This window comes from Solanum tuberosum, unplaced genomic scaffold (genome assembly GCF_000226075.1).
Source record: "Solanum tuberosum cultivar DM 1-3 516 R44 unplaced genomic scaffold, SolTub_3.0 scf00027, whole genome shotgun sequence".
Lineage (NCBI taxonomy): Eukaryota > Viridiplantae > Streptophyta > Magnoliopsida > Solanales > Solanaceae > Solanum > Solanum tuberosum.
Window position 1 is genome coordinate 286,191 of NW_006238953.1, and position 68,180 is coordinate 354,370.

The 68,180-nt window shown below is 31.0% G+C and overlaps 6 protein-coding genes across 9 annotated transcripts in view; 3 read left to right on the plus strand and 3 right to left on the minus strand.

Moving 5' to 3' along the window:
• The window catches only part of LOC102606373 ((+)-neomenthol dehydrogenase-like), an 8,021-nt gene extending 4,784 nt beyond the window's left edge, over window positions 1–3,237 (minus strand). Inside the window, exons 1-2 of the mRNA XM_006341661.2 lie at window positions 3,147–3,237; window positions 2,821–3,061 (exon numbers count right to left, since the gene is read on the minus strand). Coding sequence (XP_006341723.1) covers window positions 2,821–3,061; window positions 3,147–3,169 — 264 coding nt within the window. The 5' untranslated portion in view covers window positions 3,170–3,237. The remainder of the gene's footprint in view (window positions 1–2,820; window positions 3,062–3,146) is intronic.
• A 20,503-nt stretch (window positions 3,238–23,740) lies between these two features.
• Window positions 23,741–31,823, plus strand: LOC102578378 (digalactosyldiacylglycerol synthase 2, chloroplastic-like). Its single transcript, XM_006341662.2, has 5 exons — window positions 23,741–23,857; window positions 25,256–25,624; window positions 26,713–26,976; window positions 27,932–28,281; window positions 30,953–31,823. The coding sequence occupies exons 2-5, from the start codon at window positions 25,343–25,345 to the stop codon at window positions 31,440–31,442; spliced, it is 1,386 nt and encodes a 461-aa protein (XP_006341724.1). The 5' UTR covers window positions 23,741–23,857; window positions 25,256–25,342; the 3' UTR covers window positions 31,443–31,823.
• Window positions 31,824–32,489: 666 nt separating this feature from the next.
• LOC102578714 (synaptotagmin-4-like) lies at window positions 32,490–38,046 on the plus strand. Its single transcript, XM_006341663.2, has 11 exons — window positions 32,490–32,821; window positions 33,758–33,859; window positions 34,591–34,641; window positions 35,061–35,181; window positions 35,438–35,556; window positions 35,665–35,763; window positions 36,414–36,494; window positions 36,588–36,673; window positions 36,790–37,015; window positions 37,186–37,350; window positions 37,655–38,046. Exons 1-11 carry the CDS (start codon window positions 32,717–32,719, stop codon window positions 37,970–37,972), a joined length of 1,473 nt encoding a protein of 490 aa, XP_006341725.1. The 5' UTR covers window positions 32,490–32,716; the 3' UTR covers window positions 37,973–38,046.
• A 1,141-nt stretch (window positions 38,047–39,187) lies between these two features.
• LOC102579048 (polygalacturonate 4-alpha-galacturonosyltransferase-like) lies at window positions 39,188–48,001 on the minus strand. 2 transcript variants are annotated; one of them, XM_006341664.2, is made up of 10 exons: window positions 47,799–48,001; window positions 47,543–47,684; window positions 42,330–42,421; window positions 42,152–42,227; window positions 42,027–42,070; window positions 41,503–41,837; window positions 41,047–41,404; window positions 40,157–40,744; window positions 39,594–39,870; window positions 39,188–39,560 (listed from the first exon to the last, which is right to left on the minus strand). In XM_006341664.2, the coding sequence occupies exons 2-9, from the start codon at window positions 47,679–47,681 to the stop codon at window positions 39,595–39,597; spliced, it is 1,908 nt and encodes a 635-aa protein (XP_006341726.1). In that variant the 5' UTR covers window positions 47,682–47,684; window positions 47,799–48,001; the 3' UTR covers window positions 39,188–39,560; window position 39,594. The 2 variants fall into 2 exon arrangements, with proteins under 2 accessions (XP_006341726.1, XP_015161755.1); XM_015306269.1 differs by having other exon boundaries at window positions 39,188–39,870.
• A 5,549-nt stretch (window positions 48,002–53,550) lies between these two features.
• LOC102579374 (probable fructokinase-7) lies at window positions 53,551–56,109 on the plus strand. Its single transcript, XM_006341665.2, has 7 exons — window positions 53,551–53,693; window positions 54,487–54,701; window positions 54,786–54,998; window positions 55,085–55,282; window positions 55,394–55,534; window positions 55,640–55,756; window positions 55,854–56,109. Exons 1-7 carry the CDS (start codon window positions 53,558–53,560, stop codon window positions 55,989–55,991), a joined length of 1,158 nt encoding a protein of 385 aa, XP_006341727.1. The 5' UTR covers window positions 53,551–53,557; the 3' UTR covers window positions 55,992–56,109.
• Window positions 56,110–56,595: 486 nt separating this feature from the next.
• On the minus strand, window positions 56,596–65,507 carry LOC102579699 (MADS-box protein SOC1-like). Of its 3 annotated transcripts, XM_006341666.2 has the most exons (7): window positions 65,364–65,507; window positions 65,035–65,223; window positions 57,985–58,131; window positions 57,788–57,887; window positions 57,648–57,689; window positions 57,100–57,141; window positions 56,596–56,911 (listed from the first exon to the last, which is right to left on the minus strand). In XM_006341666.2, the coding sequence occupies exons 2-7, from the start codon at window positions 65,214–65,216 to the stop codon at window positions 56,780–56,782; spliced, it is 645 nt and encodes a 214-aa protein (XP_006341728.1). In that variant the 5' UTR covers window positions 65,217–65,223; window positions 65,364–65,507; the 3' UTR covers window positions 56,596–56,779. The 3 variants fall into 3 exon arrangements, with proteins under 3 accessions (XP_006341728.1, XP_015161757.1, XP_015161756.1); XM_015306271.1 differs by lacking the exon at window positions 57,648–57,689; XM_015306270.1 differs by lacking the exon at window positions 65,364–65,507 and having other exon boundaries at window positions 65,035–65,314.
• Window positions 65,508–68,180: the final 2,673 nt, after the last annotated feature.

Genomic DNA, 68,180 nt, shown 5'->3' on the forward strand with positions numbered 1-68,180 from the left:
CTTCCTATATATATATATATATATATATATATATATATATATCAAACGACTTCAAATAACTTACCTTCGAACCAATTACAAACTACCTTAATGTTATCTCATATGAGAGTTAAATTAAAGTAAACATGTCTAGTGTGTAAAAATTAGAAAAAATCACTATTCTATATTTTTCCTTTTAAGAGTTTTAGTAACCACTACTACTTTCTTAACCTACTAAGCATTAACCATCAAATGTAGTGTAGTGGAGACAATAGTTTCTTCTTAATTAAAAATTTTGAATTCGAGTGCTAGGTATGATAAAATTCTTGATAAGAAGTGTTTCCCTCAAATAGGACCCTAACACAAATTTAAATTAATCAAACTCTAATACAGATATCAAATACTGAACAAGAAACCAAAAGAATAATAAATCTCAATCATGTCTTAGGTGTCAATACTAAAAAGAAGTTATGGACCATTTTGGTCACTTTCTAGCCAAATTTTAGGTAGCCTTTGGCCCTGAATTTTTTTTTTAAGAGATGAACTTTGAAAAATATATTTGATCATAAATTTTTGAAAATTTTAAATTTTTAAAAATTTTAAAAACAGCAAAACGTTAATTTCACTTCAAATTACTCAAAACAACTTTAATCTTTTTCATAATCATACATGCTAATTTTCAACTAAAAATAAATTATTTTTCAAAATTTTCATAATAAAACATGTTGAATGCCCCCATACAATACATTTGACACTGGTTATATGGTCTTTTTTTTCATCACAAAAAAGTGAATTCAACAAAATAGAGATAACATTTGTTTACATATTATTCTTCTCAAATTCACTTCAGAAATTATACTATATGTTATTGTTATTTTTATTTTAATAAGTGGATTTACAATTTATGAACTCAAAATATAAAATTTAGGTAGTTTTTATTTTTTTTATTTTTGTGCGTGTGGAATAAGAAAAGTGAGACAATGAGAGTTCCAAAAGGTAGAATAGTCCAACTGGACAAGCTACGAAAATTGGTCCAATAATAAGATCACAAATCTTTTCTCTCCTCTATTCTTTTTGACTTATTTTTATCATAGAAATATTTTAATTATTACTTTTAAAAGGAAAAGTATTTTTTTACATATTTTATTCATAACATTAGTTATTTATTTTTTAAGATATCATACTTAATCGCAATTGATAAGGACAATATGATAAAATAATCATGCCAATCATTATTATTATTAAGTAAGAAATATTAAAAAAAAAAAAAATTGGCGTGAATTATTAATTTCATCTTTGAACTATTGACGACTTTAAAAATACCCACTAATTACAAATTTAATTATAAAATATATCATCTTATTTTGTATATCAAACAACTCCTAATAATTTATCTCTTAATCAATTATCATGCTATCATAATATTGTCTCATATAAGAGTTAAATCAAAGTAAACTTGTTTTGCGTGTATATATAATAATAATTAGAAATGTCAACTTTACCTTTTTAGAGTTTTAATAACCACATACTATCTTAACATACGATTAGTGTGACATTTTAATATTTATTAAAATATATCATATATCACATTATGTATCATGTTATGTTCATTGATGGGCATTATATTTGTACCTCACTACTCTAATCAATTGTATAAGAATGTGGTCATTAGTTGTTGTAACTCTTGTAACCACCAACTCTTTATTTTCACTCATTATTCTGCCTCTTTATTCTTGTAACTTATAGACTATTCACTTATTGAATTTACTATTCATTATCTTCATATTAATTGCAAGAGAGAATTCATCACCTATAAATAGTGATATTTCTTTGGGTTGAAAAGATGAAGAGATAAATTATATGTGAAAGTATCTCAAGAAAAACGAAAAGTATGAAATAATATTATAATGGGTAGTGGTGAAAAAAAAGAGTTGAGACTGTTCACATCTATTTATAAGAGTTTCAAGAAATATTTTATTTTAAAATGTGAATTAGTAAAAAAAAAAATTATTTATAATTTTTTAATATAGATATAAAAAAGAAAATAATCAATTAATACTGAATAAGAATTAAAAAGTGTCAGACAATGATACAAATAACAAAAGTATTCCACTTCCCACGACTCCGCTGCTTGTTCGTGGGAGAGTTCCAAAATATTCATAAATATTTCATTGTTAATCTAATTATTATTACATTAATTAGTGATAACGATAAAAATTCTAAATTCTAAATTCAGAATCCATTTTTGAGTAAATATAAGTATTTTATAATTTGTTTATTTTTAATGAGACTTGTATTAAACCATATTAATTCATCTTTAAAAATTCATTCAATTTGAAGCTTAAGGTACTAGATAAAATGAAACAGACATAATATTTTGTAATTTAAATTGATTTATTTTAAGTACATTTAAGCCAAATAACTTCTAAACACTTTTAAAATCTTTGAATAAATTTAAAAAATGTTTATAAGTATTTGATTTTAAGCTAAAATAATTTTTAAAAAATCATAAATCATAAGTCAAAATTCTTAACTTGTGATTTTTCACATATAAGTCAAAAGTGAAAAATTAATCCAAACCAGCTCTTAATTATTTACTCATAAAGATATGAAAGGAAAGTATGAAATTCGTTGTTATCCTTCATGAGGTTGTATATAGAAAGATTTCTTCTTTCTATTTTGACTTAGACATGAAATTTTAAAAAGATAGTATGTCAAAACGTATCAAAATAACCTTTAATCTTTAAAGTAAAACATAAATAAAAATTACTAAAAAAGGCAAGAATATTTTTGTTTTCTATATTTAGATTGAAAAAACAAAAGGAGTAATAGATAATTTACCAGAATATCAAGTTTTCCATAATTAGATTTGATGAAGTTGACCAAAGAGGAAACACTTTGTGGATCCACAACATCAACTTGATGAAACACAACAAGAGAAGATTGCAGTTTTTCAACAGCTTCTACTCCTCTTTTTTCATCTCTAGCTGTTAAAACAACCATAACTCCTTTTTCCATTAGTTGCTTACAGATCTCATACCCTATGCCTTTGTTTCCACCAGTAACTACTGCAATTAAATCCCTAAAAAGAGATAAAAATTACATATTAATTACTCAAAACAAAAGACATTAAATTATTTGGAGAAAAATTAAAGAAGAAGACTTGCTTTCTTATTCCATCTTCTGCCATTTTTTTCCCCTCTTGTTCTCTACAATTCTTTGTTCACTATGTAGAGCAGCAAGGTAGGTATGTATATATAGTACTCCTACTAGTTATATTGGACCCCGTGTCACCGTCTATCCCTTTAATTTATGTGATACGAATGAATTTTTAAAGTCGATTAAATTTGTGTTGGATTATAATTTTTTTAAAAGTTTTTAAATTGGTTATTTATAATGATTTGTAATACTATTTTACATAATTTGCTACTCCTTCCCACCATGTTTACTTGTTAATTTTTTACTTGGTACACTTATTAACAATGAGTTTATCATTTTATCTCTATTAATTGATTGAGTTTCAAAATCAATTTACTCGTTAAAGAGGTTCTACTTTTTCAAAAATATTACATCTCTAAATAAATTGAGGGTATAATAGAAAAATATATATTATTTTTTCTTCATTTGTTAAAAAAGGACAGATGGAGAATCATATATAAATTTATTGGAAATGCCCTTTTAGTTATTGAAAATGTATTTACTTTCAATTTATGTCATATATGATTTGAAGAAGTAATAATTTTTTTCATTATAAATTTTTAAATTTTTAGTTGTTAATTAAAAATTTATAGTATTTTTTATTTATTCTTTTAAAGTATATAAATTATTGAAAATTTCTTTTAATAATTTAAAATATCAAAAGTTATCGTAAGGATCGGAGTAATTTATTTTATTGATTACAAACACATTTAATTAGTTTGACCATAAAGTTACAATTAGTCATGTTACCCAGCTATACTTGTTTCTTAGGATACAATTTCTTATTAGACATAAAATTTAATCAACGTTTCTTTATTTATTTAGATTTGGTTTGTCATTGTTGCCAGAAATGATTTATTTTTAAAAATAGTTTTTTAGAAAAACACTTTTAAAAAAGAATGATTAGTATTTTTTTCATTTCAATTTATTTGTCTTATTTTCTTTTTTAGTTTGTTTTAAAAAGTGTCTATTTTTTTTGGCAATTTTTTTACTTTTAGTTTTCCACATAACATGTATAAGACAATAAAATTAAAAAAAACATTTTGATATATTTAATATATCTTTAATTTAAGCTAATAAATTTTATTTATTTTTACTTTTTTTTTAATTTTGTATCAATTCAAATAAAATAAAAAGAAACCACCAACCTCCTAATAATGGCAAAGGTCTCATCTACTTTATAGAATAACTAGATGAGTGTCGCCCGTGCTAAGCACGGGCCCAACATTTTAGGCCAAGTAATATTAATATTTTGCACCAGTAATGGTGTTGTCATTCGGTCAGGATTTGATTTTTAGTTCCTTGTTTGTTTGCTATAATAAATGTCTAAAATCACAGAGAACATAAAAGCATAGGCATTCTTTTATACAAAAGGCAACAATCTTCAAAATTACACGTGCCCAACTCTTCCCATAAAAAGCATAGGCATTCTTTTTAACATAAGGCAACAATCTTCAAAATTACACGTGCCCAACTCTTCCCATAAAATTTATTGCAACCATAGCTTCATGAGGATACTTCATAGGTAAGAACAAGTAACCCCATCACCACCATTTGTATACATCTAAGTGAGAATTAACTTTGAAATTCACACAAAATAAAAGGAGCACAAACAATGTGTTTGTCTACATTTTGCCCCTAGAAAAATGAATACATTTATCACTTGTGTCTATCATCTATCATCCAAACCTGAAACAACAAACCTATTAGCCTGAATAACTTCATCAGTAGTACTTCAAAAGTGTTATTCCAAAAACAAATAAAAGACAAATTTTAAAAAAAGAAAACTTTAAATTGCCAAACTACCCCTGGCTACAAGCAGGCATGTTGAAACTTGAGAAGTTATTCAAAATTTTATTTGATTTTTAAAAATATTTTAAGTTATTAATTACTGTGATTTATAATTTTTTAAGCGATTTTGAAGTAATATATATTATTTCGTTCTCCCAATTTATGAGGCATAGATATAATTTCAAAGATTAATCATTTTTATGACTTTTAAATATTTTAAATTGTTAATTATTGTAATTTGTAGTACCTTTTACGTAATTTTTAAATAATTTTTTTACTTCTCATGTCCCAATTTATGTGGTATTGATATAATTTTGAAAGTTAGCCAATTTTGTTTGTCTTTTAAATTTCGAAGTTATTAATTATTGTGATTTATATACCTTTTACGTCATTGTCAAATAATATATCTCACTTCCTCTAACCCATTTTATGTGTCACACATTAGAAATTTTTGGAAAGTTCAAACGATTTTTTTTATATTAATTTTAAATATTTTAACTTATTAATTATTGTGATTTAAAGTATTATTACTGTAATTTTCAAATATATAACAGGCTAAAAAAGAAATGTAAGACAAAATTAAAAGGAAAAAAATGCAGAATTAATGGTCAATTAATGTGATGCAAATGAAATTTGAAGAGGCAGCTAATTGTTGTATAAAAATTAAGTTGTTAATTATTGTGACTTATAGTACTATTGTGTTTTTAACATCATTTTTATAAATAACATATGTGTCTTCTTTTATCTTAATTTATGTGGCACAATAGAATTTAGAGAGTTAATCTATTTTTTTATATGATTTTTCAATATTTGAATTCAATAATAATTATAGTACTTTTTATATAAACTTTAAATAATAAATGTTATTTCTTCTATCCTAATTTATGTGACATTAATAGAATTTTGAGTGTCGATAATTTTTTAATACTATTTTTAAACATTAGTAATGAACAAGCAGTAGATTTTTCAAGAGTCAATATTTTGTTACACGGGGCCCAATATATGTTAATTTTTGTGTCTTAATTTATGTTATATCATGTAACTTGAGAAGTTATTCGAAATTTTTATATTGATTTTAAAAATATTTTAAGTTGTTAATTATTGTAATTTATATTTGTTTTATTACTCTCTTTGTTTCAATTTATGTGACATATATAGGATTTCAAAAATTAACCTTTTTATGTGTTTTAAACATATTAAATTGTTAATTTTTGTAATTTATAGTATCTTCTTAACATAATTTTCAAATAATATATGTTACTTCTCATGTCTCAATTTATGTGGCATTGATAGATTTTTTGGAGTGAAGTGATTTTTTTATATGTATTTTTTAAAAAATTGTTAATTATTGTGATTTATAGTACTTTTTACGTCAATTTCGAATAATATATGTTTGTCATCTAAGTCATTTCTTTTGTAGCACCAATAGAGTGTCAAGAGTCAATCAAATTTTCTTTTACATAGCTTTTAAATATTTATATTGTTAATTATTATTTCTAGTATTATTTATACAATTTTTTAAATTTATAATCAACAGAAAGAATAATATTAGAGAAATAAATTTAATACAAAGAAAATACTAAATAGTAAATAATACAATCTTTTAAATTTATAATCAACAGAAAGAATAATATTAGAGAAATAAATTTAATACAAAGAAAATACTAAATAGTAAATAATACAATCTTTTAAATTTATAATCAACAGAAAGAATAATATTAGAGAAATAAATTTAATACAAAGAAAATACTAAATAGTAAATAATACAATCTTTTAAATTTATAATCAACAGAAAGAATAATATTAGAGAAATAAATTTAATACAAAGAAAATACTAAATAGTAAATAATACAATCTTTTAAATTTATAATCAACAGAAAGAATAATATTAGAGAAATAAATTTAATACAAAGAAAATACTAAACAGTAAAGAAAAATATTACTATTACCACTTTACTACGTATATGTAGTAAATAAATAAAATAGAATGATACAATTTAACTTTAAAATATTTATTTTAATCTTAATAAAATTATTTATAGCTACATAAATATTTATCACTTGTTTTAGATCATAAATTTTAATTTTTTTTCTTTCTTAAACTCTGTGTCAAATTAAAATATAAAATAGAGGGGAGGGATAATATTAAGAGTAATATTTTAAGTACAAAAACACTTAAAAGGCTAAAGGTACCGTGTTAGAAAATGTGAGAGACCAAAATAAGGAAGAACTTGTCAAATAAAATTTTAATGGACCCCACTTTATTGGATGACTCTATTTAAAAAGTTGCATAAAGAGCGCGTGTAGTAAACATCTAAGTAAGGACCACACTTTGTAAAAAAACAGATAAAAAAAAGAGTAAAAAAGCACATAGTGCGTAGTAATTAAGTACCAGCTGGGATCCATAAGTCAGAGTAGTAGTACATTTTGAGAAAGGACGAATAAATAAATACATATATATGTGTTGGGTTTTTTGTCCAATAGAGCAATAAAATAATCATGATAGCAGCTGGTACAAGTCAATTACAACGATTATTTTTGGTAATACCTAATTTACCCCTTGCCCTTGCATAATAACATAATTACTAATTTGCCCTTGGTCGTCCTGATCGTCTTCACTCTTCTATATAATAGATAATAGAAAAATGCCAGGAAACACACGTATCGACGAAAACTTGTGTGCTTCTAGAGCATCTTTTACTAATAATAATAAATAACGAGCATCTTTTACTAATAATAATAAATAACGGATACAGACGTCTCAATAAAATTAGGAGGCTAAATTAAAATTATAAAAAGAGATCTTAATTTTAAAAATAAAATAAAATTGTGATATACATTTTTTTAAAGTATACTTTTCTAATTATAATGTGAAGTCATTAATTATTATTAATTTTATAATTGACTTTTTCTAATCCCTTTCAAGGAAAAATCATTATATTTATAACTTATGAAATCAACCACGAAAATTTTCAATGAAAAAATATATTACAAAGTTAAAATAATAAAATTTGATTTAAAAATTTGATTATAATAATATCGAAATAGTGTTGGGCTGCTTCAATATAATAATAATAATAAAATAATAATAATAATAATAATATAACAATAATTGCTTGTTACAATGATTGAAATCTTAAAGAAGATATCAAAAGAAAAAAAGTAATTATTTTCTTATAAATAGACAACAATAGATTTTGCAAAATGCTACAGAATATTTGATTAATGGAGAGACTTCAAATTATTCAATAATAATAATAGAATAAAAATAGTAGAAGAAAGAATGAAAAAGTATACATATGAGTATTAGTAGGTACGGTAGAAAGAAAGAATACTACAATTACCTGAAAAGCTATTCATATCACAATTATTTTATATTAATATTAAGGGAAAAATTATCAAGTCTGTAAATCCTTCAAAAGCATTTTAAAGAATTCAAATGATGCACAAGCAACAAAAAATTACTTCTATAGATATTATTAAAAGAATATCATATTGACATAGGAGATTGTTACAAATAAAAGAAAGAGGAGTAAGGCGATTAATGCATGCATTAAAATTACTGGGTTACTAATACCTATAAATTCATAGTATTAATATACACATTTTAATTTAATAAACAATAGTGTGTATACCAAATGCAAGCATTAGTTATACATAGATTGAAAAAGAGTACTAAATAAAATTCTAATAATACACAAAGATAATACGTGCATTATTTTTCCTAATGCACTTTATCAAACGATTCCTAAGAGATGTCACATCAACTCTTTTATCCTCAAGATCAATTATATGAATTTCACATAGATTAGATAATAAGTTGGTAGGTTAATTATTAGTTTGTGTTAGTGGATATTGTAAAATATTGAATATTACATTAAAAAAAATTAAAATTTGAGTAGTGTTTATTATATTGTCCTTAAAAATATTTCATCAATTAAAGTGTATCCTTCAGAATTCAACAATTTTTTTTAATACTTCCTTTGTCTTTAATTGCTTATCCATTTATTCTTTTTTAGTTGTCCCTAATTACTTGTCCATTTTGACAAATCAAGAAAGGACAATTTTTTTTTACCTATTATACCCTCAATTAATTACTTTGAAAAGGTAGAACTTCTTGAAAATCTTAAATTTTTAATGCATCTACTTCATAATTAATAGGGATAAAATGATAAACTCGATATTTCAATCATTGTTTTCTTAATAGGTGTGTCAATTCAAAAGTCGATAAGTAATTAGAGACAGATGAAGTATTAAAGTAGGAACCAGAAACTAATAAATATTTATCTTTTTATAAAATTCCACAACAAGCTCTTTTTAGTAGGCAGGGTGAGATATATGAGGGTCCATTGCATATAACAAGGATACAAGCAAATCATGGTAAGAGATACATCTCTATTTTGGAGTTAATGTCCCAAAACAGTCGCTCAACTTTAGGAATTTATTCAATAAAGTCATTAAATTTTATGTTATATCAATAAAATTATTTAATGTAGGTATTTATATCAATAAAACCACCAAACTAAATTTATCATTACATTTTTACAACTTAAGAAGATGTTTTCCTTTTCTGTATCGTTAATTCCAAGTAACTCACTAGAATATGGTGACTATCAAACTATTAAATTATTTATCTAATGTAGGTCATATATCAACATATTCATTTCTCATTAGTACAAAAGAGGAGTAAGGCGATTAATGCATGCATTAAAATTACTGGGTTACTAATACCTAAAAATTCTTAGTACTAATATACACATTTTAATTTAATAGATAAAGAGTACTAATTAAACAAGATACTAATAATACACAAAGATAATACTTTCCTAATACACTTTATCAAACGATCCCTAAGAGATGTCACATCAACTCTTTTATCCTCAAGATCAATTATATGAATTTCACATAGATTAGATAATAAGTTGGTAGGTAAATTATTAGTTTGTGTTAGTGAATATTGTAAAATATTGAATATTACATTAAAAAAAATTAAAATTTGAGTTGTGTTTATTATATTGTCCTTAAAAATATTTCATCGATTAAAGTGTATCCTTCAGAATTCAACAAATTTTTCTAATACTTCCTTTGTCTTTAATTGCTTATCCACTTTTTCTTTTTTAGTTGTCCCTAATTACTTGCCCATTTTGACAAATCAAAAAAGGACAAATTTTTTTACCTATTATACCCTCAATTAATTACTTTGAAAAGGTAGAACTTCTTGAAAATCTTAAGTTTTTAATGCATCTACTTCATAATTAATAGGGATAAAATGATAAACTCGATATTTCAATCATTGTTTTCTTAATAGGTGTGTCAATTCAAAAGTTGACAAGTAATTAGGGACAAAGGGAGTATTAAAGTAGGAACCAGAAACTAATAAATATTTATCTTTTTATAAAATTCCACAACAAGCTCTTTTTAGTAGGCAGGGTGAGATATATGAGGGTCCATTGCATATAACAAGGATACAAGCAAATCATGGTAAGAGATACATCTCTATTTTGGAGTTAATGTCCCAAAACAGTCGCTCAACTTTAGGAATTTATTCAATAAAGTCATTAAATTTTATGTTATATCAATAAAATTATTTAATGTAGGTATTTATATCAATAAAACCACCAAACTAAATTTATCATTACATTTTTACAACTTAAGAAGATGTTTTCCTTTTCTGTATCGTTAATTCCAAGTAACTCACTAGAATATGGTGACTATCAAACTATTAAATTATTTATCTAATGTAGGTCATATATCAACATATTCTTTTCTCATTAGTACAAATTTAAAGAGAAAGTTAAAGAATAAGCATAAACAATCCAAATACATGTCTTTTAGTTGTATCAATTTGTTTTTCTTAATGTCTTCTGACTTGTTAATCTTCTATAATATCATACCTCCACATAAAAAAAATAGAAATGATTGGAGAAATAGTATTAACTTTGTAATACAACCGGTTATAATGACTTTAATACGGTATTATCGAATACCGTACCAAATCGAAGTATAATTTACCGTTTAACGGATTATCGGATAAAAGTTAAAAAAACTTGATATTTGATATTTACTTTTAACTACCAATTACAAAATTACGGAACCCAAATTTTGGGAAGCCCGAACCGACTACCAAATGCTCACTCCTAAAAATAAGATATAACAAATTGAGATTTGATTGAAGGTTAAGTGTTAAAGCCTATGTTCTGTGCGTTAGTGTAAGCTTCAAGGACACATCTTCAGAAGAAGAAAATATCAATACATCTATTACATGAATGACTTTAACTAGGAAAAAAAATCACTGCAATATTAACAGTTCTCAAATGTATTACATGAATGACTTTAACACTTTCTCAAAATATACCGTCTAACAAGGAAAGATTATTACATGAATGATTTAACTAGGAAAAAAGTTGCAGCAATGTTAACACTTTCTCAAGATATACATAATTCCATGAGCCTTAGATGCCCTCCATAATTTTACAATATTTCCTTTCTTGAGATCGTTCTCTTCGACAAGAAAACGCTAACCTTTACCAATCAAAACTTTGGTGGGTAATTGAGACATACCGAAATTATAAACTTCTAAATCCACATTGTAGGACCCCCAAGATGATCCTCACATTCACACTCAATCGACTAGCCTTCTAACAAGTTACTTGCTATCCACAAACACATGTCTACACTTTAATCTCAGGAATCTTCACAAGTCATCAGCACTTCAGAATAGATGTCATCTTAGTTGACTAGCCTTCTAACAACTTACTAGCAACAAACACAGACATATGTCTACACTCTAATCTTAGGAATTTACTTAACAAGTCATCAAAACTTATCTTAGAAAACTAACGGTAAAGAGTACTTTAGTTAGGGATTTCAGAATCCAAACAAAACAACATTACAATAGCTTTTTCTCCCTCAATTTGGGATTTCAGACAATTCAGCAATCCAGAAATTATTCATTTTCAGTCTAACCAAAACATCATTACAATATCTTTTTCTCTAGTGGTAGTTCATAAAGTTCTTCTTATTCATGTTCTGGTGGTGGTGGTTCTTCTGGTACTTGCTGAGTCTGTGATTCTCCTTTTGGAACTGTCTCCCTTTCTCTTCTCTTGCAACTTCTTCTTTGTCTTTCTTCAATTTCTGAAACAAATTTAAATTTTATAAACTGTTAGAATTACCAACAATACACATATATTCTATTGTGCTTTGGTTACATTTCTCATGCACACCTTAATTTAATCATTTTTATTTTACCTCACAGGCCTTCTTGTGCTCCTGAAATTGTTGAAAACTTATGGTTATTGGGTCGAAACTCTTCCTGCAATACTCACACAGGTATGCCATTTGTATCTGTAGACTAAAGATCATTACAACTCTTGTCAACATTCTCTAGAATTTTGATTTCTCTCAAGAACAAAGGTTCTTCTCCCTTTCTCTTCTCTTGCAACTTCTTCTTTGTCTTTCTTCAATTTCTGAAACAAATTTAAATTTTATAAACTGTTAGAATTACCAACAATACACATATATTCTATTGTGCTTTGGTTACATTTCTCATGCACACCTTAATTTAATCATTTTTATTTTACCTCACAGGCCTTCTTGTGCTCCTGAAATTGTTGAAAACTTATGGTTATTGGGTCGAAACTCTTCCTGCAATACTCACACAGGTATGCCATTTGTATCTGTAGACTAAAGATCATTACAACTCTTGTCAACATTCTCTAGAATTTTGATTTCTCTCAAGAACAAAGGTTCTTCTCCCTTTCTCTTCTCTTGCAACTTCTTCTTTGTCTTTCTTCAATTTCTGAAACAAATTTAAATTTTATAAACTGTTAGAATTACCAACAATACACATATATTCTATTGTGCTTTGGTTACATTTCTCATGCACACCTTAATTTAATCATTTTTATTTTACCTCACAGGCCTTCTTGTGCTCCTGAAATTGTTGAAAACTTATGGTTATTGGGTCGAAACTCTTCCTGCAATACTCACACAGGTATGCCATTTGTATCTGTAGACTAAAGATCATTACAACTCTTGTCAACATTCTCTAGAATTTTGATTTCTCTCAAGAACAAAGGTTCTTCTCCCTTTCTCTTCTCTTGCAACTTCTTCTTTGTCTTTCTTCAATTTCTGAAACAAATTTAAATTTTATAAACTGTTAGAATTACCAACAATACACATATATTCTATTGTGCTTTGGTTACATTTCTCATGCACACCTTAATTTAATCATTTTTATTTTACCTCACAGGCCTTCTTGTGCTCCTGAAATTGTTGAAAACTTATGGTTATTGGGTCGAAACTCTTCCTGCAATACTCACACAGGTATGCCATTTGTATCTGTAGACTAAAGATCATTACAACTCTTGTCAACATTCTCTAGAATTTTGATTTCTCTCAAGAACAAAGGTTCTTCTCCCTTTCTCTTCTCTTGCAACTTCTTCTTTGTCTTTCTTCAATTTCTGAAACAAATTTAAATTTTATAAACTGTTAGAATTACCAACAATACACATATATTCTATTGTGCTTTGGTTACATTTCTCATGCACACCTTAATTTAATCATTTTTATTTTACCTCACAGGCCTTCTTGTGCTCCTGAAATTGTTGAAAACTTATGGTTATTGGGTCGAAACTCTTCCTGCAATACTCACACAGGTATGCCATTTGTATCTGTAGACTAAAGATCATTACAACTCTTGTCAACATTCTCTAGAATTTTGATTTCTCTCAAGAACAAAGGTTCTTCTCCCTTTCTCTTCTCTTGCAACTTCTTCTTTGTCTTTCTTCAATTTCTGAAACAAATTTAAATTTTATAAACTGTTAGAATTACCAACAATACACATATATTCTATTGTGCTTTGGTTACATTTCTCATGCACACCTTAATTTAATCATTTTTATTTTACCTCACAGGCCTTCTTGTGCTCCTGAAATTGTTGAAAACTTATGGTTATTGGGTCGAAACTCTTCCTGCAATACTCACACAGGTATGCCATTTGTATCTGTAGACTAAAGATCATTACAACTCTTGTCAACATTCTCTAGAATTTTGATTTCTCTCAAGAACAAAGGTTCTTCTCCCTTTCTCTTCTCTTGCAACTTCTTCTTTGTCTTTCTTCAATTTCTGAAACAAATTTAAATTTTATAAACTGTTAGAATTACCAACAATACACATATATTCTATTGTGCTTTGGTTACATTTCTCATGCACACCTTAATTTAATCATTTTTATTTTACCTCACAGGCCTTCTTGTGCTCCTGAAATTGTTGAAAACTTATGGTTATTGGGTCGAAACTCTTCCTGCAATACTCACACAGGTATGCCATTTGTATCTGTAGACTAAAGATCATTACAACTCTTGTCAACATTCTCTAGAATTTTGATTTCTCTCAAGAACAAAGGTTCTTCTCCCTTTCTCTTCTCTTGCAACTTCTTCTTTGTCTTTCTTCAATTTCTGAAACAAATTTAAATTTTATAAACTGTTAGAATTACCAACAATACACATATATTCTATTGTGCTTTGGTTACATTTCTCATGCACACCTTAATTTAATCATTTTTATTTTACCTCACAGGCCTTCTTGTGCTCCTGAAATTGTTGAAAACTTATGGTTATTGGGTCGAAACTCTTCCTGCAATACTCACACAGGTATGCCATTTGTATCTGTAGACTAAAGATCATTACAACTCTTGTCAACATTCTCTAGAATTTTGATTTCTCTCAAGAACAAAGGTTCTTCTCCCTTTCTCTTCTCTTGCAACTTCTTCTTTGTCTTTCTTCAATTTCTGAAACAAATTTAAATTTTATAAACTGTTAGAATTACCAACAATACACATATATTCTATTGTGCTTTGGTTACATTTCTCATGCACACCTTAATTTAATCATTTTTATTTTACCTCACAGGCCTTCTTGTGCTCCTGAAATTGTTGAAAACTTATGGTTATTGGGTCGAAACTCTTCCTGCAATACTCACACAGGTATGCCATTTGTATCTGTAGACTAAAGATCATTACAACTCTTGTCAACATTCTCTAGAATTTTGATTTCTCTCAAGAACAAAAGTTCTTCTCCACATAATATTGACTCTTCATTGTTACTTATACCTTCTCAATTCAGTATTTCTGCATGTTAACAAATTTTGACTTCGTCAACAAAGTAGCTTTTACTTATGTTCTATTTACTCCCAACTAATGCAGTTTCGATTCACTCAGAAAGTTATTTTGTAAATTTTTTATTTTTGGCATTGTAAACCAGACCTTACTAGGCCTAATGTCAAAACTAAGAAAAGGCTTGCTAATAATAAGTTTGAATTAAGCATTGGAAAAAATGGAAACAACTTCTGGGGGAACTTGAATACCATTATGAAAAAAAGGAGCAGGTTGAGGTGGGAATGGAACAGGTTGAGGGGTGTGAAGAGGGAGAGCTTAAGGGGTATGAAGAGGGAAAGCTTAAGGGGTATGCAAAGAATCATTTAGGAGATACCCTTCCATACGATAAGTCCGAAGAGGACTCAAAACATCAATTAATTGACTATTATTAGTTTAGAAGTTCAAAAATTAAATATCAACCCTAGTCTAATTTTACATGTTCAATACTTAAGGTTGGATATCAGGTTTCTGATTGAAAATCAGATTAGAATCTGAGTCTTTAGATTTCTTTTGGAAATTAAGATTTAAGATGAGACTCAATACTACAGGATAGCTAAACAAGGCAAAAAAATAATATTAAAATATAATACATATATATATATATATATATATATATAAATCAATAAATGAACCTCTTCTTTGAAAGTTCATGGCTTAGCCAAGATCTGAATGAATGGATAAGAATGGTGTCAATCTCTAAATCAATTTTAGTAGAAAAAAGTTGTCTCATCTGAAAATTTTGATGTGACACAAAATCAGTAGCACCAGTAGAGTTGCCAATATGGGATGACACGCCCCATCCGAGCTAACTTATACAAGCTTTGAAATTTGACGGGCCAGATCGGGCTAACCTATTTTTTTTGTGGGCCAAAAAATGGTCAGCCCAACCCACAAGTACGTGGGCTACGGATTGTGCTAGGATAGCCCACTTTTTTAAATGTATATTTTTTATAATTTTTTAAATCAAATTATAATTTTAAAATATTATAATAAATATCGACATGACAATATTACATGGTGTTAGTGTTACTACTTGTTAATCAAATCCACAAATAAAATTATCTTTATAATATTTAATAAGTTTGATTTCAAGTAAAAGTATAAATATCTAAATAAAAATATTAACCTAATTATTTTCTAATGATCATAATAAAACACAAAAAAATATGACAATATTTCTTAGGCTACGCCACCTATATGACATATTTTATAAACATAATTTGAATTTGAATTTTAATATTTAAAATTTTAAATAGAAATTGAGTGTGGACTCTTGTTATTTTTAATACTCTATTTTATTTTTATTTTTTAATTAATTTTTATTTGGCCCTACCTATATTTCTCAAGCCCTACAAAGCAGCAAACTTACTCAGGTCGAGCTAAAAAGCCTTTTTCTTAAATAAGCTCCAAAATTCTTAGTCCAACCCTGATCAGGATGATATAAATCCCGGTATTACCAGAAAGGATAGTCGTGATGTCCCTTCATGACCGGCGTTTTCAGTATGAAGCCGAAGTCCAAGGTTTCTAGCAAGCCCCCTTCTCTGGCTTTTCCTTTAAATGACAAGGGGGGGAGTGAGGTCATCGATAAGCCTCTCATTATTCATTCAGTAGGGCAAATCACGGGTTAGACTAGGCCGGCCCAACAGGCCTGGCCCATACTGACAGATCTAAGCACCAGAATCAAATTCATGTGATTATGGATACTTAACAAATTTTTATGGATTTTTCATTCTAGTATAATATTCAGGTGTAATTGATTTTTGTTTATTTGCCTCACTCAATATCTAAGTCAAGTTATCCTGTAGTTCAAAGTCACTTTTATCTCATTACCCCAATTAGGCAAATTAACAAATATATTTTCCAAATTTGTTTCAAAACAATAATAATATCATTGAAATATATTACACATGTGTAAATATTGAGTTATACAAGATGTTGTAAAATAAAATAAAGGTAAAATGGTCTGGTGGACCCTTATACTTGTATCAGTTTGTATTCTAAACCCTTCTATTTAATCATTTGTCAATTGAACCCTTGTACTCAATAAAACACAATTTAACAAATCCCTTTGACCATTGACCAGACTTATGTGGCATTAGAATGTCTGAGTTGGAAAAAGTGTGTAACTACACGCCTCTTAAGGCGAGTGAATAGCTTTTTTAGGTTAAAAAAATATTAAAATTATACAAAAAATATTTTTTTAAAAAACAATTAATTAAAAAAGTCCTTTCTTCTTCGCCCACTACCCACTACCCCTCCTTTTTGGCCATTTTCATCGCCTGACCAACGCTCGCCGGAGACCACTGAATCGCAGTAGAGTGAGAGAGAGAAGCGGCGCTGGTGGTGCACACCACCACCGTTTTGCAGTAGAGTGACAGAGAGAGGCGACACTGACCAGTGGAGAGGAGAACGAAATGGGTGAGGGTGCGGTCATGGAGGTGAAGATGTTTTTTCTGCCAGATCTGGTGGTGCGGTAGCTTAGGTTGTTGTTTTTGTGGAGGTTGGAGGAGGAAAGAAAAATAGTGATGGTGTGCGGCGGAGATGAAGACGGATGATGGAGAAAGTATATGTGATTTCGCCAGCAAAAATGGCGACTACGGCGGCGATGGCTTTCTCTGATCGATTTTGGTCGTAAAACAATGAAAATAGGGAGAATTGGATGTATGAAATTTTACTTTAAAAAATGCCAAAAATAAATTAAAATCTTATTATTTTATCTTTTATTAAATAATTTTGGTTAATAATTTTAAAAATAGTTATTAAATAATTATGATATGACATTAATATATTTGACGTGGATATGACATGTCAATTATATAAAGGAGAGTGAGCTATACACATGGTTGGAGAGGCTTAAAAGTCTCATTTTAATTGAGTTTAAGAGTTTAGTTGATAAATGATTAAGTAAAAGGGTCCAAAATACAAACTGATACAAGTACAAGGGTTCACCAGACCCTTTTGCCTAAAATAAAATGGAAAATTAGCAAACTAGTCAAACTTCCTAACATAATTATTAAAAACATCTAGACTTTAAAATAATTATTGAAAATGTCTATATTTTAGCAAATAAAATGTATCCTAATATAATTGATTTTCTTTCCTTTTATTTCTCAAATCAGGCCCCACATTCAACTAATTTTACTACTTATACGTGAAAGAAAAAAAAAACTATGAGTACCCACTTTCCCCTCTTTCTAGGTTTTTACCCCAATTTCTTCTTTTCTCTCTCTTGAGTTTTTCACCATTATTCTCTCCTTTTCTTGTCTCTCTCTTGAGTTTTTTCACCATTGTTCTCTCCTTTTCTTGTCTAAGAAAATCACCTCTTCTACTTTCCTCCAATATGTTCAAGAAATCTCACAATTCCTTCAAAATATTTTTCACCCACTGATAAAGGTAAATATATTGTCACCAAGTATCTTTTGATTTCCAAAATTGGGTGTCTGAAGTATTTTCGAAAAACTTTGTTGAAGACCAAGTTGAGGAAGAACAATTTCCTATTAGTTTGTTTTGTATTTATAGATTTTTTTAGAATCTTGTATCCTTTCTCAATTAAAATTCAAAACTGTATGTAAGCTATTAATATTTGTATTCATTCAAAATCTCATGTTGCATAGATATGAATCTTGTATTTGTTCCTAATTTGAATCCATCCCAAAGATATGTCAACTAGATATGTTTTTTATTTATAGGAAGAATAACTTCCTATTGGTTTGTTTTGATAATCTTTTTTAGAATTTTGTATCCTTTCTCAATTTGTATTCAAAACCGTATGTATGCTATTAATATTTGTATTTATGTTGCATAGTTTATGAATCTGGTATTGTTCCTAATTTGTATTCATTCTAAAGGTATGTCAACTAGTTATGTATTTTATTTAAGAATGATTGCAACAAATATTCACTCATTCCTTTTCAGTTTTATATTTCATTCTCACTTTTTCATCATACTATTTTTTATATGTTATATATTATTATACAAAATACTACATAAAAACTAGAATGAATACTAACACAAATAAAATACATATTGGAATGAATACAACTTAAGAAGGATACAAGATTTTGAAGAAAAAAAATACATGAATACAAATACGTTTCTCAAATAACTATAGATTCATTTGGCATAACTATTGAAATGAATACAAACTAATAAAAAAAATACAAGTTTCATTATACAAAATACAACATGAAAACTATAATGAATACAAATAATATACATATTGGAATGAATACGATTGAAAAAAGGTTACAAAATTTTGGGGAAAAAAAACAAAAATACGTTGTGAAAAAGGCACACGTTTGAGTTTTCTTTAAAAAATGTAACTAATGAGAAAATTAAGTGATATTTACCTATTTTTGAAATATTCTCTCCCTTGATTTTCTCTCTTCTGTTATTAAATAATTGTATTCTTTCAAATTAAACAAATTAAGAAATATATAAATAAGATATATAACAAACTAAAATATTGACACTTTAATAAATATTGAAAATGTGGCTAAGGGATCCTATAAAATGCTAAAATATTGACATTTTAAAAATTTTCCCGGAATAAAATACATATTTTACCACCATTTTCCACATCAACTAAAACAGATAAAATTATAATAATTCCAACAGGGTCTTCACCCTTAGTCAAGTCTATATCAAATGTATTAAATATGTATTAACATGCCTAAAATGAACTGAGCAGTATTATAAATCTATTATATACATCGTATTACATAGTATATCTAACAACATTACAAAGTATTGTGATGTATTACATAGGTATATAAATTAAGTTATACAAGAAGTAGTAGAATACAATGATATACATGTTTTACCCATATCTTTTCCATCAGCTAAAACTGATGAAATTACAACTCCAACAGGGTCTTCACCCTTAGTCAAGTATGGTATATCAAATGTATTAAATATCTATTAACATGCCTAAAATGGACCCAACAATATTATAAATCTATTATGTACATTGCATTACATAGTTTATCTAAGAGCATTACAAAAATATTGAGATGTGTTATCTAGCTACTTCACTTAGAAAAAAATTATTAATTTAATTACCATATATATAGACTAACAATGGAAAAAAATATCGTTTGATTAAACTGATGCAATCAACTAGCAATGTCAAAAAGTTAATCTTATGGGTTTCAGTAAGATAAAATTTAGACAATAAGCAAAGTCTAAATTTCCCCTCATTTTTTTAGTAACTTAATTTTTAATTTACACCTTTAGTATTTTTTTTCTACAGTCATGAGATATGATGAGTAAATAATTTGGTCCGTGTTTCTGATTTAATCGTGATCGATAAACTTTATTCTAATTACTCGCTAATTTCATTTTCTTTCATATTTCAATCTCGTTTATGGATTATTTTGCTCTTTGAGATGTCTTTTATTTTTTATTATTCAATTTTATGTTTTATAAGTCAACATTCTGTTTAAAATCTTTGTTACATTTGCTTTAAGTCGAAGGTTTATCGAAAATTATCTTTTTATTTCGCGGAGTGTAACACACTTGAGAGAATTGTAATAGATTGAAGTTGAAGAGAGTTTAAGAGTTGATATACGTAAGCAAATTACCACTTTGTTGTTTGCGTAGCTAAAAAAATAATAATTTAATTATTGTTATTGTGTGCGTGGTTTTCTGTAATGTTTTTCTCGAAAAAAAGTTCTTTATCTTTTTGGAAAGTTAAATTAGAATTTTTTAGATCATTTTTTTCAATCTAATGCCATCTTCTACTAGTAGTTTGCTTTCAAGATATTGGATTTTTCTTAACCTATAATTATCCCAGAAACATTGGAAAAGTGATTAATGGTGAGAAAAATGTTTCAGATTTTTTTTTAAAAAAAAGTGATACAAATCTTAATTATTGAGTAGATGTGACAACTTTAACACCTTGTTTGGATGGTTGTTACCTGTATCGTATTATATTGTTAGTTTAAACACAGTGTTTGCTTTGCTTGTTACTTAAATTCTATTGTATCGTATCGTTTAAATCCATTTAGGTGACAATGAAAAGATTCATTTTATGTAACGAATGATTTGATGTGATCACTTCGTTATCTTAATATTTTATTCTCATTTTGTTTTGATTTATTATTTAATAATAATATTTCATCTTTTATCCTACCTTTTCATTGTAGCTCTATTCCATACCATATTTTTATTTTCTTGTAGGTTTATCATTCAAATTATGGATGTGTAACATTATGTAATGACTAAGAACGATACAATATATTCATTAAAACAACACAACACAATACAATACAATACGATACAAAATATAACAATAATTAATGATGGTAATTGCTATAACAATTCGACAATTGTTTAATTATCTCCTTCACCAGCTCCTCTCCCCTCATTTTCTGTCAAAAATTATACAATTGTGTCAATTATGGTAATTGCTATAACAATTCGACAATTGTTTAAGTTTTTGACTATCTCTAGCTTTAATTATATGATAAATTTCTCAAGTTTAGCGTCGGTGCTTTAGACAGTTTCTCTCCTGCCACATAAGTCTCCTCCATTAGAATTAAAATATAACAATAATTAATGAATAAAAATCTAATAAGTTGATAAAATATCAACTCATCAAACGCCAAAATTTAAATTATTGCTTGTCCCCAAAATACCATCACTCATGCTCACAAAGAAATTTAAGTATATACACATATTGAACCATAGACTTGTACGGTATGTAAATCGCCATTAATTTAGATTGAAAAAAATCATAATCACTAAGGATTTGGGGTTTAATTTAGGCTCGAACAAGGCATCACAATCCAACAAGGTCTCAAGCTAGTCTTGAAATCAATTAAACTGGATGACTTTTGACAAAGTACAATGGGTGACATAACTCCTGTTTATAAATCATAAAGGCAAACAAAAAATGTACGAGCTATGTCAAGAGATTGATTTGAATTCACTTTTTCTCTCATTTTAAAAATCTTTTCAACCCTTCTTTGCCAAACAAATTTTTTGGTGATCGTGCTTGTGAGAAGTGTGACACAAGAAAAAAAAATTGCTCCTTGAAAAAGAGTTGTGGTATGGAGAGTACCCTTGAAGTTTATTTAATTACCTACTATTCACTAAGACAATTTTTTAAATCGTCCACATATAAATACTTTGAGAAAACAAGGCCCCTTAAGGACACTATGTGCAAGTTTCAAGCACAAATGGTAAAACAATAAAGAAATGTAAGATCAACTCGATCAAAACGAAGCCCATCGGAGACACTAAGAGCAAATAGTAGGACGGATGGTAAAACAATAGAGAAATATAAAACCATATCGATCAATAAAAACACATAAATTAGATCAAGCCCTACAAGGGTGCTAATTAATCATGATAAGAAAGACACATATTTAACATGCTAGCTAGATTCATGGTTGTTGAAGGTGATTGCTTCTTCCTCTTGAAGTCTTTTTCCTTATAGTATCATCACTTTGGTCATAAGGTTAACTAATTAGACTTTCTATCAATATATATGATTTACCTAAATTTAATAGTCCTATGTATCCATCAAGAAACAAATCCAACAATTGAGTGGGTCATACACAAGCTTTGTGTTGTTCATTGTTATAGCCTGGACGTAGGGTCCTTCCTCATCAAACCAACTAACCAATAACCCTCCATAATCATTTCTCCATCCAGGTGTATATGCCAATTGCCAATTTAATAATTATTATAATTAAAAAAATAAATTAATGAAATAAAAATTAGTCAATCATAGTCTATTTTTGTCATGACCACTTTGCCTTTTATTTTGTTTCTCAATTGCTTTAAATTATATTTCTTTGCTTGATGATATATTGAAAATACATTTTCTATCTCACAAATTAAAATTTACCTTTTTTTTCCCCAGAATTTCTCATTTTTTTTTTCTTTTTATTGGTAACTGAATTCATAAGGAATTTTACCTTTTTTTTTGGTGAGTCAAACTTATAACTTTAGAATTAAAAGTGAGGAATACTTACGATACAAGTTTCTTTCTTTCGCCACACTCGTAAAACTAATGCAACTTCTCATTCCATGTGCCAAGCATGTGCCTCTATGTGAAATTTTTACTAACTCTGTCCCTTATTAGATGAACACTTTCTATTTTACACGGTAATTAAGAAATCATTAATAAATTGATCAACTTTGCTATTTTGCCTTTTGTTCATACTCTCATTTGTTCCTAATTACTTGTCTATTTTTTATTTGACACACCTATTAAGAAAATAATGATTGACTTAGTGAGTTTACCATTTTATCCCTATTAATTATGAAGTGGATAAATTAAAATTTTAAGATTTTCAAGAAGTTTTATCTTTTCAAAATAATTAATTGAGGCATAATAAGTACATTTTTTTTTATCCTTTCTTGATTTGTCAAAATGGAGAAGTAAAAAAGAAAAATCGGACAAATAATTAGGAACATAAGGAGTATTAATTACTCCTTATTTTTAAAAAAATAATTAATTTTGTCCTGATTTAATAAATGATGAAGTAATATGAGATAAATATTTTTAGTAAGATGGATAGAGGGAATATTTTTATTGGTACAAAGTATTAGCACTTGCTATATTCCTCCTAATTATTCGCATCTTCCATTTGATCCAAAAAGCCCTTAAATCAATCAATCAATAATAATAATGTCTCTATTTCCATCTCAATTAATTTGCTTTCCTCCAAGAAAATTCTCTAATCAGCGACTTCTTCAACCTTGTTGTTGGAGAAAATTAAGGTAAAACACGTTTCCAGATTTTTCTTGGAAGCCTTGTTGTTGTTGCAATAATAATAATCCTATTTGTGGGCTGTGTTTTTGTTTTCTAATGTTCTATTTCATGTGCCCTTTCTTTTTATGTTGGTTCAAGTTTGAATTTTGACTTTGTATAACTGGGTTTTTGTTTTCTCATGTAATGGGGTTTTCTTTTGTATTTTTTTTTTTTTTGGGTATTGTGACATATTTCTGATTGAAGTTTTGAGGTTTCATCAATTGTTTTGTGGTATGAATTCTGCTTTTCTTGTCTTTGGGAAAACGAAAGAATGTTTAGTTTCTTTATATGGGTGTTAGTGTATAGACACATTTCTATTTGAAAGTTGTAAACTTTCTTCAATTCCATTGTGCTAATCTCTCTATGTTTACTTTCTTTGTTAGTTCGTTTAAAAAAGAATGACTTTTTTTTTTGACAACTCTTTGATTCTAGTATTTGAAATTGTGTGGTGGACGGAGTGAGTATGAATCTTACTTTTCTTTGATATAGAAAGTACAAACAATCAGTGTTAGGATTCGAGATGTTTCTTATGGAAGCTTATGAAAGCTCTCTAGACGTGCGGAGATCATCTTTACAGCCATGTATTAGTATATAATAAGGAAATTATACTTAGAAGAAAGGAATAAATGGACATGGAAGTTTAGAGCTTGTAGTTTTCGCTCTCTTAGTCAGAAGCGGATGGAGTGCTTATGCAATGGGTTCAACTGACTCATTAGTTTTATCATGAAATAAAGATATACATGTGAAAAATGACTGAAACTTCAATAAATATTAGTTTTGACCCATAATTTCAAAAGTAAAATGCCAACTAGGGATTTGGTCTAGTGATAAGGGTGCAAAACATGATGTGGGGTTAGTCGCAAATCACGGGTTCAGGCCTTGCTGCAAACAAAGCCTGGTATATCAATGGAGAAGGGTAAGGGGTGGACCAGTTGTCTATTGAGCTTCGAGACCATGTGACTGCTTCTCAAGGATTTTTCGATTGAGAAAATTCAAAATTACAATGAGTTCAATGTTGAGAATATGAAGATTGAACACGTCAAATTTAAATCATGGATTCACCTTTGCTCTTCTTTTCACCTAAAGCATGCAGTAGTTTGAACAACTTAGGCGAGACAAAATGTTTTCATTAATCTCGACCACAATTTCTGTTTGCAAGTCAGTGGTGATAGAACAACTCTCCTTGGTACCTAACATATTTGACCCTTTGGCATTTGATGTAAATTTTATTGTGTATTTTTTCATTTAAATCAAACTTTTCTTGAACTTCCCTGTTTTTGTTCATATCTTCCACTTCTCCTTTATTGAAAACATGTTATTAGTATTTATATATTTGGCAAAGTACTGATCAATAGCTTCAAATTCAGCTGTGCAGGAAAGTTTGTGAAATTTCCCTTTCCTGACTCAAAGTGGCATGTGAAGAAGCCAGAAATAATCTGACTCTACCTCCATAAATGGACAAAAAACATCACATTGCTATATATACTACTGCAAGCATTCCTTGGCTAACTGGAACTTCCATTAATCCTCTCTTTCGTGCTGCCTATCTTGCAAAAGATGGTGAACAAAAAGTCACCTTGGTGATTCCTTGGCTTCCATTGAAAGATCAAGAACATGTTTTTCCCAGTGGTGTCAAATTTAATTCACATTTGGAGCAGGAAAAGTGTGTCCGCCAGTGGTTGGAAGAGAGGACTGGATTTGCATCAAATTTTAGCATACGTTTTTACCCTGGAAAGGTAAAACCAGATTTATTTCAACTTATCAGAAGAAATGCAAGATTCATCTCCTCTCTTTTCTAAGATCTGATATATGATTGAGTATGAATGTAGCTTATAATACCAAAAGCACTGAGCTCTTAGAATTTGAAGGCTGATTGTCATTTACATACTTCAGCTTGTGATATATATAGATAATTTGTGTGTATATCTTACCATGTAGCACTATGAATTACTGCTTCAATGTATTCAATGACGATTGCACTGATGTTCGATTCGACATATTTGTAGATGTCAACCAAATTGTTTAACATGCCACTTTTTCTTTCTTTTGTTTATTGGCTGCTTTTTTTCCTCCCCTCATATGCAGAAGGTTTAGATTGGGAGCAAGGGAAGCTGCTCTAAAAGCGTTCAAAATGTTATATCTTCCCCTTAAGAAATTTTAGGTCTCTCAGAATTACAATGTGCCCCAAGTTAGGTTTTAGAAAATATCCTAGTTCTTCCTTTCCCTTTAAAGTTGCATACAAGCTCTCAGCTTCTGATCTTCCATTGTTTTTCTTTCCTGTACTTTGGGGAATGGAGAAATTGAAATTTGTAACTTAATGAAGTCTTTTCTTTTTTTAATGTTGTTTAGTATTTATTTCATCTTTTTCTCTTCTGTTAATTTTTCGTAAGTTAATGATGTCTATAGTATAAAAACAACAAATTTAGACTGCTGCATGAAAATTTAGGGTCCTTGAACTTGGGGGAAAATGAAGGATTTTCCATGTGTGCTTATATCTGGAATAGGTAAAGAGATATTTTTTAGCTTTAAAATCATTGGTTCTTGACAGTAATCATCGTGATAATTTTATTGCATCTGATTGGTTGTCTGTGCAATTGGTAGTCACTTTGTATTGCGACAACAATTTTGTTATCTTCTTTCAGCCTCCTATTTCATCTTCTTCTAGAATTAGTGCTGTTTAATCAATGATAACATTTTGATATGAAGATCTGACAGATATGCAAATTATTCTATTCTATTTGTTTTCATTTATCAGTATTTGTAATTTTGCAATAGTAACTTCTGGCAAACTTGTTGAGGTAAAACTGGGATTTCGGAACTGCAGTTCTCTGTGGATAAAAGGAGCATTCTTGCTTTAGGGGATATCACAGTAATCATCCCAGATGATGAAGCAGATGTTGCAGTCCTTGAGGAGCCTGAGCATCTTACATGGTTTCATCACGGAAAGAGATGGAAAAAGAAATTTCGTCTGGTTGTAGGAATTGTTCACACCAATTATTTGGAATATGTTAAGAGAGAAAGGAATGCTGTGGAGGCATTTTTCTTAAAACAGATAAATAGTTGGGTTGTCGATCTTTATTGCCACAAGGTATGATGCTCATGCTATAGTTCATTTTAGTTATCTAATTTGTTGGTTATGATGATCTAGATTTTTTACGAGGAAGGAGGAGGGCAGGTGCAAGTACATGTTTTTATATAATTTTAGGTGAAATATAAGTCTCTGAGGTCACTTCAATGTGGGATTGTTAATTTTCTTTCTTTTGTAACGATCTTAAGTTTCAAATACTACTGTGAAGCTCTGAGCAAACTTCCGTTGTCTAGAAATAGAGCTCTTAAGGTTAAGCTGAGTATTTCTTTCTGAAGGTATATCTTTTGAGATTTAAGGGATCAATCTAGTCCTCTTAAAAGGTTTCCTGTACCAGACAATGGCCAGGCTTCCACAACTTAAGTCTTCCACTTAGACAGCTGCACTCTTATAAGCTAAGTAAGAGTGGAATTTTGTTAATCAACTAAGATGTTGGAAGAAGCTAGACATAGTGCAACAGGTCCTGCTTTATTTTTCATTTACCCAGGGTAACATTCTTATGTCTTGTGTACCCTTGAAATATGGTCTCATCCAGAAATAGCCCACTTGACTGCTAGAAGTGCTGGTTAAGCTAAAAGTCCAAAGGGTATCAATACCTGTTTCTTGCTTCAAAAGTTCCTCAAAGAGGCTACAAGAACAAAAGAGAAGCTCAAATACATTGTTCATAATATTACTAATAAATAAGGTTGACCATCATCATCTATCAGATGCATCATAGAATTTTTCTTGTTATGCACCCTAGATCTGATGGACTTGAGAAACGAATGCTCTTCCACCAGTAAATGGTATAGTATAGTGGCAAAGACATTGGTTTTACCTTGATAAATTTAGACTCCTTTATGAATCTGAAATTACTTTGTGAGATTCAATGGCCTTACTTGTGGTTATAACTTCGATCGTGATTTTCTCCTACTTGATATGAAATGGCTCAAATAATTGCAATTTCTTGCTCTGATAGGTCATCAGGTTATCTGCTGCCACCCAGGATCTCCCAAGATCCCTGGTCTGTAATGTGCACGGAGTCAATCCAAAGTTTCTTCAGATTGGGATGAAAACAATAGAGAAACAGCAAAATGATAATCAAGCTTTCAGCAAAGGTGTCTACTACATTGGTAAGATGTTGTGGAGTAAAGGCTACAAGGAGCTACTTAGACTCTTACGTGATCATCAAAAGGAACTTGCTGGATTGGAGATAGATTTATATGGCAGTGGTGAGGATTCTGCTCAAATTGAGGTGGCTTTTAAGAAGTTGGAATTGACAGTTAGGGTTCATCCTGCACGTGATCATGCTGATCCTTTATTTCACAAGTAAGTTCCTTCAAAAGCTCCATACTACTATCAAACTTCTCCTTCACTCTTGTTATATATCTATCTGTGAGGGGTTATGTGGGGTATTTTTCCCATTGTGCGTGATGGATGTGCATCTGCTGTATCTATTCGAACGTCTTTTTGGTGTAAAGGGAGATACCATTATGTATGGAAGATTGGGACGACTTGATTAAAAGATGTTGTTGAGCCACTCATTCACTTTGTAAATAATTTAATGTCATTTAATGTGTTAATAATGAGATAAATTTGATTTACAAAAAAAGTTCAATTATCAAGAGAGAAGGAGATAACAACATAATGCCAAGAGTATCTTTCTATCTGGACTTATGTACACAATTTAAGAGCTTTAGGCTTGGTTGTGGTTATTCTTTTTCATTATCCTAGCATCCTTAATGTCTCGTCCCTAGGTTTTCAACACTAAATAAAATAATATAATTTATCTTTACATGATATTTAAGATATATATGAGATGTAAATTTTTCTTAGAGCTTTTTATGCTTTGGCTATGTCTTCACTATAGCAATTGTAGAAATGGCGGTTATTGTTGTCTACTATTGCCCCGCCCTATCCAACTCTTAGCTGTGGTATCGGACAGTGTTAACACTCTGGAATAGGCAAAAATAACTCAACTTCAGAATACAAGTGATGTAGAAGAAGTTGAAAACTTGAGATTTCTTTAAACCTGTTCTCCTTGTGTTCGATAACACACTAACTTTGTTGCACAATTGGCGCATCTCTTTTCTACTTTTTAATAGAACAAATGTCTTTTTCTATTTTAAAAACTCTACTTGTTTTCAGAGTTACCCTGGTACCTGTGCTGGTGGGAGGTAGCAGGTTCCCTTTACAAAAATTCTCAAAAAAAAAAAAAAAAACTCAACCTGTCGGCCTCCATGTCCCATCAGTTAACTGTAAGGAACACATTTTGGATTCTCATCTTAATGTTGGTGTCAACTCCAGACTGAGGTGGACATTCAAATATAAGATGAAGGGCAGTGTATTATTGGAAAAAAAGCAGCAGCTGGTTGTACATTTTGTGAGAAACATGATTTGAATGGTATAATCAATTTCAGGTGTCTGAATTGTCTTTTAAGGTAGCATATTAGTGTAGGATATAGATGGGTAGGACTTGTTTACTTCTCTTTCTGAATAAATGTGGAGAATACTTATGTGGAGTCTCAAAAAACTTTGACATGGTTTGAAGCTATTAAAAGAAGTAAAAGTGTTCTCAGCTCAATGCCCGTTAAGTAATTAGAAACTTGCGTTGATAGAATGGGAAATTTACTTCTTCCCTGGAGTCTGTGTAATCTGTATTCCAAACGCGACGTTCCTAAGTACCCAGCATCAGCCACTACCCCTACTCTGTACACCCAAAAATGAAAAAGAAAGAAAGGTAAGTAATGGAGAATTGGTGAAGGAAAACAAATCTCAAAGTTATGCATAAATTGGATCTTAACTGTATCCAAGCTCCAAGGCTAGTTCGTGCCCCTTGGGCTGTTGAAACTTAGAAAATTGAAATACCCTAGTGACCAACCAAGGTACTGATACTAGAGGTGAGTGAGAAGGAATTGGGGTTTGAAAAACAAGTCAAAATCATTTAGGACATTTGGAAACAGGTTATATGAATCTAGTCAGGTTAGCTGATCAATCCCTCATTTCTTCCCTAAGCGGGTTCTGAACTTTTGCTGTTCTTGATTTGGATTTTGCTGCTATTGGTATTGATTCTTAGGTTTTTAGTCCACTTTATGGAGAGAGAGAGAGAGAGAGAGAGAGAGAGAGAGAGAGAGAGAGAGAGAGAGAGAGAGAGAGAGAGAGAGAGAGAGAGAGAGAGAGAGAGAGAGAGAGAGAGAGAGAGAGAGAGAGAGAGAGAGAGAGAGAGAGAGAGAGAGAGAGAGAGAGAGAGAGAGAGAGAGAGAGAGAGAGAGAGAGAGAGAGAGAGAGAGAGAGAGAGAGAGAGAGAGAGAGAGAGAGAGAGAGAGAGAGAGAGAGAGAGAGAGAGAGAGAGAGAGAGAGAGAGAGAGAGAGAGAGAGAGAGAGAGAGAGAGAGAGAGAGAGAGAGAGAGAGAGAGAGAGAGAGAGAGAGAGAGAGAGAGAGAGAGAGAGAGAGAGAGAGAGAGAGAGAGAGAGAGAGAGAGAGAGAGAGAGAGAGAGAGAGAGAGAGAGAGAGAGAGAGAGAGAGAGAGAGAGAGAGAGAGAGAGAGAGAGAGAGAGAGAGAGAGAGAGAGAGAGAGAGAGAGAGAGAGAGAGAGAGAGAGAGAGAGAGAGAGAGAGAGAGAGAGAGAGAGAGAGAGAGAGAGAGAGAGAGAGAGAGAGAGAGAGAGAGAGAGAGAGAGAGAGAGAGAGATGTTTTTCTGGTCTATGCACATTTGAATTTGAATGAACATATGTTAAGAGATTTGATGAGTCTCAAGAAGTCCTTTCATGAACATAACGGGTTTCGAATTAATACTGTTCTTGATTTGGTTTTTGTTATTATTAGCTCTTTTATCTTGATTCAATATGCAAAGTCCACTTTTATTGAGAGAGAGATGCGTCGTTGGTCTATGCACATTTTGAAATGAATATATGCCAAGAGATTTAGTGACTCCCAGTTTTTCATTCTCATATCATTAACAATGACGTTTTGTGTTTATTGTTCTCTCTTTGATTTCAGCTATAAAGTGCTTCTGAATCCAAGCACTACGGATGTAGTTTGTACAACCACAGCTGAAGCACTAGCTATGGGCAAAATAGTTGTATGCGCCAATCATCCATCAAATGAGTTTTTCATGCAGTTCCAAAATTGCAGAACATATGATGATGGTAAAGGTTTTGTTAAAGCTACACTCGAGGCATTGGCTGACGAGCCTGCTCCACTGGCCGACAAACAGAGGCATGAACTTTCTTGGGAAGCAGCAACCGAGCGATTTTTGAAATCAGCACAGCTGGACGTCGTGCCAGTAAAGAAAACATCAAAGACTAGTTCAAAATCATTTCTCTCCACATCTTTTAGTTTGAATAGAAAACTTGAGGATGCATCAGCATCAGTACATTTCATGGGGACTGGATTTCTGAGTTCACAACCGGATGAAGAGCAATGTAAAGAGCTGGGATTAGCCATTCCTTCAAAGAAAAAAGGATTTTCTTCTGGAAGATGGATATGATGCATAGTCTGCAGGCTGGTATCTTGAAAGCATGGTGCAAATTATTGTTAATATCTTTCATTTTTCGGAAACCACCTCTCTACCTTCACAAGGTAGGGGTTACCGTTGCATACATGTCACCCTCTCCAAACCCCACTTATGGGATTACCCTTGGTATGTTGTATTATTGACAGGTAAACGATGTAGTCGTTTCTGTTAAAGTGAAGGGCATGTACTGTTTAGAATCAACAATCATTCAATTTGTTGTTCTGTTACAAGATTTTTTTGCTGTTGCACCAACTCATTGGCTCCCCTGATTGGTTTTGTTTTTGGGTAAAGGACAAATCAACTCTTTGTATACATTTGTCAAGAAAGGGAAGAGGGTGTTTTTTTTTTTGGGAAGTGGATGTTACCTTTTGCTTTATTTTAATTTTTTTGGGATGGTATTTCCAGAGAGAGAGAGAGAGAGTGTGTTACAGTGTTGAGTGTGTACTACCTCTGTTTCAATTTATTTATTTTTAAAAAGAATGTTTCTTTTCTAATTTGTTAATTTTTTAATTTCAACATTTTACATGATACGTTTAGGATTAAAAGATTAAAGGATATTTTGGTACATTAAACATATTTTGTTAATTGAAATGACATAAATGAGTCAATCTTTAAATGGATAACATAGATAAGTTTTTTTCTTAAAGTTTGATGGAATATTTGAACTTTTTCCCTTAAAAAAATGATTTAATTACTAACGTGGCTGAATCATAATTGATCACGTGATTTTGCAAAACGGAAACTATTTTAGTTAATAAATAATGGCATCAATGAACCTTTTCTAAATAGAAATGACATAGATGAATCAAACTTTTAACGGATGACACAAATAAGCCTTTTGTCTAAGTTTGATGACATATTTGAGTCTTTTTTCCAAAAAATTATAATCCAAAACCTATAAACTAAAAGTCCCGACTCCGTCCCTACAAGGAGTTGATAAAAGAGAAAAATGATACAAGAGATTTTATTTTAACAGAAGAAATTTCCAGCTCATCCAATTTTACCCCTAACTAACTAACTCCCTCAACCACCTTTCGAATTTTTGGCTCGTGTCTTCCATTTTCAGCTCCCAATCCAAAAAAATCATTTAGAATCACAACAGTTTGAGTTATTTTTTCTGCTTGATTTCCACGCGTCAATTACACCAATCCGTCTTCCTCCTCTCTCTCTCTCTCTCCCTCTGATTTCTGCATTCTCTGATCCTTTGTAGTTACGGAGAATTTAATTTGTCATTGTTTTTATATAAAATGGGTTTGATTTCGGGGATTATGATGGGGATGATCTTCGGGATCGGTATAATGGCTGGTTGGCAACATATGATGAGGTATCGAAGCCGCAAACGAATCGCAAAGGTAAGAGTTTCATCTATTGGATTATCGTAATCTCGACTTCTTTCGTTAATAGTTTAGTGTTGTCAAGGCTCAATTTGAAATGATTTTTTTGAATTTGGAGTTTAAGTTGGTATTTATGATGGGACATGGCTCCAAATAATTTTTCTAGAGCTGGAAATGCCTAATTTGATTTTGGGACTGTTTTGGAATTAAATTCAAGTTGGTACTTCTGATGAACTAGTGCATTGCTAAAAGAAAATACGCGCAAATATGAAGTGTCACGACTCACGTGCAGCGGCGGAGCAGGATTTTCACAAAGGAATTCAAATTATGAACAAGTATAGACATAAAGAAGTCAGGTTCAACATCTACTATGTATATATAGAAAATGATTTTAACCATGAATAAACCCCTTGACCCTACCTGGCTTCCCCCCGATAGTCTAATAGAAAAGAGATTGATGGTGACAATTGTGAAACAGTTTCAGTTTTTCAAGTTAGGATTGTCAGAAATTAGTATATTGAGGACCTTTAAGAAGCCATGCACTATCTAAAGTTGCTAGTCATAACATAAAATGATAGATTTCTCAGACTCTGCACATGGCATTGATCCATTTATATCAAATTATTGTAATGTGGTTAGGTTGTAGCGAAAATTTCTTTAATCGAATAGTTATTCACTTCTACTGCTGCTTGTGCATAACTTAGAAATTGTTTTTCTGCTTGATTCTCTTGTTTGCTCCGTATGTATTGATAGTCCAGTTTCTAGCTCCATATGTGGTTTTGCTACAAGAGTAAGAACTGGCTACTGTGGTTGCTTTGAAAGTAGACGTTGAAATTCATATGATGATCCTCATCATGCTTGTTGAACAGAAAATTTAAATTGCCGATATGCATGTTGCTTTCCTTTCTGAAAGATTGGTATTTATCTCTTCATTGTATTTTAATTCTTTAACAGGCAGTGGATGTAAAACTAATGGCCTCCCTGAACAGGGATGATCTAAAGAAAATATGTGGAGATAAGTTCCCTGAATGGATATCATTCCCAGTCTTTGAACAGGTTGGATATTAGGTTTAGTTTTTCCGGTTTCTCCTGCATATGATCTTTGAAGTTCATAGCTCTGAAAATCTTTTAGTCTGTCATCTTTTGTTATAACTTTTAACCAACAATACTGACTAATTTAACTCTACGATGTCTCATGAACATTTTGATGCAATATTTAAGACAAGCAATCTGTTTCATTGTGAATGGATGTTTTTAACACCTTGACAGAAGAGCTTATTGTGTCATTAACCCCATCATATTTCCAAAACAGATCAATGAAATCTTCCTATATCTTAAAATTAACAGAAATATCAGATCAACATGCAGACTCCTGTTAATTGTTCCAATGCAACTTGTAGGGATGTCTTTTCTCCTACTACACTTGATTAAGAGAATCTTATCATCGTTGTCATGTGAAGAAAGATTTGGTTAATCCTTTTCTCAGCTGGATAAACGTTTCATCTCTATTCTGTAGACACTAAAAATGTTTTATAGCTTAAGAGATAAAGTTAATGAAGATAGCTTATACTCTTGGAATCTGATGATTAGGACTGTGGTACCTTTTTTTGGTTTTTCATTTGGGAGGAAGGAGGAGGGAGGGAGTCGGGATTACATGATGACGTTTTTCAGAGGGAAGTAAGATGGCTTTAGTTCATGAACATAATGTTAGAACCCGAGAAAGACATTGTCTCCTGATCTTACAGTGTCAGCAGTGGATCTTTCTCATATTTGTCTCACTGTGGCAGGTCAAATGGTTGAACAAACAATTAAGCAAACTGTGGCCATTTGTTGCTGATGTAAGCTTTTACACCTAACTTTGGTATCCTGTGCATTTTTTTTCTTTGTAACAGGTCTTGTAACTTTTTGGGTATGATGTACTTAATTATATTGGAAGTTCTCTTTGATTATCAGCATATTGAGTAAAAATGTCTCTTCTAATGAGTAATGATCCCTAAATATTTTCTCCTCTTTAGAGAATATATCTTTCAATATTGTCGGCATGTCTTAGTATTCTACTGATTCTTGAGTATTAGAGAACTTGTTCCTATAAGAACTGATAGCGTTCACAAGAAATTTATGACACTGATCCTTAATATATGTAGTCTGTTTGACCAGCAAAATTTGTAGTCTCCTTGTCGTGGTAGAGAGTGTTGTATTATTCAACCTCCATGTTGTGACACCATAAATCTGATCTCTGATATATATCATTGTGCAGGCAGGAGAAGCTATCATAAAAGACTCTGTTGAACCTATTTTAGAAGATTATCGACCTCCTGGAATTTCGTCATTGAAGTTCAGCAAACTGTCCTTGGGAACTGTAGCTCCTAAGATTGAAGGTAGCAACATAAACCTATCAAATACTTTGTTATGTTCTTTTTTATTAGACCTTCTACCGGAGAATCTATAAGCAATTCCGTAGTCATTTCTCCGTTGCTAATTAATTCATACTCCTGAGCAATTAAATTAGTTTATCTAGATGGGACATTTCCTTGGTAAAGATGAAGTCTTGTTGTTTAAGGTTACCTCCAACATTAAGCTTTAATCATGTGTGATTCTCTCTTTGGAAGCATGTATAATACTTAATTAATGCAGGTATTCGAGTTCAAAACCTTAAAAAGGGTCAAATTATTATGGATATTGACCTCAGATGGGGCGGTGATCCCAATATTGTTATAGAAGTTGATGCAGTGGTTGCCTCTATACCCATTCAGGTTGGGTGCCTCAACTCTTCACCTATCTAATTTGCTGAGGACAATTTTACTCTGATTAGTGAGTTATCTAGGAAGCAGCTGAACTGACCTTTGCCAAATTGGTTGCAGTTGAAAGATCTACAAGTCTTCACTGTTATTCGGGTTATATTCCAACTAGCTGAGGAAATTCCCTGCATTTCTGCTGTTGTTGTTGCTTTACTTTCTGAGGTACACATAGATTCTATGAGAAAATATGTTTCTTACATTCTTCAGTTTCTGTTGTTTCTAACTCTGCCTTTTGCTCTCCTTTTATTTTTTAATTGTGGGTGGCATGGTGGCGTGGGGGTGGGGTGAAGGGAATCTATTTGACCTACTCCTTCAAGAGAATGAGAGGGAGAGAGAGAAATGGATGCTATTTCTCATGATCTGTCTTAGATCAGCATTTAGAGTTTCTTTGAACTATGTTTTGATACAGTATCTCGGATGAGATGTTAGACTATAGATTTGAATGCCATAATGTCTAGCTTTTAGATGGAAAATCCTTGACTTGTAACTAGGATATGCTATGATTGCCAGTGAGTAAAAGACCACCTTAAAGTAGGTCTAAGACATTCTCTTGGTTTAAGTGAACATAAAGTATTCTACTAACAGAGAACATGATTACAGTATGAGAACAAGGATATAGTATTGCATGAATTGGTCTGACAGGTGTACTCAAATTTTTTTAAGAACAAGGATAGAAGTGTGAGCTTGCACTTAGTTATATTACTCTGGATGCTTAATCTTGCTCAAATATCTCAACTCTCAATTGGCTTACGATTCTGTTTTATGTGTTCAATTGGACATTTGAATGACTGATACCTTGTTTATCCAACCAGCCAAAGCCAAGAATTGATTATACTTTAAAAGCTGTTGGTGGAAGCTTAACAGCTCTTCCTGGACTTTCTGACATGATAGAAGTAAGTGCTACTAACAATGTGCCTCTAGCAGTATATTTTATATCTCAAACTTTCCCACCTCAATCTAACACTGGTGTTGTTTCTCATTGAAAGGACACTGTAGATTCAATTGTAACAGATATGCTAGAATGGCCTCACAGAATCGTTGTACCAATTGGAGGCATACCTGTGGATACTAGGTACCAATTGAATGGCCTCAAGGCCTTTCCAAATCTGTCATATTCTTCTGAATATGAAATGTAAATGCCAAGTATTCTAACGGAATACTTAACCGTTGTTTCTGGTGTCCATGCAGCGATTTGGAGCTTAAGCCACAGGGGAAGCTAACAGTAACTGTAATGAGAGCTACAAACTTAAAGAACCAAGAAATGATTGGAAAATCTGACCCATATGTGGTTGTGTATATTCGTCCACTGTTTAAGTTTAAGACAAAAACCATTGACAATAACCTAAATCCTGTTTGGGATGAGACATTTGAGTTGATTGCAGAAGACAAGGAGACTCAGTCTCTTCTCCTAGAGGTTTAATTTCTACATCCATCTCTCATTTTTTTTTTAAAATTATATTGAATCTACTCTGTCTAGAATATATCCCCTCTGATGTTGTACATTCTCTTGAGAAAATTAGTTTTGACAATCCATTCTCTTTGATTTCATTCTTTTTTCCTTGTCACAACCATGACTTTGAACAGGTCTTTGATGAAGACATTGGAGAAGATGATCGAATGGGTGTCACGAAGTTGCCTCTGAATGAGCTTCAATCCGACACTCCAAAAGAAATTGAATTAAGGTTGCTGCCAAAATATGATATGCTCAAAATCAAAGATAAAAAGGATAGAGGAACTATTACCATCAAGGTACACACCAAAATCACAGTTTTTGTCATGAAGTCCCATTTTTGTTATGAAACTTTTTTTACTTTGGTTTTCTCCCCCTTTAAGGCAGTCACTGATCTACTATGTAGATGCTATGAATCTGAGTTGCGAAAGTAGTTTGAAATGTATATAGCTCCATCTATACTTGGTTTCCACCCCAAATCAAAGAGACAAATTATTGTGTTCAATTGAACCTAGTATTTTCGACATGAGTCATATATTAGACTTTAAATATTGAACCGATCAAACTTTAAGGGAAGACGATGGTTACGTGTCAAAAATGCAGATACTATATCATGAATTCAACAAGAAAGAGCAATTAGCAGCTCTAGAGGAAGAGAAGAGGGTCATAGAAGAAAGGAAGCAACTAAAAGCAGAAGGGGTTATTGGAAGCTCAATGGAAGCCCTTGATGGTGCAGCAGCTTTAGCTGCTGGCGCGGCAGGAAGTGGCATTGGTGCAGGACTAGGTGCTGGTGTAAGGGTAGTAAGAAGTGGACTAAACAAAACCAAAAAGTTTATGGGAAGAACCTTCACAGGACAGTCAACCAATCACAAGAAAAGTGACTCTCACTCTCCTCCAGCAAGTGTTGTTCATCAAGATTAATAATATCCTGTATATACAGCAGTCCCTTTTTGCAGTATATATAGATTTTCTATAATGATCAGTTGTTTTTGATGAGTTAGATCTTAGTGTTTGATACCATATGTTCATTCAATGTGATAATGATGCTTATTCCTAAAGATGGAAATTAAGTTGTTCATGCAAACTACAACTTCTCAATCTTAACTAGGCTAATATGAATCCTTACTTCGATGCATATTTGTGTTTCATCTCATTTTATGTCGGCACATATATTTGTAAATGATCATAGGAGATCGTCTCATTTTGTGTTAGTACAGTATTACAACTTGATGAGTCAAATATTTTTCTTCTATTCGTCCCACAAAATAAGATGTGACAACTTAAGATACCAACTTTAACGTGTCACAGTCTGAAATGTTGTTACAATCCCTCCATGCCAATTTTGTGACAGAGGTTTGCATTTATAATGGTTTAAGAGCCTATACACTCAAAAAAAAGTTTGGACTTTGATAAATTAGTTTCTTATTTTAACTTCTCAATCATTATTACTTTAATATTTTCTTCTATATTTTAATCATCCGTGTCTAGTAGGGCCGTCAATATAGGCTAGGTCCCCTTGGGCCGGCCTGGCCCAATCCGTGATTTTGATAGGATTGGACTAAGATTTTTGAAGCTCATTTAAGAAAATAATTTTTTAACCTGGCCTGAATAAACCTTCTGATTTGTGGGGCTTGAGAAATATAGGTAGGGCTAGCTTGTGGGCCAAATAAAAATTATATAAAAAAAAAAAAAAATTATATAAAAAAAAAGTGGGTTGACCCAACACAACCCGTAGCCCACATACTTGTGAGTTGGGCTGACCTTTTTCTGGCCCACAAAAAATGAGTCAGTCCTGCCCGACCCATCAAATTTCAAAGTCTATATGGATTAGCACAGCTCGTATTGACAACTCTAGGTGTCTAGTCAATGTCATCCTATAAATTATAAAGGAATTCAGAATATTGGTGTAGCAAGAGGATTGAACATGAACAACAATATTAATTTGAACAACATGCAAAAGTAACTTTAGAACCATGAACATCAACTAGACTTTTGCACTTATAACATGAAACTATCAAATTCAAAATCCTCAGACATTATCATAGATATTAAAATAACCTTTTTTTTATTATTGTTAAAATAGATGACAAAAGAAATTAAACGAATTGGTGGCAGTAAGACCGATGACAAGCATCGCAATATAAGAGAAATTGTATTTCTTCAACTGCAGAAATGTGAAATAGTTTTCCCAAGTGCTTAGACTTGCAAAAACCACTTTGATTCAATTCAAACAATAGAGACTATTTATTGTTCAAAGAATATACTGTGATTCAGGACATGACAAACTTTCCTTCACCCTAGTTATAAGTCTCCCTGCCGAAAAGGGCTGTTACTGGTGAAAAAGGCAGCAGACATCAGAATCGAACAATGAATATAAGTGAACACAGCAAAGAATAAACGATTCAGGGGATGTTGCATACTGGATACAAGAGAATAGCGCTGTATATGGGAGCTCTTCTGTCATTAGAAGATCATGGAAATGTGACTATGCGCGTGCAGAGCAGACACCACACCAATCTGCACCTTTAAAATTCATCCCTCCTTCATTCACCAAGTTTGCAGGTGCGAATGTATGGATGATCAAACTTAATGTATTTGGTCCAGTATGACTTGTACTTTGTCATTGCCAACTCTAGCCATGGTTTCATGTTCCCATTGTAGTGTATCACGGCAGCATTCTCAATTTCTGACCCATCAATGCTTGGGCTGTAACCCAAACCTAGAACATGCCACGACTTATCCAGTGGATGTGTAAGCCCGTAAAATGTCATTAGCCCTGGAGGTAGTGTCCCTAATTTCCAAAGGACCCTGTCTTCATTCTAATGATCAAGGCAGAAAAGAATGAAAATTAGCTAGTAAGATCCCATGGAAATTAAGATTTTTTCTGTGTATTTGGTATGGTATTGGGAGAAAAGCAGACTTCCAAATTTCAGTACATGTATTCAATCACTATATAGGTATAAAGAAACAAATGATATAATCCAAGTATTCTGAGTCAAAGTAAAAGACTAAAAGTGAACTTCACTTAATGAAAATCAGCATAGAGGGACCCAAACAGTAAAGAAAAGCTATATATCTGAGATGGAAAGGCAATAAATTCCTTACCATGTTTTGCCACTTGTGATATATACCAGTTATGTCTCTCTTCTTCCACTCCTTAAGATCAAATATGTTCATCCCATATGCCCACCCACAAGCATTTGGGTCAAAGTTTTTGGCAATATGAGGATTTGAGAAATTTAGATACTTGTCAAAACGGTGAAAACTCTCACCACATGTTTCAACAGCACCATTCACTTTTTCATGAAGATTCACCGACCACAGTCCTGTCAAGTCTTTCTGAACAACAATATCGTCATCAAGAAAAAGGATTTTATCCAATTTGGGATAAATCTGAGGGAGATAAAATCTAAGGTGATTGAGCATTGAAAGATATTTGGGGTTCCGATACTTCAAATTAGAAGAACCAGCTGATAGTGTGGTGGAATGTGAACCCTTGAAATAATATTCCTTCATAGCAGCAGACTCTAACTGCCGAAGGACAGGACAGTATGACGAATTAAGCCACTTGAACTCGTCAACATTTTCAACATGGATTGTAGCTTTTCCAGGAGGGTTCAACAAGAACCACATATTCATAGCTCCAAAGTTCAACTTATCAGTGACAAGATGAAATACATGTTTTGCTGGTTCCTGCAAATAAATAAGTGGAATTTTTCTTTCAATAGCCCATCCAAAATTAGCTTCTAATATGTAGCCAACATGCTTTCTGGAGAAGTAACTATCAGCACCATTCAAGACATTTAGATATATCAAAATTCAAAGTGTATGCCATTTTTATCATGCATAAATATAAAGTTTCTGATTGTTATCAAGGATTAGGGACATCGTCAAGTGATACAGAAGAATATAGAAAGTCTCTCACACATGCATAATAGAGATAAAAGACTGAGATGTGGATGATGATCTGGACAATGTCAGAAAGAATTCCTCACCTTAGCATTCATGATAGTTGAGTTGACAACAACTGAAGCAGCCAAAACATTGTCAGAGAACAGGGCATAATGGAAAAGACTGGGATTTTCCAGATTCTCACTTCTAGGGAACTTTCTTTTTTCAGGAGGGAGGAGGTAATAATCAATAGCCAGACGCATGGATAAGCAGTGGATACCATTTGGAATGGTCTTTGCAGCTAATTGGCTCAAAAATGTGCTCTGCCTTTTTAAACTTCTAACTTGCTCATCCGCAGACTGCAGTATTGCTCTCAGCTTCCCCGTGACAAGATTGCAGTCATAGAGTTGATCTTTAGCTTTGGAAAGCACTTGGTCCATTGATTTAATCTTCTCATGTGCACTATTTGAACATAGGAGAATGAATGATTTAATCTTTCCTATACGAGACGGGGACAAATGGACAAGTTAAGTATCCAAAGGTCAAAAAGAATTTGATACCTGCGAGTTAGATCAGCATCATACATTGCTTCACCTAACGCACGTTGACTTTCTTTAAGCTGCTTCTGTAACTCTTGAGCCAAGCCGGGCTTCTTCTTCATTGTTGCAATGCTTATATAGACCCTTGCCATAATCATTTGGTCTCGCATCAAGTGTACCTTTGAATCAGTATTCTCATTTTCATTCTCTTTCCTCCATATGCTATACTTCCCCAGCACAGCAGAGTCAACTGACTTAGAGCGTTCAAGGGCAGCATTTTCAAGCTTCACAGTTACTTCATCATCCTGTTTCACTAAAGCAGCAGCACGCTTTTCACGTCTCCTCTCTCTCAATTGCTGCACAGCACTTGAAAAACTATAATAACACAAACAGCTGAGGTAGACAAAGGTAGGGAGAGGGTAGGAGGAAGAGAGAGAGAGTGAGTGAATCTAAGCGCTTCAAATCAATCAATCTCTCTCTCTTTGCTGATAGCAGAAGTGCAACAAAAGTAAATGCAAGTATAAAGTGGCTGCTAATTAACGTACCCTTCTGGCCAAAATAGCAGGTGTATGAAACTGGGAATGATCATCTGCTTGGAAAAAAATATATCTAGTTATTCATACATTTGTGAGGCACTCAAAAGATACTACGATGCGAACAAACTATTTACCATCTACAAGATCATCTTGTTTGCCTCTGGAGATCTCAGTTCTGACATTTGCAGCTATCTGAGTCCACTTGTTTCCCTGTGATACATCCAACATGCTAACAATCAGTCAGCATCTATTTCAGTAATAACTAATGGGAACAAACAATATCCAGGCTTGAGTCTGACTCTCACTCCTAACCTCTGCATTATTAGTATTGCTCTTGGCCAATATTTTTTCTTTAACAAAGCTGGATACCTGTTTGCTTGTAGTAGTTGAAAAATCATTATTATCTGTAAAAGTTACATAAAGTTGGGTTATAACAAGTTATGCAAGCTTAGAAAGGATAGTATAAGCGAGACAATTAAATACAATTTATGCATATATTTTTGTGAATTAACAAATACATCATCAAGTGTCTAGGCATACAAAGATTCTATTCAATACCCACCTTGAACCACCACTAAAGGGGTCACTACCTTTCTCACTATGAGAAGAGCTCCAACAACAATCAAAATGGTGCCAATTACCTCAAAAACAATGTTAAAAGCTAAAAGCACAAAACATTGACAAGGTCCCTAAGGCTTAAAGTGAAAAGCTCTAAATGAAGCAAATGCTTTTTGAAGTGAAGTGCACAATTTGCGGAAAAATAAATAAAAGGGCTCAAACGTTTATGAATTTAGTACTACAATCATTAAATTTTGATTAAAATAATTAACTCCAGCATCCTAAATACAAAAATGCTGAATATAAATCCAACTCCTTAGGGGTCATTTGATTTGAAAGACTGATGAAATAATCATGGTATTAGGTTTTTTCAATGTTTGATTTGTATTTTCAATCATGTATAACTAATCCTGAAATAACTTGATACACCAATTGGTGAAATATTTTATACCACCAGCAACATGGAATAACCAAGGATGGAGCTATAATATAGTTTATGAGTTTGGCCGAACCTAGTAGCTTTGGTCCAAACATTGTATTTGACAATGTTTTCTAAAAGCTAAAGCGCAAACCATGACAAGGTCCTAGGGCTTAAAAAGAAAAGCGCTAAATGAAGCATACACTTTTTTTGAAGTGAAGTACACAATTTATGAAAAATTAAAAATGCCGAAACATGTACGAATTTAGCACTATAATAATCAAACTATGATTAAAATAACTAATTTCAGCATCCTATACATAATAATGCAGAATATAAATCCAACTTCTCAAAGGTTGTTTGGTTTGAAGGACTGATAAAATAATCGTGGTATAAATTTTTTAAATGTTTGCTTTGTATTTTGAATCATGTATAACTAATTCTCGTATAACTTAATACACCAATTGGTGAACTATTTTACACCACCACCAGCATGGAATAACCAAGGACGGAGCTAAAGCATAGCTTGCAAATTCTGTCGAACACAATAGCTTTGGTCCAAACACTGTATTTGTCTTAAGCAATTTATTAAATATGTACAAGTATTATTTATTGTTTTTTTTACCGTGGTATTTGGACCAACTAGCATACACCTCAACTAATTCTAAGGAATTTTTGCTACCTCCCACCAACACAGGTGCCTGGTAATCTATCCACCAATGCTGGGATAGATGGCAAGAAACCACCTATTGTTTTTCGCCTCTGCGGAGAATTGAACATCAAAACTCATCATTCTCAACCCACTTCATTGACCAAATGGGTGCATGTACAAATATTAATTTAGAACCCAATAACTTAAAAGGACTAGAAACCGAACCCATAATCTTCAAATGTTGGCACCACCGCCTCTGGGAATAACTTATCCATGTTAATCTTTTACATGGATAAAACACCAAAAGTACAAAACTACCCTTGTCTTCCAAGAAGTATATAAGAGTCGAGCATCCAAGGAGAGAATTGTAAATTGCTTTTTAGTTTAAAATATAAAGCAAATATTTTACATGATATCTTGTATATCCAATTTTAGTGCAACGAACCAAATACTCAACAAGAATTAATACATACATTATTTATTCATACATTACTAATCTGTTCATTATAATCCCTGAATAACTAATCCTCAAACCAAAAACCGCTCAAAGTAAAGATTCAGAGAACCAACTGCTTCTTGTTGGAGTCACTTTGCGTGTCATTCTATGAACTTTGAAGCGCATATTTCTCCAAAGTACATCGCCTCAAGCGATGAAGCATGACTGTTAATAATATTGATCAAGCATCCAACCTAGTCACTGGTTTTATTCCAAAACTACAAGTTACCTAGTCTCTACTGAAGAACCTAATGAATTAATTTTATATATTCTTAGTATTTTGAGTGCATATGATATAGTGGACAATGTTTTAAATCAAAAAATAGAATCCTTCCTTTTTTTTTTTTAGAATGGTAAACTTTACTTCTATATATCCACAGGTTTACTACAACAAAGTGTAGTCCTCCATCACAAAAGTTATCTCTTCACAAAATCCTAATATATCTAATTACAGCCGATCAGAAAATAATCAAATCATTGTTGCTAAAAGAAAATGTTTTAACTCATGTAGCATATTTTCCAAATGCTTATCCTAAAATTCTTGTTGAGTGCATGTTCATCACTAGTAACTGCCAAGGATGAAGAGTTTCTGGAATGAGCTATTTGTACAACTTTTTTTTTTTTTAGAATGGTAAACTTTACTTCTATATATCCACAGGTTTACTACAACAAAGTGTAGTCCTCCATCACAAAAGTTATCTCTTCACAAAATCCTAATATATCTAATTACAGCCGATCATTTGCATTAAAAACATCTTCTGTGCTGTCTAGCTACTTGTTTACACAAAAAATAGGTAAGGCCTAAGCAGTTTGTCTTGATCTTCTGTATGTTGCTCAAAATATAGAATCCTTCTTGAAAATAGTTTATCTTGGAAATCATTTTCTTGACAGAAATTAATCGTACAAGGTGTAGCCAGTCTAGAAGTACAATAAAGTAGTGTTGCGGTAAGGTGATGGCCATAGTCTAACTTGAGTAATCTACCAAATATTGATTGTCGGGACGTGCCTATGTAGACACACTACATCAACACACAGGTGCCTTGTTAAATGAGCAAGGAGTTACATAATTTCACAACCTAGGTGTGAGGGACTATTGATTTAAATAAACTGAATGGATACATAGTTCATTTTAAAGAAATCCCAACCAATTTGAGATTAAGACAATTTATTATTTTGGTTGTTCTCAGTGTTATCAAAGGTGAAAAGCTCAAAAAAGCTCTAAGGTCCGTGGGGCTTTAAGCGCAAATAAAGCATGAGCTTTAATGAAAAAAGGCGCAAAGGGAGAAAAGGATACAAATATATATGTTTAGTCCAAGACTAATAATTATAAACATGAATGACAAATATATGACCAAAGAAATTGAAATTTTTTTTATGATAAAGTGAAATATTAATTATTTAGTATCACTTCTTCATAAGAGGCTCATTGGTAAGGAAACATTTGCCATGGAACCTTGATGATGACACTGAAGCGCACATAAAGCGAAGTGCTCAACAAGTTTTGAGCCTCGCTTCAGGGCTTAAGCGCGCCTTTGATAACACTGGTTGTTCTTGGGGTTGAGGGTATGTAAAAGAAGAGATGAGTATGCTTCCAATTCAATGTATTGAGAACACAAACAATAAACCTTTTATTTGACTTTTTTACCAAGTGCGGCAGATAGTTAAAAGCGCATTTTGCATCTTCCTCTATTGTTCAAACCATTCAGATTTGTATTTAGATTTGGAGCCATGGAGATACCTCTATTCATAAAGAGCACAAAAGGAAAGACCCTTGAAAATAACTCCTATCCGATATTTCACAACATTATTGTGATCCTTTATGGGGAAGTCTCTAGTCAGTTCCCCTTATTATCAAACTATAACATACAAGTCCCTCTGTCCTAAAGTAATTTATTCTTTTCTCTTTTTATGATTTTCAATTTTGGATTTGTCCATAAGTTATTTCTGCCTTTCTAAAAAGGATAGCATTTCCCAACATTGTTCAATATTTTTCCAATATAATACTATATAATTCAATAACCGACTCCAACTAATTTGGAATTAAGACTTGATTGAGAGATTGATTGTGTGTTACTTGCACTCTCTAACAGATGTGATAATCCCTAATCTATTCTAATCTTATATGATTGCACATCCATCTTACGTTCATAGTTCTACAACACTTGTCTTGTATAAAGAGACTTTGTCCCAACATTTACTCTTGTATGATATTTTGTTGATCTCATCATCGTTCTATAGAACTTATCTTTCTTTTGCTAACTATCTTCCTATCACCTACAACTCTGGTATTGCTTACATTCACGCTATTCTATTTTAATTCTACATCTTACGGTTTCATCTATTATGCTATTCTTCTAAGAGAATAAAATCGTCTATATTTAAATACCACAATCCCATGTAATCTTACTACAATATCGCTCTTCATATAGGGGTTAAACTTGTAATGCAAACATTATTTCTAGTTCAACTTATCCAGAAACTCAATGAATTATAAAGTTTTTTCCTATGAATCTAAACTGAAAACTCTACATATTAACTGCTCAAGATTGCATATCAGCTAAATTGTAACGGTACAGTCTTTGTATTTCAATAAATATTCAATTGTCCCACCACCCCCCAAAATAAAGACATCAACTAAATCCATATGGAGAGGTCTGAATATCTTTTGATACACACATGTAAGTTTTCTTCTATTTTGTTTTTTCCTAGAGCTTTGCATAAGCTAGTATCTAGTAGTAATATTATCCGGCTGATGTCAGGAAATCGGACAGGCATTATAATTAGCAAAAACAAATTCTCCAGTGCATCCATCAGCCACAAAAGAGAAGGTGCTAAGAGAAAATAGTATTGTTACATAGTTACTTCCGCAGTTTTAACATCTTAGATATATTATAGGAAAATGTACAGATAATTTCCATCCTTAAGCAACAGCGCTCTTTTAGTATATAACATTCTTCAATTAAGAAATCAAGGAGTGTGTTACTCTGAAGAACTACACAGACTCGATCTCCACATTTAGCTCTACTCCATACATTATCCAAAAAGTAAAGAAATTTAGTTAATCACACCAAATTCGAATCAATACACTCCACGAAATGAGTTTTAAAACAAATTTAAGCCTCAAAGAAAATCATAAATTTGAATCAAACCAATGTTGAGTACTAAGAGCCTGTTTTGATGGGATTATACACATAAACTTATAGATTTTAGCTTAAGTTCGCCTAAAAGCAATTCTTTTTTTTTTTACCCAAACAATACAAAAGTGCTTAAAATGTATTTTAGCTTAAAAGCCCCTAAATTAAGACAATCCAACAGTACAAAAATTGAAGATAAACAACTCCACAAGTTTAAATTTAACTCTTCAAACCACAAATCAGCAATGCGGGAAAATTTAGACTAACCAATTGAAGTAGAGGTGTACATGCCACGGCCCACGAAGAAAATCAATGGAGCAAGGAATGAACAGAAGACAAGAACCACAATTGGGTAACAAGATACATTTCCACTGTTCCTACCAGATAATCCCCTCTTCAATGCCATTTCCTGTTCAACCAAAAAAAAAAAATCAACAACAAAAAAATTAGAAATTCTCGCTAACGAAACATGACCCAGATTATATTATACACAAATAAAGTGAAATATAGAGAGAGATTATACATAGGAATATATTCCAGAGAGTTCTCCTGCTACAAGAAGTTCATTACCCAAAAAGAATTCAAAAAATTGGGAATCTGAACTATTAATCGAAATTGTGTGGGTGAAACCGATAATGTAATCAAACAATTTTGATTATGGAGCAAAACGGAGAAGATGAAAGTGAATCTGAGAATTTGGGCGATAAAAATACAGATCCTTTTCAATTTTCTTCTATCTTTGCATATTTGTTTTTCTGGTTATATATGAAGTACTGCAAAAGCAAAACGACGCCGTTTTCAACCTTGCAGATAGATTTGATTCCCCTATATCTAGTATATCGATTTTTCGATACGAATTTAAATTTAATATAATAATGTGAATACTGAATATCACGTGAAAAAAGACAAAGTAAATAAGGACTAGGGTAAATATTTATATGAACAAACGTAGAGCTAATGTGGCCACTTACAAAAATTTACGGTTTTTTTCAATTTTACAAATAAAATAAAATATTGTTCTATATTTTAGTAAAAATAATTAAATATTACAATATTTAATTTTATTCTTAATAATATAGTTCATTATTTGTGTGACTATCAAATAAAATCATGTTATCATCCACTCTTGGGTCTTGAATCAATCATCTCTGACATTTATTAACTTGATTTATTGGAACCTTAACAATATCTTCATTTAGTTTCTTATTTAATTAATTATATCTAATAGTATTCTCTCGGAATAAAATCTATGATTTTAAAATAATAGATTTTAAAAAGTTGATACATATTGTCAAAGAAGTTTAATTACAGTTTAAACCATTAACACTCCTATTTTTATGTGATGAAATTTCAAAAACACCTAAGATTATAATAGAATTAGGCTTCTTAGTTACTCCTCAATTATAATTTGTAGCTACATGTTAAAATGAGAAGAGAGGCAAACGAGATTGGAGAGAAAAGAGAAAAGTGAACGAGATCCGGAAGAGAAAGGAGAGAGACACAATTGATTTGTATATCTCATCGATTTGTTGATAGTGAGATGAGAGAGGGGCCAGAGAAAGGAGAGGACAAATTGTACTTGTATATATATTGAGTAATTGTATATATGTAACTAGTATATATAAGTATCAATGAATATAACTTTTTTGTGAAGAAAAGCATTGCATTAATCCCCACAACCAACACTGTCTTTACATACTCTTAGCACCAAACAGAATTAAATCTACTCCAGTAACTATGTTTCCTACTTCTATACAACTCTGTATTTTACTTAGTATTGTATCTAACCATTCCATGTGTGTTCTTTCTTGTTTACTGCCCAAGAAAGTTATTTTACGTAGCCTGCATTCTTGTTTTATTTGTTCCATAATTCGCCATGGTGGTTGGATGCTTTTATCCCATAGGGAAGAGTTACGTGTCTTCCACATCTAATATACCCACATAGTTGTCATTTGTTATTGTGGCAGATTCCCATTCTATAGAGTCTCTCTTTGGTAAGTAATCTTCCATGAAGGGCTAATCAATAAATAAAACTGTGCTTAGGAAGAATTCCCTTACACCAAATCCACCTGCTTCATGTCCACTCTTCTAGCTCGCCTCTTCTCCATGTATACCCGCTTGCTATCGTGTATTTACCCTCAAGTTTAAGCCATCCATTTTGATTGTATCCTGGTGCAAATTTATCTCACAAATCTTTTTCCACCCAACAACTATCTTGTGGAATAGTATATTGCCACCAGTATCAATAAATATAATTGTATTAACAAATACCATTTGTATCTGAATATAATTTATAGGGGTGTCAAATGAGCGGGTTGTGTTGAAATTGAAGATATTAAAATGGGTTGAAAGAGAAATTGGGTTGGGTTCTGACCCGTCCAAGTTTGCTTTGGGCTCAATTGGGAAGCTCAAATGGGCTTTAAAACGTGTTAGGCCTTGACCCACCCAATTTGATCCGCTTAATCTCAATAATTTTAATATATTGTTATTTAAGTTTTATAACCACAATTTGAATATTCAACTCAAGAAAAATTGAAAAAAGAAGTTAGAGACGGATATATAAATTCTTAAAGATATAAAATAGATAGTAAATCATACATTCAATATAGGAACATATATTACATCAATGCAAATAAATAGTCTTAAAGGGGTTGAAATTGAAGATTAAATTGGGCTCAATTGAGGATACTCTTAAAATGAGTTAGGACTTGAATGAGTTGAAATTGAATCCAATTCAAATTATCTTGAGCCCAATCCTTAAAATTTTGGGCGAGTTACCTATTATTGAGTTTATTTTTGACACCTCTAAAATTTTGTATCAATGAATACAATTGTATAAACAAATACAAATTATATATATCAATGTTATATCAAGTTCAAGTGTATTAACGAAATATAATTTGTACCAATGTTGTATATGTCGTAACAATTGCATTAATATTCATTTGTATGCATCTTTTGTCGTGTGTGTTTATGTTTTGTATCACTGAAAAAGAGCATTTATTTGTTGTCATTCGTATTTGTTGCCTTGCGTGTATTTATATTCATTTGTTGCCATGTATATTTATATTTTGTATCACATAAACTAATTTACATAGTTGACCGTTATCATTTGTATTTTTATCATTGACTATAAACATTTATATTTTATCAATAGAGAAAGGAGGAGGTGAGAGAGAGAGAAAAGCAGAGAGGGGCAAAGAGAGAGGAGAGAGGTGAGCGAGAGTGCAGAAAGAGGGGGAAAGAGGAAGAGAGAAGAGAGAAAATTGCTATAAAAAATTAGTTACACATTATAATTCTTTCAAACTATAGTGATGCATAATATATACATATCACATATTTGTCTTACTACTTAATTTTTTTGATTTGGTCTCGACTTCACTTCACTCTCTACTAATTAATTAATTACCATTTCTTTTCGCAATTTTCTCTTCTTTCACTTAGATGCAAAAATGTTTATCCTCTTTAGATAGTTTTCGATCAAAATATGATGACAGTTGATATTTATTTCGCTTGTTGTTCATTTTCAGGTATGGTTTTGCATAATACTTTCTTGGAAGAATTTTAAGAAAAGAGGAAAGCTGGTGAAAACGATGATCACTGTTGAAAATGATATATTTTTATCAAGTTTGTAAATTTTTCAATGCTTCTCATTTACTAGATATAAGTGCCCGAGCTATGTTATTTTTTTGTCTCACTTTATGTGACATAGATAAAATTTAAAGAGTCAATTAAATTTGATATGATTTTTAAATATTTTAAGTTGTTAATTATTGTAATTTTTACGTAGTTTTTAAATAATATATATTACTTTCCTTGTCCCAATATATGTAGCACAAATAGAATTTCAAGAGTCAATATGTTGTTAATTATTGAGATTTACAATATTTTTTACATAGTTTTCAAATTAAATAATACATGTTACTTCACTTGTCCCATTTTATGTGACACGAATATATTAATTTTAGTTGTCAATGATCATGATTTATAGTTATTAAAAATTTTAAAAATAAGACAAACAAATTAATATATATATATATATATATATATATATATGTAAGTGTGGAACCACACAGGTTAAACAGGTAGACCACCACATGTGTGGCTATCCACACTTATATATAAGCAGTAGATTTTTTTTGTCTCACTTTATGTGACATAGATAAAATTTAGAGAGTCAATTAAATTTTCATATGATTTATAAATATTTTAAGTTGTTCATTATTGTAATTTTTACGTAATTTTTAAATAATATATGTTACCTTCCTTGTCTCAATATATGTGGCACAAATAGAATTTCAAGAGTCAATATGTTGTTAATTATTGAGATTTACAATACTATTTACGTAGTTTTCAAATTAAATAGTACATGTTACTTTTTTGTCCCATTTTATGTGACACGGATATATTAATTTTAGTTGTCAATTATCATGATTTATAGTATTTTTGTGCGATTTTTAAATATATTAAAAATTTTAAAAATAAGACAAACAAATTAAAATGGAGAAAAAAATAGGCAAATATATATGTAAGTGTGGAACCACACAGGCGAAGCAGGCATGTTGACCTTCACGTGTGTGGTTATCCACACTTATATATAAGTAGTATCAATATGTTGTTAATTATTGAGATTTATAATACTTTTTACGTAGTTTTCAAATTAAATAATACATGTTACTTTTTTTGTCCCATTTTATGTGACACAGATATATTAATTTTAGTTATAAATTATCATGATTTATAGTACTCCCTCCGTTTCACAAAGAATGATCTCCTTTCCTTTCTAGTCAGTTTCAAAAAAATGACCTCTTTCATTTTTTGGTAACATTTTACTTTTTGCTTTCCACGTGGCATGTTTAAGACCACAAGATTAAGGGCAATTTTGTACATTTGACATAACTTTAATTTAGGACCACAAGATTCAAAAGTCTTCTTTAATTTCTTAAACTTCGTGCCAAATCAAACCAGACCAATCTTTTTGAAACGGAGGGAGTATTTTTTATGCGATTTGTAAATATATTAAAAATTAAAAAAATAAGACAAACAAATTAAAACGGAGAAATAAGTAGGCAAACACAGGTGAAGCAGACATGTTGACCTCCGCCTGTGCGGTTATCCACACTTATATATAAGTAGTAGATGTGACACGGATATATTAATTTTAGTTGTCAATTATCATGATTTATAGTATTTTTTATGCGATTTGTAAATATATTAAAAATTAAAAAAATAAGACAAACAAATTAAAACGGAGAAATAAGTAGTCAAATATATATGTAAGTGTGGAACCACACAGGTGAAGTAGGCATGTTGACCTCCACATGTGTGGTTATCCACACTTATATATAAGTAGCAGATACATTGTGTAATTAGTGTAATAATTGTATAATTACAACATATATACACCAAGTATATATTGATTATACATTCATTGTATATAAATTATACATAAAATTGGGAATCAAAAGGTTACTAGAGGATATAATTGACACTGATAGTTTGAAAAAGCCTAACATATACTCTTCTACTTTGCGACTTAGAATTGATATGCACCTTGAAAGAAAAATGGCTCACATATATTTACCATGACATAAATGACTTAGATATATCCCTTCGGTTGATGAGTAAAGAAAAAAAATGTTAATTTTAAATTTATTTTTTAGTAAAAGTATGTTTGATTCTTCTTTCAAAGTTCAAGGATATATTCACTCCTTCTCATGAGTGATTTTTTTCTTTTTTACTATTTTAATTCAACAACTATTTTGAATTTGAAATATCTCTTATAAATCTATTTAATTTGCTTATCATTATCTAAATTTCTTGTTCTTGTGTGAAATATAAAAATTGAGGATACTTTGCGGTACAAATTTTATTAAATAATAAAAATAGAAATTAAAACCCACAAATTTAATAGACAATAAGTAAAAACTACCCCAAATACGGCTAGTCCGTGCAAAGCAAAAACTTGTAGATATAAATCTAAACATTTTTGTAGGCCAATTTGTCCAACCTATAACATCCAAATTTATATGGATATAAAAAAAAAGAGAGTCATTAATAGAAAAACTAGGACAGTAATGGCAAGTGTTCGCTCATGAAAATATAATCTGCTCAACAGAACCGGTCATTTTCTTGTGTAGATTAAAAATTTTGTGGTAAGAATTTGAAAAACCACTAGATATCCTAAGTAGTAGGGTTAAAGTTTGATTATATATAGAATGAATAACATAAAATTAAATTTTCATAGCTTGCTTTTCTTATATTTTATATGTAAAAATAAAAATGGATCGGTCAAGCAAAAAAGGGTCGAAAATGGCCTGTTGTTTCCCTGTTATCCTTGACCGATCCATGAGAAGCAGCTTCAAGCTATCTAAGAGCTCTTCTTCTAATAAACTCAATAAAAGCAAGAGCTCTATATGTAAGGATTCTTTCTTTTCTACCGAATTTATCGACAATTCCTAGCTAATTAAACTTCGTTGCTAATCTGTAGCTACATCGAATTAGCATAAAATTTTTGTCGTTTAGCTATAAAATTTTGTCCGTCACTAATTCCTCAATTTTTAGGAGATGAGATTTTCGTTAATATGAAAATCTCCAACAGAGAAAGCAACCCTAGTTTTTGAAGACTACCTACTCTGCCTTTTTATCAGATTTCATCGTACTGCTAGTCGTTGTATTTTCTTTTAATTCTTGACACCCATAAAAGGTATTTTTGCATTAATTCCCATGGATGATCATGGTGACAGAGCCAGAAATTCTAAAAAAATAAAAATAAATGATCAAATGCCACAATTGAGAATTTAATCTAACAAACATCACGTAAGAGAGTGTGATCATTGTTGAAGTGTGTGATTATTTCATCTAAAAACTTTCTATTCTCAACACTCCCCTCACGTGCGGGCTTGATTCTTTTTCATGGGCCAAAAACATGGAAATTCTTTTTGATGGGTGGCTATGAGATTCGATCTCAAAACTTTTGCCTGTTTTAATATGATGTTGAAGTGAGTGACCATCTCATCTAAAAACTTAAGCTGTTAGAGAGAACACATTTTTTATTAGTTAATTATATTCTCAACAATCATCAGGAGCGTGGATGTAACTTTCAGGCAGGGAGTTCATTTGAATACAATATTTTTGATGCAAAGTATAAAGTGAATATTGTGGATGTTTATATTAACGTTAATTATGTGATGAAATTGTGCGGTACGTAGGTTCACCAACATCTCTATCGATGAAGAAAAAGTCTGTCCAGGAAAATGATCACCTGGTTGTATGTTTTGGGGAGCTGTTGATAGATTTTGTGCCTACAGTATCTGGAGTTTCACTTGCAGAAGCACCTGGTTTTAAAAAGGCTCCTGGTGGGGCACCAGCTAATGTTGCAGTTGGTATTGCAAGATTAGGAGGTTCTTCCGCCTTTATTGGCAAGGTATCGTACACACATATTTAATTTAATTATTCAGAGTGAACGTTCAAAAACATACCTGAACTAACTATCTTCAACTATTTGTAGGTGGGTGCAGATGAATTTGGTTACATGTTAGCTGATATATTAAAACAGAACAATGTTGACAATTCTGGTATGCGTTTTGATACTCATGCTAGAACAGCATTGGCGTTTGTTACATTGAAAGCAGATGGTGAGAGAGAATTCATGTTTTTCCGCAATCCAAGTGCTGATATGCTTCTAACTGAGGCAGAGCTCGACAAAAATCTCATTCAAAAGGTAAATTAGCGCGATATGCATAGATAATATTCAAGCATGGTTTAGATTGCAATACATAATTTAACTATTTTGTTTCATTTTTACAGGCAAGAATCTTTCACTATGGTTCAATCTCTTTGATTGCTGAACCATGTAGGTCAGCTCATCTTGCTGCCATGGAGACTGCTAAAAATGCAGGCTGCATTCTTTCTTATGACCCAAATCTAAGGTTGCCCTTATGGCCATCCGCTGAGGCTGCTCGTGAAGGAATTTTAAGCATTTGGGACCAAGCTGACATTATTAAGGCAAGTACACTCGATATTGTTAATACCAGTTTATTACGATATGAAGGGTTAATTACATTATTACAATTCTTAAATTAGCATATCAGGTTTCACCGTTGTTATTAATTTCAGGTAAGTGAAGATGAAATCACATTTTTAACAAATGGTGAAGATGCTTATGATGACAATGTGGTCATGACTAAGCTTTTCCACTCCAACCTTAAACTTTTGCTCGTAACTGAAGGCGGAGACGGTTGCAGATACTATACTAAGGTAATTATTAGTCACTATAACTTCCGTTATGGTTACTGACTTAATTGTATAAATATTTTTAATCGCGCAAAAAATACTAACAATTAGGTAACTTAATTATTTCAGAATTTTCATGGAAGAGTGAATGGCGTTAAAGTTACAGCAGTTGACACCACAGGAGCAGGTGATGCATTTGTTGGTGGACTTCTCAACAGTATGGCCTCAGATCCAGATATTTACATGGTACTATTATATCGTCATTTGCAATTATTTACATCGTGAGTCAGTCAGTGTATATAAGTTAAATCTTAATTATTAATTTTTGGGTTGCGGCGCACAGGATGAGAAGAAATTGAGGGATGCACTCCTATTTGCAAATGGATGTGGAGCAATAACTGTAACAGAAAAAGGAGCAATTCCTGCATTGCCTACAAAAGAAGCAGTACTTAAAATCTTGGATGGTGCCACTGCTAATTGATCAAATGATACATGCACCCCCACTCCCACCAAACATACAAAAAAAGCCTCCTAAAAATATGATACATTGCACCACTTATGTAAAAAATTTATTGTGGAATATTTTAGTCCATTATTATTATATATATATTGCTATCCCTGTAACAAAACGTGGATATAATTCCTTTTTATGTATATATATATAATACAAGGTGCATCTACCAATTTCAAAACATTGGTCCATTTTTCGCTTGTTACTTTTAATTATGTCATATAAATATGTCATTTAACTTGACTTCAACTGATATTTTATGTCCTCAAATTTTGGGTGTGTACATGTAAATATACATACACTTAAATTTGTACAAGTAGACACACACGTCCTATGTGTGCACAAGTGACAGCTGATTTGTATTATGCCATATAAAACGTGTGTACTTACTTGCTCAACTTTATGTAAGTTTAAGTGTCTACTTGTACAAACTTAAAATTATAGAACACAAATATTAAAGAACATATTGATGTATTACACCATTAATTTATACCTGGTACCGGCCATCATTTGTCCACAAAGGGAAAAAAACACTCATGGGCCTTAATTATTATTAAGTTCAAGCTAGCTCAAGTGCAAAACAATTCAACTGGAATATTATTTCAAAACTTCATTATATATATGTATACATAATTACATTATTTATAAGGACCAAAGTGGTTCGAAGGCCAAAGAGGAAACGAACAACGTTTCATTTCTGGGTTTATGGATAGGATTCAGTCAGCTTCACGACATAATCAAAGTGAGGTGAAATCAATTTAGGGACGCTTTGTTTTGCATGACTCTGGTAGTCCAATAAATAATTCAGTCTCTACATACGATTTTTCGCTACTGATCACTATAGAAACGTCTTCTCCACCTGATGTTTGTTGCATTTCAAGACCTCCACACTAAAAGCAAAAAGGACAAGCAAATTAGTTCAACTTGGAAGAAGGAAAGTTCAAGTTGGCTATCTGAACTTTCATTTAGTAATGAGGGATTGATTCTCCGTCTTATAATCCTCAGGCCGCTATTTCCCCTACCCCATTTTTTTTTAAATAGTAACATAAAGGTTGAGATGGAGAGAAAGAAAAAGTACCTTCTCTAACAACATAACATTTTCAGATGAGAGTTCTTTCACCTGGAAATAATAATTAAGAGACAAAAACAATTAGTACTAATAAATTTCTCTCACATAGCATTGTATTTGCAATAAGATGTGTTGTGCAAAAGCAAGTGATGTAAACTTGATAATAATTTTTATATTATCAAGTTAAGTAGAACTATAACAACAAGTAACTTTTAAAACCATATGGTAAGTACAAAAAAATAGATTATAAATGGTTAAATTGTACTAATAATATGTAAATAAAGTTTACATTGTAACTTGTAATTGTATACTATAATTGAGTTAGACAATCCTTATCTCATGTGCTAGTTTTTAAATTAAAGTTAAGTTAATTAGGCCATGATTCATTTCTTATCATCATGATATCAAAGTCAGACTCGTCATAATTCTTAGTTTACATGATATTATTCATGCTCCAATTATGATATATGCATAAGGCTCCATTTTATATACAAGAAATTGTCCATGTTCATAGGAATTACAGCTTAAAATAATTAAATGAGTCAGTGTGGCCTTACATTTTCTTTCAATCTCACAATTTGTTCCCTAAAGACTTCCATCTGAATACAAACAAGGAATGATGTGTCAAGTTTATGCTAATCTTCGTTTATATATAGATATAGCTATCGCGTGATGTTTCTTTTAAAAGAAAATTAACCTTTCTTGCGCGGATGATGTTGATACTCCGTTCCAACTGATGTTCCATCTGTTGAAGTTCTTCAAGACTGCAAGATTCTAAACTTTCTCCTAAGAGCTTCCTAATGCAAATGGAATATAATATACTCATATAATTACTTCCATTTTATATCAAATAAATTACAATATTAGGTTGTAAAGTAGGATTAAAAGTTAAACCTTTTAGATTTTTCAAGAAGCTCAATCTTCTTCATCAAACTTGATGTATTATGCTTCAAATTGTGCATATTATTCTGTTCCATGTCTGGATTTTCACACTGAATATCTTTTGTATGCCTCTGATAACGCTCGATAATCTCCTGCATGCTGCATTTCTCCACAACATCGGTAACATAATCAGCTTTATTAGCTAATTTTTGAATCATGTTGAAGTCTGTGGCCATGATCAATCATGTTGAAGTGTATGACTATGTCATATGAGCATACTAACTATTTGTCTATGAAACCTCTAACAACTAAACACTGTGTACCTTAAGCTAAATACTAAAAATGCTAAATGTAAAGACTAATTATCCCAAAATATCCATATTTGTTCTTAATTAAATCCTTTTAAACCCTTATCTCTAAAAGCACTTAAGTAACAAGAATGAGCGTTAGAAAGAGTGAGGAAGAACTTGGACAGCTTTTGAGTGGAATGACCAACGAAAAAGCAGCCAAAGAGTATATTAGTAATACTTGTATAAGGACTAATAGGGGTCGATAGGGAGTATACGAATTATGTTTAATAGAGTGTATTAGTAATATTTGTATTATAATTAGTTATGCTTGGATTAATTATGTAGATATTGTTTCATATGCATTGTTTGATTTGGTGAATAAAAAATAACATGTAATGCATAGTTTTAAAAAAAAAATTTATTTAGGGATAAGGGTCTGAAAAATACCCAACTATGGTCGGATTTGCTGTTGCGATACTAAACTTTCATAAGGACCTATTATCTCCTTAGACTATTTAATACCGTATTTTTTACCCCCTGAACTATTTAATAGTGTATTTTAAAGGTATATATGTGCACACATGGACACATTACTATTTATAATTTTGCATTATTTTTTATGTCCACGTGGGCAAATATATATGTTTAAAATACGGTATTAAATAGTCTAGGGAGGTAATAGGTCCTCATGCAAGTTTAGTATCGCAACAACAAATTCGACCAAAGTTGAGGTATTTTTCAGACCCTTATCCCATTTATTTACAAAGACACCCTTCACAAATATGATGGAAAAGATCATGTAAAAATATTTTGAGGGGCAATTGAGTCTTAAACAGTCAAATACATGCATTAAATCCTCTTGCATTACTAATACCATAGATTTCTATGTATTAGTAATACACTCCTCATCAATACAAAATAGAGTATATATAACTAATAATGCAATTGTTAGTTATAAATAAGCTGAAAAGGTGTACAAACAAGCTAAGATATACTACTAATACACGAAGCTAATGCATACATTATTTCTTCTAATATACTCGTTGCAGATGCCTTGACAAAATGGAGTATTACGAATGAGGAGTTGGTTATTTTGGCACATGCTCACCTATCATCGATAGCCATCGGACATTACAAACTTGATCTCATACAAATGGAGTCCCTAAGGCATAAGTAGAGGAAGAATTATTTTGTATAGAACTGATTCAGTTGAGATGTTATAGCTAATTTTTTTCTAACATGCTGGGCTTGTAATTTGTGCAAAATTTGTATATTTTTTGCCAGAATCTTACTTTTTGCGAAGCAACTATTGATAGCGATTTGGAACAGTGGATCTAGCTTAAGCTCCCCTTAACTTTGTAATTTTGTTCATCTATATAAAAAGATCTCACCACCATACGGTGATAAAAAAAAATTCTAAAAAAAGATTGTTGCCATGACTACAATTAGTGGCTTGTTCTAATGCTATGGATAGTTCATGAATGTGGTTAGAGTGATTACACTGATTATATCATATTGATTTGTTCATTTAATCCTGCTCTTAATTATTTTGTTGCATAGTGAATAATAAAATACTATTATGAATCTATAGATGAACTCAGATTGAGTGAGTCTGGAACCCAAACATCAATAGGCCAGGGAACAAATTCACTACTAGGATAGGCATATGTTAATTGTCTTGCTAGATAATTATACATGAAATTCAAGCGTGTGCTCTTGTTTATCTTGATTCTGTAGATATATAAGCTTATCATGTTAACTTGAATAGGCGAGTACTTACTTGACGGAATAGTGCCTGCTGCAAGTCGAGTTTCATCAAAACCTTACACAAGAAGCTGAGCTAAAGAGTTTGTAGACTTGTCATTGAATCGCTACCTTAGAGGCTTGGAGGGTCTTGAAACAAAGGCATGGAGCTCGAGAATGTGCTAAAGTAGAAGTACAATGATCTATGTGGAAGACTACTCAAAGTAAGGAGAAAGAGGTTGTTAATGCAAAAATGGCTATTCTTGAAATGCAAGCCTAAGAAGACCCTTCGTCCATTAAGAGTATTTATGTAATAGCTAGTTTAGGCTATAATAATGGAGAATAGCTCCTTTTGACTTAAGATTATTTTGATATGATAAATTCTCATGAATTGAGTGCAACTCTAGAGAGACTTTTAGGCTAAGGTCATAATTGTTAGGAAATGTTGAAGAGATTGTTTGTTTGAGGATCATTCCTCTTGAGGGTTATCTAGTGATAGGTTTGTGCGTGAGAATTCATTACTCTTGTGTGGATCTTATACATTAGGTGCTTGTTGAGATTCTTAATCGGAGGTTTTAGCTTTGATATAGCTCTTGTTGCCAATTAGTTCCTATACTTGTTTTGCTATAGATGTCATGTGAATTGTGATTGAAACTTCCTTGAACAATGACATTTGTCTTTTTTGAGAATGAGATTACATGTAATTCTTCATCTTTGATTGATTAATATATCTTTAAGTATAATATCTTGTTTGATGATGATGATGAGGAGATCACTCCTAGTATAGTGTCTAGTGGTGTGAATTGTGATGGTGATGTAACTCTTTTTGAGGACTACAAATTGTTTGATAACCATAACCCACTATGAATTGATGACACCTTTCCCAATGATGGACACATCTTGGATGATGATGATGATGATAATGATAAGCTTGTTGGGAAGGATTATTTTGAAAATGAGTCTTGTTAATTTTTTTTTTGTTTTTCACCCAGTGTTCAAAGCTCGTAATGGATTCCTAACTAAATTTGGATTGCTCATTGTAGGTCCATTCGGAGGTGGCGCTTCCAACAAGATTTTCTCCATACCAGGGCTTGATCGAATTTAAAACCTCTGATTAAGAGTGAAACAGTCTCACCACTACACCACAATCCATGTTGATGAGTCTTATTAAGTTATTGTTTTGTTTTTGTTTTTGTTTTTGTTTTTATTTTATTTTTATTATTATTATTATTATTATTATTATTATTTTATAAAAAAATGGATTTTGATGACATATCAAAGAAGAGAAAAGATATATGGAAGTGTGAGATACTTTTGGTATCCTCATTTGTTCCCGTATTTGTAGCCAGATCCAGGATTAGGAGGCTAGGGGTGCCATATCATCTAAATGATAAACGGGTCGGTTCCTTCAATTTTAGATTATGATTCGGGTTATTTAGTTTTTTTTATTACTATAAATAAATTGATCAAATATAAATATTTAATAATGTCTTTTTCTTTTAAATATTCTAATATTAAAGATATACTCCTAAATAGTTTGTTTTTTGATATTTTTTTAAAGAATAAAATACCTTATTCTAGAACTTTGAGAAAACAAGAGATTTTTCGCCTAAAAATTCAAATTTGTATACGTCATTTAATACAATATAGTTGAGAAAAAATAAAAATTATACATGTAATCCTGTTATCTCCACTTAGTGTGACGTTAAAGATTGAACTTTTAAATTCAAAAGCTTTAACATAATACTATCCATCATTTCAAAAGTTTTTTCAAAAAAGAAACTATATATTTAAACATATTTTTATTAACATTTATGTGACCTTCAAAATTTAATATCAATCTATAATTAATATAGATTATCACGCAACACACGTATCAATTAAAGATAGATAAATAAGTAACGAGTAGCAAATAAAGAAACTAATTGAGCGAGAAACGGAAGCAAAGACCAAAAAAAAAGAAGGGGAAGATCTGAAAGCCCTTCGCACAAGCAAAGAAAAAAAAAATAGTGCTTCCAAGGAGATTCGAACTCTCGATGCTCCCCTTGACAGAGATGTCATCCACCAGTTGAGCAATTCATCAAATTGTTCACTGGGTAGCAGATATAAAATATATCAATATATTATACTTATATACATATAAATACAGAGGCCACTGGATGCCGTGGCACCCCCACCCTCGGATGCTGTGGCACCCCACCCATTAAGCTAGATCCGCCCCTGTTTGTAGCCATGCCTTTTGAGGATATCTTTACATTGTCAAAGTGGATTCTTTAACATTGTTTATAGTTACTATAGTAAGTGGGGTGAACATGGTCAGACTCACCCCTAAGAACATTAATTGTACTATAATATAAAAAGTAATATATACTCATTCCGTCTCAATTTATGTGATATTGTTTAATTTGATATGAAATTTACTTGAGAAAGAAAGACTTGCGAAATTTATGATCTAAAACAAGTCATACATATTTGTGTGTGACTATAAATCTTATCATTAAGGTTAAAATTAGTATTTTAAAATGATATTTTTACTAAATATAGAAATATGTCAATTTTATTTTAGTTTGACTAAAAAAAAAAGTGTGTTGCATAAATAGGGACAAAGAAAATATTATTTTTGAGGTTTGGATTCTTTTACACTACTATTGAGTAGAAGTAAAACTCAAATTTAATTTATACCCGCTAACATCTATCATAAACAGACTCATGATTTGAAGTTTATTGGTTTTGAATGGTAAGAAAATGACTTCAAACTATAGGTATCGAAAATTAATTTTTATACATATAATAAATTTTTAAACATATATACAAGGTTTAATTAGTAAAATAAAATCTTAATTTTGTCGAACCTATAATCTAAAGCTTATAGCTGTCTTTGATAGCTAGTGTAAACTATTTATACAATATACACTATCAATGTAATTTTACCCCTTGTTAGAATGGATTAGAGTTGTCTCACATTAGTTGATAAATGTGCTGATGATTTGGTATACAGACTTGGAATAATTCTCTCTTCATGAATGAACTTTTCAAGTTGAATTAAACTCAAGTGTTATATCTTTATATGATATCACAGTTAAATTCATTTTCATTTGAACTCCCACTCCACACTCCATTAGGTTGAGCATGAAGAGGCGTGTCAAATTCTGTATTGTCTTATTAAATTAATTAAATATATATAAATTACTAATTTAAAACTTAAAAATATAAATAAAATAAAAAAACTCGTAAACTTCAAATTTTGACCAGAAGTGAAAGTATAATAAATATATTGATGAGGCACATAGTGATTAGGGATTTGCAAAGGCTTACAAAGATTCTGAAGGTGTGCTATAATGGAAACAACATAAGAGTGTGGCCTTTCTCAAAGGAACACATAAAATCCAACTACTAATTTGACAACTGGCTCTCATACATTTGCCTTTGACACTGTATTCTTTTTACTTTTGTCAGTTTTTTTTTAATCAAGTTTTAATATGGGAATTATTGGTGATCACACTTGTTAACCCTAAATGAGAAATGTTTAAACTTTAAACAACACATAAGATGGAGGTCTTATAATGAGGCATATTTCCATTGTGTATCCTCCTCCTTTTTTACAAGGAAATACTATTACTCACTGTTCTAATTTATATGACTCATTTTTTTTAGTTAGTTTACAAAAATAGTGATACATTTTTATATTTAATAGTAATAATTTTACTTTAAAACATTTTACTATTAATGAAATGATTTATAGTCATTCATGACTTGTTTTAGACTATTCAGGAATCTTTTTTTTTTTTTTTTACTTCCCACCCGGTGTCCGGAGCCCACACATTGGAGCTTCGACTAAATTCGGCTCGCGCTCTGCAGGGCCCATTCGGGGGTGGCGCTCCCAACAGGATTTTCTCTATTCAAGAATCTTTCTTTCTTAAGCTCAATGCTTAATCATATTATATTACATCACATAAATTGAGATGGAGGGAGTAGTATTTTTCTATAGTCCATCTCTCAATTTATGTAAAGGTCTTTGACTCGAAACAGAATACAAGAGGAAAAGAAAGATTTTCAAAAACTTGTGATCTAAAACGAGTAATAAAAAAATATATTCCGTGGTTATAAATCATCACATTAAGGATAAAAAAGAAGAAGAAGAGAAGTTTAAAGTTAAACTATTACTATATATAGAAAAATGTCCCTCTTTTTTTGGATTGACTGGAAAAAAAAGAGTGTCACATAAATTGGGATAGAAAGAATAATTACTCATTCAAGATTTGATTTATGAGTTTTGAAGCTCTTTGAATTTTGGGTTTAAAATTTATAATTAATACACATTCAAATATATTTTTAAAGATAAATACATGATTTGAATCAATTGTGCTCTACCAAACTTATACCAGAAATGATAAAATTATTTAGCTACCTATATTTTGTGCCTTCCTTAGCTAGTAGATCTGCTACTTGGTTGCTGGAAAAAAAAAGTATACCCTAGGGTTTTATGCTATGGTAATTAAGAACTATATTGAGAACTCATTCATTTTTCAATTCTAATTTAAGTGTCTTAATTTTTTTAATCGGCCCCAATAATAAAGTTTAAGATCACAAGATTTATAGTCACATATCTTTAATTAATTTAAGATCACAAAATTCAAAAACTTTTTTTAATCTCTTAAACTTCGTATTCAGTCAAACTAATAAGACATATAAATTGAAACAAAAATAGTAACTAGGATTGCTACACATAGACAAATAGAAACACCAACATCCACCTTTATGATACGCTGTCAAAATGTACAAAACTTAAAACTCTTCATAAATGATACTAGTACTATATATATCTATATTATTAAGTGAGACATATATAGAATGTTGGTCAAGTCATAAAATATATGTTTTATTTCATCAAGTCATAAGATATTTTTTCATTAATAAGTGTTTTTTAACTCACCAAAATAACTAGTTAATATATATTAGATCTGATATAATCTAAAACAATAAAAACATAAAACAAAAAAAAGAGGAAAAAAGATGTAAAATTAATTACCTTGAGGTTGAAAATTCATAAAGTTTGTCTCTAGGAGAAAAAATAATTAATCCAACTTGAGCATCACAAAGAACAGAAAGTTCAAAGGCTTTCTTTAACAATCCATTTCTTCTCTTTGAGAAAGTGACTTGCCTGCTTGTCGCGTTTTCGATACGCCTCATCTCAGTTTTCCCTCTCACCATTATATATCTGAAAAAATTATGAACAAGCTAGAGAGTTAATTTCTTGTTTTTGGCAAGAAGAAATATAATAAAAGGTTTGTTAGAATTTTATAGGGAAAAAAAGGTATAGTTAGTGTTGATGGTGGAGGAATAATAATAAGTACTTACAAAATTGGCAAAAAACCTAGAGAATCTTTTGCTTGCAAGTGAGTGGAAAATTGCCTAAAAAGATGAAAGTCACAAATCTAATGAATACAAATGTGTGTTTTAGAGAGAGACAGGGTGGATGGGTGGGTGAGTGGGGGGCTACAACAAGAAGTCATAAAAATCCCCCAAAAAGGTTAGGTGCCACTTTTGATTTATTTTATAAATTTCCAGCACATTTTTACACCATTAAATTAGGTTAACTTACAATAATATAAAGAGTCTTTGGGTATATATGATCGATACGAAGAAAAATATTTTTCAAAAATATTTTTTAACAATAAGTTGGTTTTCTATGTATTTATTTGTGTTTGGTAGATAAGTAAAATTTACTATCTTAAATGTATTTGTATGTAATTTCGATAAATATTATGAAAAGTCTAGGTGGGGAGATAGGCGTGTCGGATGGTGGGGATGAGGGCTATGATGAGTGGAAGTGAATATGAGGTGTGTTAGAGAAGGAGAAGAGACAGTACGATCGATGTGAAATGTAATTTCTAGTAGAACTTGTTTTTCCTACTTTTATTAGAAAACTCATTTCTTCATATTTAAAGAGTTAGCTTGTTTTCTTTGAGGAAATTATTCATGATAAAATTGGAAAACATTTTCATACCGAACAGTTGACCAGGCACATAGTTAAGAATACAAGATTATTTTTGAAATTTGTGGTTTAAAATAAGCTTTAAGCATTTATGTGCCTACAAGTCATTTAATTAAAGGAGAATGTAAAGTTAAATTATTTCTAATTATATTCAAAATGTGGTTGGTAAATTTATCATTTTATAAATACTTTGAATATACCAAGTCAAATTTAAACAAATAAAAATAAACGAAAAGACTTGATTGGTCGTTAATATATATATATATATATATATTATCTTTAATTAGAAAGAGGGCAATGTCAAGTTCTTCACCCTTTTTTACAAATAAGAGTTGTGATATTATAGCGTAAATATCTTTTTTTTTTTACTCTTTAATTAGAGAAAAGGCAAATTTCAAGTTTTTCACCTTTTTATCGATAAAAAATTGTGATAGACTGATAATTTTTTTATGTTTAATTAGAATTTTCAAATTTAAGCTAATTAATTAACATGATGAAATGCATTTTACCTTTCTATTAAAAAAAAATTCGATACATATTCAGATTTAATTAATCACTCAATATTATTTCCAAACACCAACTAAAAGGTCAAAACACATACTTCACTTTCTTTCCTCATTGAGGACACGTTTCACCTTCTAGCTCCAGACCCCACAGCCCATAATTAAAAAGGCAAAAGATAGAAAGAAATTAAATAAAAGGAAAAAAAGACAAATCAAAAAATTAAAGAGTACATGCCCTTCACTCTAACGGAAGACTAAATAGGGACACGTGGCGCAATCTTATACATCGATCTAATGTCGGATCGGTGGATAAGATTATGACACGTGTATGCCCGTTAGTATAAAGGGTATATAGGCTCTAGTTTTTGGACGACATGGACACCAATATCCCTAAAGTATGACAGAGGATATCTGCATACCATTTATGATAGTTCGGGGATAGATTTGTCCTTTTTACCTTAAATAAAAAGACTAATACTGCTAGTTTTGGTAAACTTAGAAAGCTACCTAAAATAGAAAATTAGATATAAATGGAACACAAAACAGATATAAACTCTAGGAGATATTGAAATAGTACTGTAAAATATTATTCCTTTTGATTCTTTTTATTTGGCTCTTATATATTATAAATAGATTTTCATTTTCATTACACCAAAATATGATGTTTAACAATAATAGCTTAATTATCATTAAATATGTTATTTTTAGAGACAGTTACTAGTGATAATTACATTTTAACATTCTTGGTAGATGTCGTTAACGTCCATAATGACATTGAATTTAATAACAATCAACTAATGCCAATAACGACTTTAACATTCTTTCTTAATATGCAAATTACTTACTGCCTTTGATATAGAGTTTACCACTTATCCATTTTAGTAAATCTAAGAGAGTTATTTATTTTTCCTCATACTACCTTAATTAATATTAAATAACTATTAAAAAAGTCCATGGACCAAAAATTCATTTAAAAAAATAATAATATTACATAACTATATAAAGTAGTAATAATAGTTAATTTTAGAGTACCATAACATTATTAATAAAGTTAGTTCAATAAAATAAACTCTAATTAAAGCTTTCTTAAGAGGTATGCCAAATTAACAAAGACCAAGTAATATAAAATGAATGGAGTACTCTTTTTGTCCCTCTTTATGTGACACAATTTTCTTTCAATTAATCCAAGAAAATGATACATTTCTTTATTTGACAAATATTTAATGATAATATCAATATTTTCACATGATGAGTTTCATTTATTTGGTAAAAAGTCTATAAAAATATATTTTTCTATTTAAAAAATTATTTATTTTAAAAATAATTTTAAAATATTACAAAATTTCTTGTTGAATTTAATTAATTTATGACAGAGAAAGTAAATGAAAAAGGAATGCTAGGGGTCAATCTACAAACAATTACAATTATTATAATAGGATGTCCGTACAATCAACAATGTTTGGAACACGTCAATGAGTTCTTCCAATGACAACTTGAATACACGTTGCTTGAGGAAATTACCAAAAAGGCTCTTAATGTATCGATAATGCTTTATTTTGATCTTTAGTATATTCTGTTTGATTAAAATGATTTTTAACATAATAAAAGTATTCATTTTAGTCTTTATATATTTTATTTGATTGAAATGGTTTTAGAGAGAGAGACAGGGTGGGTTGG

What these genes read in the sequence shown, in the direction of transcription:
- LOC102578714 (XM_006341663.2), top strand. Translation starts at nt 32,717, where the DNA reads ATGGGTTTGATTTCGGGGATTATGATGGGGATGATCTTCGGGATCGGT. An exon ending in TTGTTGCTTTACTTTCTGAG is followed by an intron (nt 35,764 to 36,413) that starts GTACACATAGAT and finishes TTATCCAACCAG; the next exon opens with CCAAAGCCAAGAATTGATTA. An exon ending in GAGGAACTATTACCATCAAG is followed by an intron (nt 37,351 to 37,654) that starts GTACACACCAAA and finishes TCAAAAATGCAG; the next exon opens with ATACTATATCATGAATTCAA.
- LOC102578378 (XM_006341662.2), top strand. Translation starts at nt 25,343, where the DNA reads ATGGACAAAAAACATCACATTGCTATATATACTACTGCAAGCATTCCT. An exon ending in TACGTTTTTACCCTGGAAAG is followed by an intron (nt 25,625 to 26,712) that starts GTAAAACCAGAT and finishes TCGGAACTGCAG; the next exon opens with TTCTCTGTGGATAAAAGGAG. An exon ending in GCTGATCCTTTATTTCACAA is followed by an intron (nt 28,282 to 30,952) that starts GTAAGTTCCTTC and finishes CTTTGATTTCAG; the next exon opens with CTATAAAGTGCTTCTGAATC.
- LOC102579048 (XM_006341664.2), bottom strand. Translation starts at nt 47,681, where the DNA reads ATGGCATTGAAGAGGGGATTATCTGGTAGGAACAGTGGAAATGTATCT. An exon ending in GCAATACTAATAATGCAGAG is followed by an intron (nt 42,228 to 42,329) that starts GTTAGGAGTGAG and finishes GATGTATCACAG; the next exon opens with GGAAACAAGTGGACTCAGAT. An exon ending in ACAAGATGATCTTGTAGATG is followed by an intron (nt 42,071 to 42,151) that starts GTAAATAGTTTG and finishes TTTTCCAAGCAG; the next exon opens with ATGATCATTCCCAGTTTCAT.
- LOC102579374 (XM_006341665.2), top strand. Translation starts at nt 53,558, where the DNA reads ATGGATCGGTCAAGCAAAAAAGGGTCGAAAATGGCCTGTTGTTTCCCT. An exon ending in TAAAAGCAAGAGCTCTATAT is followed by an intron (nt 53,694 to 54,486) that starts GTAAGGATTCTT and finishes TGCGGTACGTAG; the next exon opens with GTTCACCAACATCTCTATCG. An exon ending in CAGATCCAGATATTTACATG is followed by an intron (nt 55,757 to 55,853) that starts GTACTATTATAT and finishes TGCGGCGCACAG; the next exon opens with GATGAGAAGAAATTGAGGGA.
- LOC102579699 (XM_006341666.2), bottom strand. Translation starts at nt 65,216, where the DNA reads ATGGTGAGAGGGAAAACTGAGATGAGGCGTATCGAAAACGCGACAAGC. An exon ending in TTGTGAGATTGAAAGAAAAT is followed by an intron (nt 57,142 to 57,647) that starts GTAAGGCCACAC and finishes TATTATTTCCAG; the next exon opens with GTGAAAGAACTCTCATCTGA. An exon ending in ATGTTATGTTGTTAGAGAAG is followed by an intron (nt 56,912 to 57,099) that starts GTACTTTTTCTT and finishes TTTTGCTTTTAG; the next exon opens with TGTGGAGGTCTTGAAATGCA.